Raw genomic sequence first — 69,690 nt, forward strand, 5'->3', positions numbered from 1 at the left:
TCTCTCTCTTTCTCTCTCTCTTTCTTTCTTTCTTTCTTTCCTCTTTCCTTCTTTCCCGTCCTTCCTCCCTCCTTCCCGCCCTCCCTTCCTTCCTTCCTTCCTTCCTTCCTTCCTTCCTTCCTTCCTTCCTTCCCTCCTTCCTTCCCTCCCTCCCTCCTTCCTTCCTTCCTTCCTCTTCCTTCCTTCCTTCCTTCCTTCCTTCCTTCCTTCCTTCCTTCCTTCCTTTTCCTTCCTTCCTTCCTTCCTTCCTTCCTTCCTTCCTTCCTTCCTTCCTTTTCCTTCCTTCCTTCCTTCCTTCCTTCCTTCCTTCCTTCCTCTTCCTTCCTTCCTTCCTTCCTTCCTTCCTTCCTTCCTTCCTTCCTTCCTTCCTTCCTTCCTTTTTTCTTTCTTTCGTCACACCCAGTGATGCTCAAGGGTTCCTCCTGGCTCTGCACTCAGGAGTTACTCCTGGCGGTGCTTGAGGGACTCTACGGGAAGCCGGGTATCAAAGCCAGGTTGACCAAAACTTCTCCGTTTCATGGCGGTCTTTTTGTTTTTGTTTTGTTTTGTTTTGTTTTCCCTTTGGGGGCTGGAGTGATTGCACAGCAGTAGGGTGTTTGCCTCACGCACAGCCAGCCCGGCTGAGCCGGGTTTGATTCCTCCACCCCTCTCAGAGAGCCCGGCAAGCTACTGAGAGTATCTCGCCCGCACAGCCAAGCCTGGCAAGTTCCCTGTGACGTATTCGATATGCCAAACACAGTAACAAGTCTCAGAATGGAGATGTTACTGGGCCAGCTCGAGCAAATCGATGAACAACGTGAGGACAGTGTTTGACGGTGTTCCTTTGGGGTCACACCCGGCGATGCACAGGGGTTACTCCTGGCTCTGCACCCGGAAACTACCCTTGGCGGTGCTCGGAGAACCATATGGGATGTTGGGAATCGAACCCGGGCCGGACGCGTGCCAGGCAAATGCCCTCCCCGCTGTGCGGTGGCTCTGGCCCCTCATGGCGGCCTTTGAAGAGTAACGGGACCACGACCCCACAGGAGCGTCCACCTGGACCGGAAGGGAGGGGTCAGCTCCGCCGTGCTCGAGGGCGTGGAGTGGATCCTGGCTCTGCCGGACCGGGGCCTTTGCGGGCAGCACCTCAGTGGACGCCAGCTGACTCCCAACAGCCCCCGGAGCCGCTCACCCAAGAGGTGGCGGGTGGCTCAGCCCCTCACCTGCTCCTGAGCTCCCGTCACAGCCTCACCCAGCAACGGGCTCAGCCTGGCACAGCCAGCCACGGTGCTCAGGGCCTGGAAGGACCCTTGCCCCTCCTGCCGCCTCCTCCCTGCACTCAGCTCCTCCTCCTCCCTGCACACTCTCCCTCCTCCTCCCTGCATCCCCACCTCCTCCCCCTTCCAGATCGCACACCCCTTCCCCCTTCCTTGCTGCTACAGCCTCCCAGCACACCCAGCATGCCATGTGCCCGGGAATCCTCTTACTCAGCGCGGCTGAACGGACACCACCGGGCATAGAGCAGCTCCCTCCTGGAAGACTGACTGGTCACCCAACACGTGCGTGCGTTTGGTGTAAAAACGGAAGAACGGGTCCGTCATGTTTTGGGGCACACGAGAAGATGGCAGGGCCAGGGAGGCCACACGGGGCAGGGTGGGCACTTGCCTGGGATACGGCCAGCCAGGTTCAACCCCCAGCACCCCATATGGTCGCCCGAGCCCACCACGAGTGATCCCCAAGCACTGCCAGGTGTGGCAGGAGAAAACAGCGCTGGATCAGCCGGGTCAGAGCGAATATGATGGGGAACGAGGAGGGCACTTGGCTCGCACGCAGTCAACCTGGACCCGATCCCAGCATCCCACCCGTCCCCAGAGACCCCGCAGAGGGGATCCCCTGGAGGAAGCATGGTATGTGCTCTCAAAATGAGAGAGACAGACACGAGACAGAGATTTTTTTTCCAAGATGAGGTTTTCCTATTCCCTCATGGCTCAGGGCAAATCCTCTTCGATTCTTTGACCAGACACGTTTAGAGAACAGCGACACCACCAGCTTTGATACAACAAGTCTTTATTAAAAAGTAAAGTGCTCAATATTACACATGAATGAGATCCTCGATTATCAAGAAACATTTGCATATGTAACATCTTAATGTAGATGGTAAGATGATAGGGAGGGGAAGGAGGGAATTTTCCTGACAGAAAAAAAAAAAAGAAAGAAAAGAAAAATATAACTCACGGTTAAAAGGAAATACTTTTGCATAATTTTACAGATGACACCAAAAAATCAGTCTACCAGTCAATATCCTAGGACGGCTTGGTAGTGACCATAACTGATACATGGTACACGGTCGGCATATATGGATCCCACATCACGATGCCCTTCAAATCGAAGTTTGTTTAAATAGAGGAACGTGGTATGCACATACATATAAATACAGATACTGGAAGTTCCATTCCCAAAACGGAACTTGGGTACCGGCTAATAAAAGCGCTTTGTGTAGCATATTCGGAAGGTGGGAAGGGGCAGAGAAGGGGCATGGGGAGACTCGGAGGGGCGCCCCCGTGGGCGCTGACCCCGGGCTTCCACTTGACGACGACTCCAGCGAACGGGGCGGGAATCAAAGCTGCCCCGAGACCCGGGGAGTCATCGGACACTTGGGAACAGCATCTGACAACTGACGAGTGGGCTTCTTCCCCCGGACCCCCTTCTAATGGAATGTAGGACAGTGGAAAGACACCGCGGCTGCCAAGACCCTGGCGGGCACCTGGGTGGGGGGTGAGGGGGGGACGACGTTCTCTCCCGCTTCCAGGCTCGGTCTGACGGTGAGCGTTTCCGGAGCCCGGAGTGCTCGCGGGTGCACACTTTGGTTTCCTGTTCTTCTGTGAATTTCAAGACTCCCGTAACGTTTTTTTGTTGTTGAGATGAAGTTATCTGCTGAGTTAAAACCTTCAGTGCACGCCGAATATCGTCGTACATTGTCTCCATAATGGATCGTGATGTCAAAGCAGCCTCCAGCGAAGAGACTCGCATTGAGATAATTCACAAACGAATGAATGAATGAACACGACGTGAGCAGGGAACGTCATGAGGTGACGGGCTCCTCCCGCTTCTGCGCTCAGGGAAGGAACGGGACCAACCCAGACTTGGTCGCGGGGGTTTCCGTGAAGCTCATTTTAAATAAGACTGAAAACTGTGTCACGGTCACAGTTGAGAATCAACCCCGCAGACTCAGGGACGGAAAAAGCACGAACAGGCAGCGTGCCGGCCATCCGCCCTGACCCCAATCCCGGCTCTGGAGTCCTCCCCCGGGGCCTCTGGATGATGGCTGGGCCCCGACAGCTGTGCCGGGCGTGTGGAGACGCACACGGGGGGCAAAGCCCACAGTGGGCTCAGGGCCAGCGAGGTCTGGCGGGTGGAGCATGTGGGTACTGTGGGTGCCTCCAGCAGAGCGGGAGGAGCCTGGGAGCACTGTCAGGTGCCCCAGAAGAGCAGGAGCCCGGGAGCACTGTTGGGGTGTTCCAGTGGGAGGAGCTAGGGAGCACTGTCGGGAGCCCCTAGCACAGAACAGGAACTTGGGAGCACTCTCAGGGTGCCCCTAGCACAGAGCAGGAGGGGCTCAGGAGCACTGTGGGAGCCCTAGTGGGTGGCGGGAGCACTGCCCGGTATCCACCCCTGGTGCTGAGAGGCGCGCCCTGCTGGCTGGCGGTTCCTACCCAGAATAAATTAAAGCGCGGGTGCAGGGCCCTAGCCGCGGGGGTCGGGGTCGGCGGAGGGCGCCGGGGAGGCCGGGGGCTGTGGCTGGCCGGTGGGGCCCGGGGGCGCGGCCGGGTCCTCGCAGTCCCAGCGGCCCAGCTCCTCACGCACCAGCCGCTCCATCTGCTCGCGGTGGATCTCGCTGTCACGGCCCAGGCGCTCGTCCTGGGGGGAGGGAAGAGAAACGAGGGGGTGGGGAGGGGGGCCGGGCATTGAGCATCGGCGAGTGGGACAGGACAGAACAAGCCCCTGGCCAGGCCACCCGCGAGGGTCCGGTTCCCGCCTGGGCCTGCAGGCACTGCCGGGAGGAGGAGCCCACGAGGACCCCCGGGAGGTGCCTGCCTGGATGCGGCCCACCCAGGTTCGAGCCCCGGCGTCCCACATAGGGGGGGTCCCCAGCACCCTCGAGAGCAGGAGTCGGCCCTGAGCACCGCCAGGTGTGGCCTCTGGCCCCCGGAGAGGGGCGAAAAATGAAAAAAGGCAAAGCCTGGGACCCGCAGGGACCCGTGGCTGTGGGGGGAAGGAGCTTTTCCCACCCACCCACAGACAGACAGACGGAGGGACGGACCCTGCCCGCCCTCACCTCGGCCACGCCGTCCAGCAGTCTGCCCAGCACCTCCCTCCTCTTGAGCCGGGTCCGCTCCATGATCTCCAGCTTCACGATCACGGCGTCGATCTTGGACACGATGCTCCCGATGGAGTGCTCCACCCGGTCCACGCGTCGCACCAGCCTGCGGGACAGGAGACGCGGGGCGGAGGGTGTGGGGGTGTGGGGGGCGGCAGCAGGGAGGGGGCGCGCAGCACCAGGACTGTGGGGGGGGCGGGGAACGTGACTATCGTGGGGGAGGGGGTGTCTTTTTTGGCCGCATCCTCCTGGCTCTGTGCTCGGGACTCATTCCTGGCAGTGCTCGGGGGAGCCGCATGGGTTGCCGGGGATCAAACCCGGGTCGGGAGTGTGCGAGGCAAGCGCCCTTCCCGCTGGGCTACACGGCCAAGAACCCTGGGAAACTCCGCTCAGCAGAGACCCTGGGCTCCTCGCCCTGACTCGGACACGCCACACGCAGTGTGCTCTAAGCTCTAAGACAGAAATCTCGGCCAGAGCGAGACTCATGCATGGAGAGCTGGGAGAGTGCAGGGGCCGCCGTGATGGGTGGTCTGCCTCGCACACGCCTGGCCCAGGCTCCAGCCCAGCCCAAGTGACCCCTCAACGCTGCGGACACAAAACCAGAACAGAACCACGACCCGCAGCCCTTCTGCAGCGGCTCCAGGCAGACAATTTAAGGAAAGGAGGAAGGAAGGAATGCTTCTACAGGAAATAAAGGAGAAAGCAGTGGTCGGGCGCCAAGACAGACAGACAGACAGACAGACACACAGGTTCTGTCCTGCACCGCAGACTGTCCCGGGGGTCCTAGGCCCAACTGGGCTGCACCACAGCTGTCCCAACGGAAACAGCGGGAACAGCCCAGCACCCCCAGACAGACCCCCAAACGGTCAGCGACAGTCTGGGCTGGTGGGAGGAGGAGCGATCCTAGCGGTCAGCCAACGGTCTTTCCCGGACACATTCCTGCGCGCCGGGGAGCGATCCCTCCCTCTGGGCCACACGCAGGGGCCAGGCTGAGGCCGCGTCCCGGGGCCCCCACCCGGAACGTACACCTGGAACTCCTCGTAGGAGACGCCGCTGCAGATGCTGGCCCGGCGCCGGGAGCTGTGGCCGCTGTCCTCGTCCTCCTCCTCCTCCGAGTCGTCCAGGCTGCGGGGGAAGCTGCGGCTGCTCAGGGCGCGGGGCAGGGAGCTGGGGCCCAGGTCCAGGTCCTCCTGGGGGGACACGGGGCCGGGGTCAGGGCAGAGTTCGACAGAACGGGAAGGTCACAGCGCGGAGAAGCGCGTGAAGGGGGACCAGCCCCTGTGGCCGGGAGACGGACGGACGGGACGACACGTCTGAGCTCCAGACGACACGCTCAGGGCTCAGCACACGCCCCGCGTCCACGGGCCCGGCTTCCCTCGGGCACCAAGGGAGAGTGGTGCCAGGAGCCTGGTGCAGACGGTGCCCTCGTCTTTCTGCTCACGTTCGGGACGGGTCAACCTCCCTCATGGAGGAGCCCTCGGGAAAGGCACTTTTCAGCCCAGCAGACACGCTTGTTCTCCTTAGCTCGGCCCCCGTGGGTGTGCTCGGGTGCGGAGAAACCACTGATTGATCGATCGACTTTCTGGCCAACCAGGGGGTGCCCAGCTCATTCTTGGCTCTGTGCAGAGCTACCCCCTTGGCGGGCTTGGGGACCTTATCAGGTACCAGGGCTCGAATTTGGGCTGGCCGGGAGCAGGGCAAGTCCCCACCCGCCGCACGATGGCCCCGGCCTCCCTCTGGTGCGTCCCTACGTGGTTTTGGAGCAAGCAAGGAGGAAACACACGGACTGGGAGAGGCAGACAGACAGACACCGGCAGCCTGAAGCGCGGGGTCCGGCGGAGACCCACCCTCTCCTTCTCCAGGTCGTCTCTCATCTGCTGGTGCTCTGCCAGCTCCTGGTCCCCGTCCCGGTCATACTTGGTGAAGATGGCTTCGATCTCCGCGTCCGTGTGGCCCTTCCTGGAAGCAAGTGGTGGCTCTGAGCGGCCGAGCTCAGGAGTGGGAAGGCAGTAAGCAAATTGGAGGGAGGGAGGAGGGTCCCAGGTGTGCCAAGTTCATTGTTCCATGAAGCGCGGCCCAGGACCCCAAGAAATGAAGGTTTTTTGGCGGGGTTTCTTTTTGGGTCACACCCGGCCATGCTCAGGAGTCCCTCCTGGGGGTGCCGAGGGCCCATGTGGGGACCAGACCCGCCCGTCCACAGCAGCGCCCTCCGGGCCCGCGCCCTCACCCTTTGAGGTCTTGCCGCAGCTCGTCGAAGTTCAGCTTGCCGCCCGCCTGCCGCAGGCTCTCGGACACGTCGTCCACGGGGTTCCTCCTCAGCTTCAGCTTGACCAAGGCTTTGTGGCAGCCCTGCGGCCCGGGAGAGACGGGTTTGCTGGAGGCCCTGTGCCGGGCGCCTGATGGACACGTCCCCGCCCTGTCCACCCTCTCGGGAAGCGTCAACGACCAGGGCCAGGGCCCCTCAGTGAAGGGGCTGCAGGCACCGTGGCCACATAGCTGAAGGCCGGGCTGCAGGGACACGGACCCATGCGCCCAGGGCTGTCCATCTGGGCATGGGCCGGGCAATGATTCTCCGTTTGCTTCAGTCCAACACCCTGGGGGGGGGGGGGGGGGGGGTTGAGGGCTGACTCCAGGCTCAGTGCTCCATCCTGTAACTGGTGGGACTGGGGTGGACTGCACGCAAGGAGGGCACGTGCCTGAACCCCCGTGCGACCGCTCCAGCCCTGTCCCAGGGGGACCTCAGAATCCTCGTTTCCAATCTCGTCTCACTGCAGTGATTTCCGGAGACGCTTTAGGACGCGTTTCCTCTGCCGGACGCTGCAGGCCCGGTCTGAGCTGCACGAGGGTGGGGGGGAGGGGGGGCAGAGCAACCAACGGGGCCATTTCGGCTGCCACATGGCCTTCTGGAAACAACCATAAGCCCCCGTGGTGTCAGTTATGATTTTACAGGGGAATAAAAACCGCAGGATTCAGACGTTGCGTACTGAAATTTAAAGCAACAGAAACATTGAATACTGGGGCTGGAGCGATAGCTCAGTGGGTAGGGCGTTTGCCTTGCACGCGGCCAACCCGGGTTCGATTCCCAGCATCGCGGAGGGTCCCCCGAGCACTGCCAGGAGTCATTCCTGAGTGCAGAGCCAGGAGGAACCCCTGTGCATCGCCGGGTGTGACCCAAAAAGAAAATAAAAAAAACAAACCCCGCAAAACCCCTTCGACTATTCAAGTGTTTCATTCCTCTGTAAACAAACAAGGAAACCAGGCAGGTCCTGCCAAGCAGCTGAGGTGGCAAGCACAAGGCCCTGAGCTGGCCCCTGGCACTGCGCACGGCTCCCGGGCCTGCAGGAGGGGCCCCAGGTGGATTCCACTGCAATGCCAAATTCGTGCAGCGCGGCCTTTGCCGGCAGAACCGCAGGCGTGCAGAGCTCCGGGCTCATGGGGCTCTGGGCCCCTCCCGAGCGTTTCTGATGAGTTCAAAGCCGTCCTCGACGGCCGGGGCGTGGACAGCAGCGGTCACTGTCCTGCGAGGTGCCGCTGAGGACAAGCTGCGCTTTGATGCGGCTCTTTATGGGCCCTGCTTCGTGCTTCCGACCAAAGAATGAGCTCACGCTTAGAGGCAGAACAAAGCGGCCGCTTTCCTGCCCAGCCCTGGGGGGGAACAATCAGGCACTTCCTGGGAAGGTACAAAGTTGGGGCCAGGTACAAAGTCGGGCCCCACAGGCCCTGGACACGGTGGCCTCGAGCCACGAACCTGGCCCTTTGGTCTTTATTTTATTATTTTTTCAAATTCCATTAAAGGTCAAGGGAATTTTGTACCAATGACAAAAAATACCTGCTTCCAAGCGTCCTCTGGGTCACAGGGCCAGGCTGGTCGAGAACTGTGGGCGCAGCCCCAAGCACTCGGCGGGCCCCAAAGCAAAACCAGAGAAACCCTGACTTTCCCCTACCTTAGACCCCTGTATTTCTATTTGGGTAGGGGCTTGGTTGACGCCAGGAGTGTCAAGGATCACTCCCAGGCAGGCTCAGGGAACCAGAGGTGCCGGGATAGAACCCGGCTGGGCAGCCCGTAAGATGAGAAATTTCTTAGCCACTGCAGTCGCACTCGGTCCTTCAATTATTTTATTTTTGGGGCCATTCTTGGTGGTGCTCAGGGCTTACCCCTGGATCTGTGCTCAGGAATCTCTCCTGGCAGGGCTCTGGGGGCTGACATGGGGTCGGCCACATGCAAGGAGAGTGCCTTAACCCCCGTACTGTCTCTGTTTTTTTTTTTTTTTGCTTTTTTTGGGGTCACACCCGGCGATGCTCAGGGGTCACTCCTGGCTGTGCACTCAGGAATTACTCCTGGTGGTGCTCAGGGGACCCTATGGGATGCTGGGAATCGAACCCGGGTTGGCCATGTGCAAGGCAAATGCCCTACCCACTATACTATCGCTCCGGCCCCCTATTGGATCTACTTTTATTTAAAATTTTGGGGCCACCCCTGGCAGTGCCCAGGGCTGACCCCTGGTTCTGCACTCAGGAATCCCCCCTGATGGGTCAGGGGCTATATGGACATAGGGGATGGAACCAGGGTCAGCCACATGCACGACCAGCGCCCTACGGGCTGCACTATTGCTCTGGCCCTCTTTATTTTTGTTTGAGAATTCCATTTGCCATTTTGATAATTTCATTTGCCCAGTAATTTGACTTAAAAATTTTTTTGGTGCGTCCTAAGGGGACAGGATGGAGGGATGGTGACACTGGTTGGGGGGGGGGATTGGTGCCAGAACACCGAGTACCTCAGACAACTGTACTATGAACAGCCCTAAACCGTGGTGTTTAAAAAAAATAAATAAAACCGTTTACCAATCAGGGTTCATCCTACCTTTCGAATAAGATCCGAGAGCTCCATTTCAGCCTTCTGCTGGGCTAAATCAGACTTAACCTCGGAGTAAGTATCGTTGATGATGGCCAAAAACATATTCTGTTTATAAATGATAGGAAGGCAGTGACTAAAGGAGAAGCCTGCATACAACGTCTATTTTACGAATATCCACCCAAAAATTCCGCTCCTGCCTTTCTGTTCATCGTCAAGACAATCCGACTGTTCCCAGGAGCCACAAATTGTTTTGCTACCACATTCTGTGGGTAAATGATTTTTTCTGTTAAGATGAGCCAAAACAAGTGCGACAATTAATTTCTCTTACAAAATTATACAGTGACCTTTTTTAAAATTTTTTTGTCGCCAGAGACAATAATCAAAACCAGTTAAGATTTAACGTGTGCATCCGTGAATGGTGGGATAATTTCACTAATTTTGCTCACGCACGTTCTCTACACTTTTTGTTACATGTGACTTGACATCGACTTCTGGGTTTGGGGCACTCTAAGCTGCTCTTCAAATTCTAGCAGCCAACACGGAGTGGGATTCTGTGCCTCCGAATACCACTGTGAGAGGAAAGGGGAGAGTGTGGGGGACAGACAAGAGCAGCGTCGTGGGGGGACGGACTCCGGGGCCCAGCAGGGTCGGCACTGCCCAAGCTGCATGCCTCAGGGCTCTCCTTTTCAAGCGGAAGATGAGCAACCGGGAAGCTGTGTGTTCTGCACACGGGAGAAGCCAAGTGCCTCCCCTCGTGCCTGCGCTAACCCTGCCCGGGGCCGGGCGCTCCCTACTCACAGTGCTCCCTCTTCATCGGGGCTGCGTCCCACATGTGGTAAAAGGACCCAGAGGTCCAGAAGCAGCCCAGCCCCAGCCCCAGCCCAATGTGTTAAAAACAGAACAAAACTAAACTAACGGGGGTGCTGGAACACTGTATGACTGAAACCCAATCGTCCACAACGTGGTGACTACGAAAATTAAAAAAAAAAACAAAAAAGATAACGGAACTGAAAAGCAAAAAGAGAATCAGCGTAGGTTCAAATGTTAGAAAAGAAAAAAAAATGACAATGTGTATATGGCAGAGAGAAACACACTGCTTTTTTTTTTTTTTTTTTTTTTTTTGCTTTTTGGGTCGCACCCGGCGATGCTCAGGGGTTACTCCTGGCTCTGCACTCAGGAATTACTCCTGGCAGTGCTCGGGGGACCATATGGGATGCTGGGAATCGAACCCAGGTCAGCCATGTGAAAGGCAAATGCCCTACCGCTCCAGCCCCGAAACACACAGTTTTTGAAAAACAAATCAAAAGCGGTTTCTGGTTACCGTAAGGTCAGTCTGGAACGTCAGGTAGGACCATTCTGGTGGAGGGAAGCTGCCACTGCGCTATTGCGTGTCTAAATCTCAACTATGGGAAATACTTTGGAAATTGTGGCGCTTTAATTAAAAATGTGGGGGGAAGGAAAGCTGATTATTCTGGGGGTGGGGGTGGACTGAGCACTTTCCTTCCAGGTCTGAGGTCAGAGCACCAGAATCGGTCTTCTGACATCTCAAACGGGCTGAAGTGGGTTCTTATTGGGGGGACGGGGGAGGGCAGAACCCAGTCATTCCTGAGGGCCGTGGGCGGAGCAGGTGAGCCAAGCAGAGAAGCCGGCCGGGCCCGGTGGCCTGCTGAGCAACCCTCTACTCAACCCCCTTCGCCCAGTCAGTTCCCCCTTCCGTGAGGAGGAGGAAGAGGAGGAGGAGGAAGAAAGGCCAGGCCAGCAGGGACACACGGGCGCAGTGTCTTCCAGGGATGGCTTTCCTGCAGGTGGCTGCAAGTCTGCCCGACTCATGATTTTTCCCCCTCTGAATCGATACGCGTACATACACTGACGTGTGTGTGTGTGTGTGTACACATGAAGGTCTTAGAACACATTTGTTGATTTGGTGAAAGCTGTGGATCAATGAGAAATTAAAAAAAAATATATATGCACATATATTTAAATACCTCCATTCCCCACGCCCCCTCCTGCCGCGGTCTTTAGTAAAACACACAAGGGAACGAACGAACGGTGTGCGAGAGGAAAGGAAAGACAGCGGCATATGACGGCGACTCGTGAAAGGCAGAGCTGCAAAGCCGCCCGTAAACCAAAATATACATACCAAAAGAATGAAGAACATAAAGAACACAAATGTAGTGAAATAAAGTGGTCCCAACACGCGATTAGCCTCCTCGATCTCCGCGAAGTTGATATCCCCCAGAATGATACGGAACTGAGTGAAACTATAAAAACAAAACGAAACACGACACGGCACCACGATGCAGAAACAGAAGGCAGAGTCCGGCGCCGGCCCTGCACCCCCCAGACGAGGACAGACGCGGCTTCCTCGTTATAGGGGGCTCCCCCTCGGGCGGGGCGGGGGGGGGGACGGGCTCCGCTAGAGGGTCCCAGGCGGTCAGCTGTCCAGTGATCATCCCGGCAGACACTGTGTCTCCAGTCCCCACAGGGCCCAGACTGTCTCCAAGACGGCTCTGGGGCAGCCAGAGCAACAGTGGATCTGGGAGGGCGCTGGCCTTCACGCTGCCCATCTGGCCTTGATCCCGGCACCCCAGGTGGTCTCCAGAGCTGCCAGGAGCCACCTGGAAAAGCTCTTTGCTATCCTACTGCAGCTGAGAGCACTGACTGGAGTTCCAGGCACGAGTGCCCTTCCTTCCTGACCACTCACTGCTCGGGCAATGAACCCAACCCAACTAGGGGAGCTAGTTTTGGTGCCATTTTTATTCTCACCTTTGAGAATTTTGAAAAGACAAAAGAATTCATATCCCGTTCCTCCCAATATTTCGAAAACACCACTGAAAAAAACAACCGGGGATTCTGTAACAAGGGCAACGGATTCAACAAGAAGAAGAAGAAGGACAGGCCAACGGTTTGGTTTTCCTTTTGGGTTTCTGGGCCATCCCCGGCGATGCTCAGGACGTAACTCCTAACTCTGTGCTCGGGGGGACCCTACGGGATGTCGGGGGTCGAACCCAGGTCGGCCACGTGCAAGGCAAGTGCCGTTCCGGCCCGTGTTCCCGGAGAGCAACCTCCCCCCGCTCTGGGTGTCCGGCGGCAGTGCTGCCTGGCTCCGGCCATCCGTTCCCTCCCCGAGTGAGTGCTGCCCTTGGCATCTGCAGCCGGCTGGGGAGGGACAAGCTCCCCGTCCTTCGAAGCCACCGTCCCCAGCGCTGGCCGTGTAACGGCTGCCATGACCTCCGCGTCCCCCTTCCTGGCTTCCCACCTCAGCTCCGTGGGTACTTACATACACTCCTGGAAGGTGCTGAAGTCGCCCACCTGCGTGCCGAAGACCAGGTAGGCCAGCTGGGCGTACGCCAGGAAGATGACCAAGAACATGATGGCGAAGCCACACAGCTCCTTGGCGCAGCGGGACATGGTGGTGGACAGCTGGCTCATGGTCCTGTTGAAGCTGATGAACTTGAAGAGCTGCGGCGGGCGGGAGGGACCATGTCGGCGAGGAACGGGGCCTGGGGGACACTGGTTGGCCCCAGACCCACGGAGGCATGCCCCTCACGCAGGCAGGGCCACGAGACGGGCTTTGCCGGCACCCTGGCTCTGCGACAGGAGTCGGGCCCGGGAAGGACGCGGGTTGCTGCCTGTGCAGCTCCCAGGGCCGTGAATGGCCGTGACTTGGCACGCAGGGACCCCAGGTCCGGCCTGCGCTCAGCCCACGGCCAGACTGCTGGGTCCAGGAGCCGGCTTGAATTAGGATTCAAATGACCAGCGATATCTTTCCCTTGATAAAGACCAGAATGAGGGGCTGGAGCGATAGCACAGCGGGGAGGACGTTTGCCTTGCATGCGGTCGACCCGGGTTCGATTCCCGGCATCCCATAGGGTCCCCCGAGCACCGCCAGGAGTAACTCCTGAGTGCATGAGCCAGGAGTAACCCGGGTGTGAGCCAAAGAGCCAAAAAACAAACAAAAAAGAAGTGAAGTGATCAAAGGAAACAAAACCAAAAACAAACAAAACCCACTGCTGAAAGCTGTAACCACAGCCACCCTCCAGAAGTGCGGCCGTGCTCTCTCCCTCACTGGGGAGGGCTCAGGTGGAGATCCAGGCCAGAGGTGGGCTGCCCGCCAGCGCCAGCGCCCTGCCCACCTCACCCACCTGCCCAGTCACCACGCGCCACCGAGGCAGGCTCCGTGTCTCCCTGCGCCAGAGCCCACCCGGCTGGCAGGAACCAGGGCTCCCTCCGCAGCTGGGGTCGGCGCGTGCCCTGCCAGCTGGTTCCGGGGTGGGGCGCGGGCGCTGACCGCTGAGCACAAGACAGTCACGGGCGGGCAATCGCTGCCACGCTACCCACACGCCTCTCAGAACGAGCTTCTGGCCACACCGCAGCTTTGCTGTTTTGTTTGGGGCCATGCCCCGTGCTCAGGGGTTGGTTCCTCCTAGGTCGGCCGCGTGCGGGGCCAGCGCCCCACATGCTGTCCCAGGCCTCCGGCCTCGGTGTGATTTCTTGAGGCTCGTTCTCCCCCTTCCTAATACTTCCTGCAGCCATCACTGTCCTGGAGGACACCCTGACGCTGCTGACCGCTCCACCTGAGTTGGGCAGGCCCGGGTGGCTCGGAGGTGCCGGCGGGCAGAGACCAGGCTGACACCTTCTGCACATCTGGCTCGGGCCCTCCCGGCCTCCACGACCCCGGCAGAGGAGCAGCTACGGGTGCTCTTGTGGGGACGCTGGTCCCGGAGCCGGTCACAGACACACACGCGTACACACACACACACACACGCACGCACGCACGCAGTACCAGAAACAGGCAGAGCACCTGACCACCGTGGCTGTGGGCAGCTCCGCAGGGGCAGGGCTACCGCCTGGGCAAGTGCTGGGTCAGCGGGTTCCCTGTCCCCGTGAGGCAATGCCGCGCGACCTTTCACACACGTGGACCCGGGCACTGGGGATGGGGCAACACGGCTCTACCTGGAAAAAGGTGCTGGCCGCGGCCCCAGTTCCAGTGAATGCTGGAAGGTTTCCTCGTGGCCTCTCCCTGGCACCGCTGGGGCCCTGCTCTTCCAACGCGCCCACTTCCCCGCCACTCCCCGCCTCCCCGGTCACCCCAGGTCAGCCACGACTCGGAGCAGCCGGTGTCCTCAGGCCCGCAGAGACACCTGTCCTGGGCAGTGGATCCAGCTCCCCTCGGGAAACAGCCGTGGATTCGGCCTCCAAAGCAAACTCAAGGGGCTGGCGCCAGAGCACAGTGGGGAGGGCGTTTGCCTTGCACGCGGCCGACCCGGGTTCGATTCCCAGCATCCCATAGGGTCTCCCAAGCACTGCCAGGGGTAATTCCCGAGTGCAGAGCCAAGAGGAACCCCTGAGCATCACCGGGTGTTGGCCCGAGCCCTCGAGGGGGTCAGACAGACAAGGTGGTTTGGGGTCAGAGCATCTGGGCACAGGTGGTTCATCCTCTCTGCCCCCAGACGGCCCCCAGAGCACTGCGGGGGACGGTTCCTGAGCAGAGCCGGGAGGAACCTAAGAGGGCTCCCTGCTGACCAACTGACCAACCGACCGCCACCCAGAACCCACGCCCCACCCAGCTCCCCTGCCATCAGGAGGGAAGATCCGGGGCCCAGACACCCCTGAGACCCTGGCCTGCGAGTCGTGGCTCACCTTGATCCAGACGAAGAAGACGATGACGGCGGCCAGGCTGCTGAGCTGGGCTTGCCAGTAGGCCAGGTGCTCCAGGCAGGGCAGGGCGCCCGCCTCCTCCAGCCGCGAGGGCAGCCCCTCAGTGCCCGATGCCCGGTAGACGCTGATCCCGATGGCGAACACTGACAGCTGCAACACAGGCCGGCCGTCACTGTGGGGGTCTCCCGCTGGAGCCCCGCATTCCCGCCAAGACTGGCTTCCCCCAGGTGGGTCTCAGACACGCCCCCAGCCCCCGACGGCGTCCCCTCCCCTGCCCGTCCTCCATCCGACACGCAGAGAGGCCCAGCTCCGAGTCAGGGAGCAGGAGGTCCAGCCCAGAGTCAAGCTGGACCTGAGCTGAGTGGGGCTGGAGTGAGAGCACGGCGGGCAGGGCATCTGAATGTGGCCGACCCGGGTTCGATTCCCAGCATCCCATAGGGTCCCCTGAGCACCGCCAGGAGTGATTCCTGAGTGCAGAGCCAGGAGTGACTCCTGTGTATCACCCCGTGTGGCCCAAAAAGCAAAAAAAAAAAAAAAAAAAAAAAGAACTCATATTTGCCAGTAAGTTCTAGCCATGAGCTTCATAATAATGCTAGTTGCTTATTTCAAGGAATAAATAAGTCCTAAACAGGCAAAAATAAATGAATGAATTAATTAAAAAATAGTAATAATTAGGGCTGGAGCGACAGCACAGCGGTAGGGCATTTGCCTTGCACGCAGCCAACATGGCTGACCCGGGTTCGATTCCTCCGCCCCTCTTGGAGAGCCCGGCAAGCTACTGAGAGTATCTCACCCACACGCACGGGAGAGCCTGGCAAGCTCCCTGTGGCATATTCGATATGCCAAACACAGAACAACAAGTCTCACAATAGAGACGTTACTGGTGCCCGCTCGAGCAAATCGATGAACAACAGGAGGACCGTGATCGTGAATAATAATTAAAAAAAAGTCCCACCCAAGCCCCGAGGACCCCTGGGCTTAACCAGAGAGACAGGCCGAGACAAATCCACGGAGCCCTGGGAATCGTGGCTGGCCCCCGCGCAGGGCCGGTAGGGGGAACTGACACAGAACAATGGGGCGAGGGGCTCAGGGGAGCCACCCACCAGGCCCCCCTGCTCAGGCCCATCCAGGTCCACTTTGCCAGGGCCTGCGTCCAGCCAGGTCCATGTGCGTGGACGCCTCTGCAGGGGCCTGTCAGGCGCCGTGACATTCCTGTCCTGGCTCTCGGGGCCCGGGAGCACCTCCTGGCTCAGTGCTCGGCCTGTGGGTTGCCCTCCCGACAGCCTGTGACTGGGCCCGACCGAGTCCCCGCCTGCCCGGCTCCCAGTACCCGTGGGCGGAAGGGCAGCCTCCCCGCCTCCCATCCTGCCTGCAGAGTTTCCAGGGCCGACGCTGTACCGTGGGACGGTGCCAGGCTCACTTCCTCTCAGGCCCTTAAAATAGAACTGGGGGGAAAAAACCGTCTCCACACGGACCGAGCCGGGCAGCAGCCTGCAGTCCCCAGACTCTCCACGCATGACAGTGTCTGTTATTCAGGACAAGGTTTACCCCAGACAGGGCACATCTGGCCGCTTACACGGGGTCGCATGGCCGAGTTTCCTCCAGCCTCCTCTTTCTAAACACCAAAACAGAAGCGACAAGACGTCGTGGGCAGCAGGGCCATGGCCACACTGCAGCTTCCTCTGGGGCTCTCGGATGAGGCCTCCTGAGGGTGGGCCTGGGAGCGTTATCAGGAGGGGCTTAGATAGGCGAGCAGGAGCGCTGGCCAGGGACATCCCCAGCACCCGACTTGCGGCTGGACTAAGAGTCTCCTGCGATTCCGAGCGGCTGGTGGCATTGGTCTGCAGAGAGCAGACGGGACCAAGAGGGGACCTGGAAGTCCCGGCAAAGCTGGGCCTCACAGCAGAAGCCTGGGGCACAGGGCACCCTACAGGGCCCGAGTCAGGGGGCTGCGGGCGAGGACCCAAGGGCCGACGCGGGAAGGCGCCCTCTCCTTTCCCGGGAGGCCTCAGCTGCCTCGCCCAGCGATTTCCAGGACGATGTGCCTGGGCTCGAGATGACAATATTGACGCTTCTGGGCCGGCAGCGAGAAAGCCTTCGGGTTCTGCCTCTGCCGACTCAGGTCTCGCTGCCCACGCGGGATGCTGCGCCCAGGCGGCCCACGGTCTAAAGCCAGAGCGTGTGACCGGCCCCTGCCAGGCGGATGGAGTAAAGAACAGCTGAGGCTGGAGCGAGGGCACAGCGGGGAGGGCGTTTGCCTTGGACGCGGCCGACCCGGGTTCGATCCCCAGCATCCCATGGGGTCCCCCGAGCCCGGCCAGGAGCGAGTCCTGAGCATTGCTGGGTGTGGTACAAACCAGTGAGGGAAAGTTGAGCTCTCTGCAGAGCAATTCGGGGGGGAGGCGACACCCCCTGCATGCTGAGGAGAAGCTGCAGTGACCCTCCCCAGGTGAGCGCCCAGCCACAAAGGGGAAGCCCCAAGGTCAGCGAGGGCGGGGCAGAGGCCGCCAGGCTGGCTGTGTCATGGCGCCCACCCTTCAGCCTCCCTCTGGGGAGCCGTGAGGCCCCGACCAGGGAAGGGCACGGGGGGGGGGGGGGGGTCTCTGTGCCCTCCTCACACTAGCACCCTCCTTCTTCCTGCCCAAGCTTTATGCATACGCGGAAAAAGGTGAATCAGGGGCTGGAGCTATAGCCCAGTGGGGAAGGCGTTTGCCTTGCACATGGCCGGCCCGGGTTCGATTCCCAACATCCCATATGGTCCCCCGAGCACCGCCAGTGGTAATTCCTGAGTGCATGAGCCAGGAGTAACCCCTGAGCATCGACGGGTGTGACCCAAGAAGAAAAAAAAAGAAAAAGAAAAAGGAGAATCTGTTTTTTACCAGCCCTTGTCAAAAGCAGCATCAACCGCGGTTTCTTCCCCGTCCGCACAGGAGGCTGAGCCCACCTTACACGAGCCGCCCTCACCGTGCCGAGCGCAACAAGGCCACGGGGAAGTGGCGAGCGGGGCTGGACCCCGACTGCTGTGCTCGGGCAGACCCAGACGAGCACTGCCTGCGGGCACCCCCCGTCCCCCGGGACCTACCACGAGGATCACCACATCCAGACAGTTCCAGAAGCTCCGGAAGTAGTGCAGCCTGTGGATGCGGATCTCCAGGGTCTCCTCCACCAAGTAGTAGAGGATGAAGAAGCAGAAGACGATCTCACAGGCCGCCAGGAAGAAGTCGAAGGTGGTCACGTAGCGGAGCAGCTTCACGGGCTGGAACTGCCAGGACGGGACCACCCCGCCCGTGGCCGGGAACTCGGCCAGCAGCCTGCGTGCAGACCCAGATCCACGGTCACACGGGAGCCCCCGGCGGCGAGACCGTGGGGGTTCAGACAGGGCCTCCCGCCCGGCCTCCCTCTGCCGACCTGACTCTAGTGACGCTGGAGCTGACCCAGCCAAGGCCCTCTGCGCCCTCGGCCAAATGCCCAGACACTTGACGGGAACCCGGAGAACGCGCGCCCAGGGCCCCGGCACGTATGGCCCGGGAAGGATGGGCGGGCCAGCAGTTGGCCAGGGGGTGAGCTGGGCCTGCTCCCTGGAGGCAGTGTCCCTGGGCCTGGCTCTGCAAAACCATGAGTGGGCCCCGGAGGCTGCTGGGGGTAGAGACCCAACCCAGCGGTCACTGCCTGTACTTGGCGGGTGGGGTGTGCGCACACAGGCAAAACCTCTTCACGGGGGCTGGAGCGATAGCACAGCGGGGAGGGTGTTTAAACGCCTTGCACACGGCCGACCCAGGTTTGATTCCCAGTGCATGAGCCAGGAGTAGTAACCCCTGTGCATCGCCGGGTGTGACCCAAAAAGCAAAAAAATAATCTTTAAGGAAAGAAGGAAAGAGGGCTGGAGCAATAGCACAGTAGGGAGGACGTTTGCCTTGCACATGGCTGACCCGGGTTCGATTCCCAGCGTCCCAGAGGGTCCCCTGAGCACCATCAGGGGTAATTCCTGAGCGCAGAGCCAGGAGGAACCCCTGGGCATCATCGGGTGTGACCCTGCCCCCCACGCACACAAAAAAGCTCTTCCGGACGCCCAGACCCGGCCCGCACCTGACCACGCAGAACAGGTTGATGTTGGCGTTGTACACGGAGAAGTCCACGAAGACGGCCCTGGTCCCCCGGTCCAGCCAGCCGAGCCTCCTGAGCGTGGCCACCTGGGCGGCCGCCTCCGCCCGCACGCGCGACAGGTCCAGGTAGTAGCCGGCGCCGCTGTAGGTGGCCATCAGGCCCCAGTGGCTGCTGCCGTTCAGGGCCTTCTCACTCGAGTAGGTCCAGCTGGTGGGGACACACACATGGGGTGGGGGAAGACGTGGGACTTGAGGGTCTCGGGAGGCGTGGGGGGAAGGTGCCATGAGCACGGCAGGTCCCCCCTCTGGCTGCACACTGGGCTCCTCACTCGGGTCTCGGTCACTCCTGGGCCCCTGGGGGACACAGGGCCGAGCCAAGGGCCCCCTCGGTGCCGGGACCCCAAGACCCCGAGAGCGGCAGGGATGGTGGGGCTCGGCCTGGCCCCGGGTGCGAGGTAGCAGAGCAGGAGGGGCCCTGGGAGGGCTGAGAGGCCGCAGGGCAAGTGGACGGTCCCCGGGACCCCCTTGGGCGGCGGCTTTCCCACGGGACATGGCCCGGCCCAGCCCTCCCCAGCCCCGGCTGCAAGAACAACTCACGCGGTGCCGTTGCGGGGCCCGAAGGGGGCGCGGTCCTCGCTGGCGGGCGAGTAGACGTCGTAGCACTCGGTGATCTCCTCGCGCAGGTCCTGGGGGACGGCGCAGGAGCCGTTGCGGACGCGGAGCTGCCTCAGGCGGGGCTGCCCCAGCAGCAGATTCTCGGCGTAGATGAAGCCGTGGCCGTCGGCGTCCGGCCCGGTGCCCGGCGGCGCCTCCCAGTACAGCCCGTCCAGCAGGGCGCCCTCTGCGAACTGGGTGGTCACGGGGCTCAGGGCTCTGCCGCGGAGGGCGGGGGGACACAGGGGCAGGGGGGACACACGGGGGCAGTGGAGGGACGGGCCCTGAGGCTCCCACCGCACCGCCCAGCCGGGGTGCGTTTGCGAGGAATGGCCAGTGCGACTCCTGGTCTGGGACAGGGCGAGGGCACCTGCCTGGGTTGCGCCGACCCCAGTCTGAATCCCGGGTACTGCACAGTGCTCTCGAGTAGCGGCCGGGCTGACCCCCTCGAGCACAGAGCCGGGAAAAAGGCCCGAGCATGGCTGCGTGTGGCCAGAAGCAAGAATAAGTCGAACGGCAGCGGTGGCCACAAACACAGGGTGCAGGGCCCTGGGGAGGAAGTGGAGGCGCCCTGCGTGTGCACACACTCAACTGAGCTGCCCAAGATTCACCTCACTGGCCCGGGAGTGACCGAGACCCAAGTGAGGAGCCCTGTGTGCAGGAGGGAACTATAGGAACTGCAGGGAACCGCAGGGGAGGCAGGGCCTCCCGGGGAAGTGCAGGGAACTGCAGGGCTTTCCTGGGAAGTGCAGGGAACTGCAGGGCCTCCCCGAGGAAGTACAGGGTCGCTGGCCCAGGGCAAACTCTCTGCTCCCACAAAAAAAAATCCATTACTCAGGAAAGGCCAGGTGAGGCCCCTTCCCCGTGTGCCCGGGGGAGGGAGACTGGTTCTTGTTATCTCAGCAGCTGGACTCAGGGGCCCGGGGCTCTGCAGGCCAGGACACGGGCACCCTGATCACCAGGAACTCTGGCTCCGAGCTTTAAAAAGAATTTTAGAGAGGGCCGGAGCCACGGTCGAGCAGGGCAGGCTCTGGCCTGGGTCCCATCCTTGGTTCCCGGAACGCCCCCCCAAGCCCGGCCAGGAGCAAGCCCTGAGCACCACCGCCAGGTGAGGCCCCAAAGCCACATAAAATACAAAATGAAAGAGGCTTTTTGAGAGCGCAGATCAGGAACCCGCCCCCGGGGCTGCCCGGTGGGCAGAACGGAGGCAGCCGTGGGAGTCCACCCTCGGGTGGCAGCCCCTGGCCAATACCTTCCAGAAGTCCTCCATGGACGAGAGAGTCTTGAAGGTGGCCTTGTCCGTCCGGGACACCGGCGTGTCCAGGAAGAGCTGCGACATCAGGCGGGTGTAGTAGTAGCCGCTGGAGCTCATCATCCCGTAGGTCACTGCGCGGAGAGGACAGGGGTCACCGGGCGGACGGCCACCCCTCGGCCTGCCCTGCCCCACCCTGCGGGTGAGTGACCGGCTCTCTGGGCCCGAGGGGTGACGAGAGGCGACAAGACGGCCCAGGAGGCCAGCAGGGGGTGGGGGTCAAGGCACTGGACACCCGGACTAGCTCCAGACTCACTGAAAGAGAGCATGCCTGGATTCCCCCTTTTACTTACACACACACACACACACACACACACACGCACTTACATACACACACACACACACACACACACACACACACACACTGACTTGAAAGCATCTCCCTGTCCCGCTGTGCTCGCTCTTCTCAGAACCCAGGATGACAGCTGGTGAAATTTCCCAGACTGGGTCTGAAAAGTCCCAAGCTTGCAGCTTGTGGCGCCCCCTGCTGGACGGCCTCAGAAACGCCCCCACCTGGTCAGTCTAAGGCTGACCGGGCAGCTGACACCACCCCCTCCCCACCCTGCCCACCCATCAAGCGCCAAGGAGGCAACACACTGTGAAGGTGCAAACGCAGGACATGAAAGAGCTGAAAGTAAACCAGTCGGTAATTTAAAAATGCGTTGCCTCTTAATAAATGCCAGGGCCACAGAGGGCTCAGGACTGCCACAATGGCGTGTGCGTGTGTGTGTGTGTGTGTGTGCGCGCGTGCGTGCACGCTCAGAGACCACCACAAGGGGTGTGTGTGTGTGTGGTGGGCTCGCATACAGCCAACCTGGGTTCAATCCTCGGTACCCCATATGGTCATCCCAAGCATCACCAGGGGTGATTCCCGAGTGAAAACCAGGTGTAAGCTCTGAGCACTACAGGGTGTGATCCAAAAGTCCTCCCCCCCCCAAAAAAAAAAACACAACCCAAAGCCCACCACTTTGAAGGAGAAGACTTACGGTGCCCCCACTGACAGGCAAGGACAGGAGCCCTCTAAGGGTCCTCTCTCCGGGCCGGGCGCTGTGCCCGCCCCTTCAGTGGGGTCATGTCCCGTGGGGCTGGGATCAGGGAGAGGCCGGTCAAGCAAACAGACGCCTGACTAAGCCTGGGACACCCTCTGGTCCCCGCATCTCCATCCCTCTAGAAAGATTAGTGAGTTTAATATTAAAGCCCATTTGATTTCAGTTTTTACTCTGCCAAGTGTCCTAGTTCCTGTTCAGGTAAATGTTTACTAAAGTCCTAGTACTTTTCTTAGGGAAATGTTTAGTATTAAATGTGTTAAAGTTACAGGGCTGGAGAGATAATACAGTGGGTAAGGCACTTGCCATGTGCAGAGCCAACTTGGTTCAATCCCTGGAATCCCATTTGGTTCCCTCAGTTGGAGTAAAGCTCTGAGCACAAGTAGGTATAATCCCCTCCACGACCCCCCAAAAAATGCAAAAGAAAAGAAAAAGGGGGCTGGAGCGATAGCACAACGGGTAGGGTGTTTGCCTTGCACGCGGCCGACCCGGGTTCGATTCCCAGCATCCCATGTGGTCCCCCGAGCACCGCCAGGAGTGATTCCTGAGTGCATGAGCCAGGAATGACCCCTTGTGCAATGCTGGGTGTGACCCAAAAAGAAAAACAAAAAAAAAGAAAAAGGACCTGGCTTGTAGCTCTGACAAATATGTTACATTGAAATGGTTTGTGATAGTTTTATAATTATTTTTTGGGGGGAGGGGTACAACAGTCAATGATGCTCAGGGGTTACCCTGGCTCTGTAGTCAGGAAGCCCCCGTGGTGGGACTCTGGGGGACGCTATGGGATACCAGGAATTGAATCCGGGTTGTCTGCATGCAAGGCCTTCCCACTGTACTGTCTCTCTGGACCCATTTGTAAGTGTTTTCTGCCTTTTAACTTGAGCCATGTCTCTTAACAGACAGAAAATAACTAGTTTCAATGATACTTCAACACTTTTTTTTTTTTCAAACTAGTTTTTATCAAAAGAAGTCTAGAAAAACGTGAAGGGAGAGAATACGTGCTCAAGAGAAAACCCGGGCCTGTCCACAGCGGAAAAGACCTCAACACTGTCGCTTCAGGGTTTGGACGGGAAACTTGAACGCTTTTCTGGGATTTGCAGAGAGAACACATACAAGAAGACATTCGGTTGTCTTTTGTCCAAGTTCTCTAACACTGATCACTGCTTTATTTTTTAATTAATTAATTAATTTTTTTTTTTTTTTTTGCTTTTGGGTCACACCCGGCGATGCTCAGGGCTGACTCCTGGCTCTGCACTCAGGGACCACTCCTGGCGGTGCTTGGTGAGCCCTATGGGATGTGCAAGTGGAAAAAGTGGAAGCAAAGATAAACAAACGGGACCACATGAAGCTAAGAAGCTTCTGCACCTCAAAAGAAACGAGTGGCCAAAATACAGAGAGCCCATGAACGGGGAAGAACATTTACCAAACATCCAAGATATAAAGCACTGGCGGGAAAAAAAAAAATACAAGAAAAAACATCCAGCCCCATCAAAAAAAAAAAAAGAAAAATGGGGAGCAGAAATGAACAAAAACTTCCTCAAAGGAGAAATACAAATGGCCAAGGGCACATGAAAAGGTGCTCCACATCGCTAATCATCAGGGAGATGCCAGTCAAAACAACAATGAGATACCACCTCACACCACAGACACTGGCACACATCCAAAAGCACAAAAGAACAGCCAGTGCTGGCATGGATGTGGGGAGAAAGGGACTCTCCTTCACTGCTGGTGGAAATGCCGACTGGTCCAGCCTTTTTGAAAAAAAAAAAACAATATGGGCATTCCTCCAAAAACGAGAAAATGAGCTTCCATATGACCTAGTAATACCACTTCTGGGAATATATCTCAAGGATGCAAAAAAGCACAGCAGAAATGACATCTGTGCCTATATGTTCACTGCGGCGCTGTTCGCTATAGCCACAATCTGGAAACAACCCGAGTGCCCGAGAAGGGACAGACTCTGGTACATCTACACAATGGAATACTATGCAGCTGTTAGGAAAGATGAAGTCAAGAAATTTGCTTGTAAATGGAGAGGATCATGGTAAGTGAAACGAGTCAGAAGGAGAGGGACAGACAGAGAATGACTGCCGTCTTTCGTGGGACGGAAAAAAACACACAGGAAGAGATGAATACCCAAGGAGAGTAGAAAGAGGGGTCAGGAGGATTGGTCCACGGTTGGAAGCCTGCCTCAAGTGCTGGGGGAGAGGGCAGTGAGGACAGAGAAGGGACCGCTATGGCCATGACAGTTGGAAATGATCCATCACAGACGTGATGACCCCTTGGTGTCTGTATGACCAACCGTCATGCCCGGAAGGAGGGAGGCAGAGGGAGAGAGGGAGAGAGGGAGAGAGGGAGAGAGAGGGAGGGAAAGAAAAGCGCTTGCCCTAGAGGCAGGCTGCGGGTGGCGGGAGGGGACGGGGGACACTGGCGGTGGGAAACGTGCCCTGGTGGAGGGACGGGTGCTGGAACACGCAGGACTGAAACCCACTCCTGGACCGCTTCGCAACTGTCTCTCATGGTGATTAAAAGAACAGTTCTGACGCAGACTGAACATTCATCGGCCCAGTGACAGCAGGGTTCTTGTCAAGAAATCAAACACGACGGTCCTTTCACTTGGTCTCTTGGCCGGCTGGGGGTGGGGGGCTCCCTGGCAGTGCTCAGGAGACCCTGGGATCACTCTGTGTGGTACCGGCTGAGTCTGGCTGTGTGGCTGGAAGGTTCGATGAGTGTGCGTGTGTGTGCGTGACTATGTGTATGAGTGTGAGCATGTGTGTGTGTGTGAGTGTGTGTGACTGTGTATGTGTTAGAGTGAGTGTGTACGTACGAGTGTGTGTGTACATGTGAGTGTGTGAGCCTGTGTGTGTGAGCGTGTGTGCACAAGTGTGTGAGCATATGATTGTGTGTGTGTGTGTGTGTGACTGAGTGTGGGAGTGTGTGTGAGCGTGTGTGACTGTGTGTATGTGCATGAGTGTGTGAGCGTGTACGTATGAGTGTGTACATGAGTGTGTGTGTACGTGTGAGGGTGTACGTGTAAGTGTGTGAGTGTGTACGTGGGAGTGTGTGTGTTTGAGTGTGTGAGCCTGTGCGTGTGTGTGTGTGTGTGTGTGTGTGAGGCAGATACCACGGACAGAGCTCGGGGCCTCTACAGGTCAGGCCCACCCCGTGCCTCTGGCTCGGGGACGGTCAGCAGGCCGTCACCCGCCTCTCCCCGGACACGGTGACAGGCGGAAGTGCCTGCCCCGATACTGCTGCAGTGTGATCCCGGGCGGGCAGGAAGGGTCACTCACGGATGCACAGGACGATGAGGAACAGCAGGAAGGTGAGGAGCTCCCGGAGGACGCTCTGCAGGTACTGCTCGCGGTCGGCGCTGCCCTCCTGCATGAGGCTGGTTCCCCACAGGCCTTGCGAACCGGGGAGAGAGAGAGAGAGAGAGAAGTCGTGGGCATCTCAGTGCAGAGCAGCAAGGCCGCCAGGGGGGCGCCGCCGCCTTCGCCTGCCCAGACACACCTGCCTTTGCTTTGGGGCCCACCCAGCAGTGCTCAGGGCTCCTCAGGGCTGACTCTTGGCTATGTGCTCGGGACTGACTCCTGGCCCTGTGCTCAGGGCTGACTCCTGACTCTGTGCTCAAGGCTGACTCCCGGCTCTGTGCTCAGCACTGACTCCCGGCTCTGTGCTTGGGGCTGACTCCTGGCTCTGTCTGTGCTCAGGCCTCACTCCCGGCTCTGTAGGCCTTATGGGATGCTGGGGATTGAAGCCGGGTCGGCCGTGTGCAAGGCAAGTGCCCTCCCTGCTGTGCCATCGCTCCAGCCCCTTCACAGCACAGACACCCGCGCACAACGGAGAGTCTGCTCTGGCAGGAAGGAGCTAGAAGGAAGGAATCGCATCCAAGGAGGCAGGCAGGGGAGTGAGCAAAGCCCCAGAACTATCTCAGGAGGCAGAGAAGGGGAAGGAGGGGGGAGGGGAGGGGAGGAAGGGAGGGCAGGCCCCCGACCACATGTGCTCCTAGGCCCACTGAAGGACAGACGGATGTCCCAGTGTCTGGGGGACAGGGACGTGTTCGGGGCTCACTCCTGCATTCCCGGGCCTTCAGGGCCTGCACGGGTGGGCGTGCTCCTGCCGTCCGGCTCAGGCCCCACCAACGTGGCTCCCACAGGGACGGAACAACCCCCACTCCCGGCTCTGCACCTCTGCCAGGTCATAGCCGAGACCCCGCGGGGCACCCACAGCCCCACCGCCCTGGGCCCTGGAGATGGTCCCGGGCCGGCCACGTCCTGCCTGTCCACAGACGGAAAAAGCGCTGGGCGGAGGCGTGGAGATGACCTCAGCCCTGAGAGAGACAGAGGGGGGTAGCAGGGGGGAGAGAGAAAGGAAGAGAGGGGAAGGGAAAGAGGGAGAGAGGGAGAGGGAGAGAGGAAGAGAGGAAGGGAGGGAGAGAGAGGGGGAGAGAGAGGGAGAGAAAGAGAGCAGGAGGGAGGGAGGAGAGGGCGGTGCAGCTCCCTGGAAGCCTCCGGCCGCCCCGTCCTGGCCCTCCCCGCAGTGCTCGCGGGGCCCTGGCTCCCCGTCCCGACTTCCTGCAGGACACGGCGTGTCTCGCACCGTGCTACGCGGGAGCCCGTGCCAAGGCCGATTACTCACGCGCGAGCAATGCGGGGGTGGGGCTGTGCTGGGGAAACGCCACGGGACAGGGGAGTCAGGACGGGTTCGGGGGACGTGGAAAATCACCGCTCGGGTCGCAGGGCCAACGCGCTCCCCTGGGAGCCGGGACTGACCCGGCCACTGGAGGGCAGGGCCCGGCGCTCCATGGGCAGCGTCTGACCCGCAGGGCGCCCGGCGGGGCTCGGCTCGGCCCTGGGCTCCGTCTGTGCCAGCAGCACTGCCCGGAGACGCTCCTCCAGCCCCTCCCGCCCCCCGCGGGAACCCCCTGCTGCCGTTTCTCCTAACGGGCTAAAGCCGGGCCGGGCAGGTGCCTGGGGGCCAGGGCACTAAGTGCCTTCCAAGGTCTGCCCGGGCTCGGGCACTGCTTCTGGGGCGACAGCTGTGTGTGGTCAGCACAACAGCTGGGCCCCGGTGGTCAGTGTCACCTGGTCCCCCGGTGGCCACTGGCCCAGGAGCCCGGCACTCGGGGTGCTCCAGGAGCGGGAGGGGAGGATGCGGCTTAAGTGGGGGGCCAGGTCACAGCAGCGCCAGACTGGACACTACGTCCAAATGCACGGTCCCCAGAGCTGTGTGGGTCAGCTGGGCTGGGGAAGGGGGCAGTCTGAGCGGGTGGCCAGAACGCAAGCGCTGTCCCAAGCGGAAAGGAGCGAGTGGACGGTGGGAGACGGCAGCCGCCCCCGGGCCCCATGGTGACCGGGCTCCCCAGTGGCCATCATCACACGGGGGACGAGGATCCACCTCCCCACCCCCAGCCGGATATAGGCCCTCAGGGAGGGGGAGTCGGCCCCTTTAGCCCTGGGCCCTCAGATGGGCACCACTCCCCGGACACTCGTGGGCAGGGGCCACCTCTGCGAGTGAGGTCGTGGAGTCGAGCTACTGGCACGGAGTCTCTGCCACTTGGGGCCCATGGTCTGAGCCTGGGTCCCACGCTGGCACTTCCGGGTTGGAACACGGAAGGTGAGCACCTCAGCGGGAGGGGTGTGTGTCCGTGTGTGTGTGTGTGTGTGTGTGCAGTGCTTAGAAAGGTCCTGTGTGTGTGAGTGTATGTGTGCCCCCCAATCACCCCCCCCATCTGGTGTGTTTGTGTCTGTCCAGTGTGTGTGTGTGTGTGTGTGTGTGTGTGCATGTGTGTGTCTGGGGGTGTGTGTATACCTCTTGGTGCTGTGTGTGTGTGTGTGCGTGTGCATGTGTGTACGCAGTGCTTAGAAGGGTTCTGGGTGTGTGAGTGCACGTGTGTATGCTTAGAAGGACCCTGAGGGGCTGTCCTCAGCCCTGCCCCACTTCTCCAAGGACACGGACTGGGATCTCTAGGCCCAGCCTGGACTCCACCAGGCAGGTCCCCAAACCCAAAGGGACTCGCGCTGCCTGGCCGAGTGCTCACCTGGGCATCAGAAAGACCCCGGTTTGGCGCTCGCCACCCGGGGGTCTGGTTTAGGAATACAGCCGCGTGGGGAGCCCCCCAGGAGAGGAAGGCCGTGTCCCGCCCTCGGGCCCTCAGCGGGGAGGGGACAGACACAAGCCCTCGGACTCAGCTTCTCGACGGGCTCCCGCGACCTGGCAGCCATCGGGGCTCGGGCTTGGCCCCCTGCCCCGCGGCCACACTCTGCGTGTCTCTGACCTGCACCCCCTGCACGACGCCCCGGGCTCCCCGAGCCTGCTGGAGCACACACGGGCTTCCCACACCCAACACCGCCCCATCTGCAGATCCCGCTCCTGCCTCGAGGCTGGTCTGGCATGGTTCTTCCTGGGACCCTCCCCTACCCCTTCAGTTGCTCCCCCCCCTCCCCCCCCCGAGCAGAGGCTCCCACTATTCACTCGGAACCCGGGTGGCCTCCGTGAGTGCTGGCCGCACACACCTTGTTCCTCGCGCAGCTTCAGAACGAGCCCCAGAAGGAGCAATGCTCCGTTAAAAAAAAAAAAGTGCCAAAGCAATGAAGATACAAACTCACGTTTGTTCGAACTCACGGCGCAAACAGAAATGGAAAAGAAAGGAAGGACGGGAGGTTTGGAGTAACCCAGGGAAGGTCAAAAGAAGCCGTTTAAAAGGCGGCAGCGACCCCAGCATCGGCCGGCAGAGCCCTGGACGCAGGAGACGCAGCACTGCGGGGTTGCGCTTTGGGAACACGCGTGAGAGAGCCAGACTCGAGCTCAGGGAAACGTGTGACAAGCGGGGTCGTTTCTCACTGGACACTGTGTCCGGGGGGAGGGGGGAGGGATCGAGTGCTGCAAATGGTGAGGGTCCCCCAGAGTAACTGGGAAGGGGGGAATCCCATCAGCAGTGCTCTGGGACGGCTCCGGTATGAAAGGAGAGAAAACACACACAGTGGGCGCCTCCGTATCTCTCTAGGGACAAGCACGGCCCGACTTCAACAAGGACAACCGAACACACTCGAGGGCCGACACTGTCACGCAGCCGACCTGGGTTTGATCCCCGGCACCTGGTACGGTGCCCTAAGTCCTCTAGGAGGGACCCCTGAATGCAGAGCCAGGAGTCAGCCCTGAGCATCGCTGGGTGTGCCCCCCCAAAAAAACAAAATACAGTTTTGGAAAGAGACCTTGACATCTCACACAAGAGTTTCTGTTGGCCAGGAGGCCACGAGCAGAACAAACTCAGAGCGTAGGTCTGTCTGGAGAGTGCGGGGGGCCTCTGCCCCCTTCCTCCTGGTCCTCACGGCGGTGGCCTTGCTGGCCCCGGCGTCCCTGCCTCCCTGGCAGTGCTCCGGCCACCCCAGGCCCCTTTCCCCACCTTCTGCTACCCGCAAACTCTGCCACAGCTCCCGGTCATCCTGGGATGTCAGTCCCGAGTCGGGCCCCAAACATCCCTCTATAGACAATTCACTCTGCTAAGAGTCCCCCACCATCCTGGCCACGGGCAAGCAGGAACGCGGGCGGCTGGGTTCACCCTTTCCCTTCTGCACAGTAAACCAGGCCCAGGGCATGGGAGTCGCATGAACTCGCTCACCAAGGCTGCAGGGGAATTCCCAACGACTCCAAACCTCAGCGGCCCGAACTTCCGACAGCGCACGCTACTCTAGCTTCTCACCCGGGCACTGCGTACGCGGTCCAGGCACTGGCCGAGCACGTCCAGCTCAAGCCATGGGCTTCGCTGTCTGCGTCTGCCTACCGTGTGGCCCACACCGGTGCCGCCCAAGGCAAGAGACGCCGCTCGCTCAACGACCGCAAGATGCGATTCCACTCATTAAAGGAAGCAGGAGTTGATCCCATGCTTTCTGGTAATTCAGGTGTTCTGAGTCCACGTTCCAGTTCATCAGACCACGGATAAACTCGGGCAAGGGATCCTCCCAACCCCAAGAGCAGGGCCACGCCCAGCGATGCTCTCAGGGACTACTCCTGGCTCTGCAGTCAGGGATCACTCCCTGGTGCTCGGGGGACCCTGTGGGGTGCTGGGGATTGAGCCAAGGTGGGCCGTGACCTTCCATACTACCTCTCCAGCCCCGACTGGGGATTTTGATCTAAGCAAATTTTCTGAAAATTTTGTTTAAATAAATTTGGATAATATCCTCAAATAAGAGCACGTATTACGATTCACTAGTTTATTCAAAGAGTGAAGTATATGATCAAACGCTTTAACTGAATTAAACCTGACTCATGTGACTTAACTGTCACTTACAAGAAACTTTTCACAGAGATCATGATTTTTAAAAGCAAAAACAAAATCATATAGAATAAAACCGGGGCTGGAGTGATAGCACAGTGGGTCGGGCGTTTGCCTCGCACACAGATGCCCCGGGTTCAATTCCCAGCATTCCATATGGTCCCCTGAGCACTGCCAGGAGTAATTCCTGAGTGCAGAGCCAGGAGGAACCCCTGTGCCTTGCCAGGTGTGACCCAAAAAGCAAAAAATAAATAAATTAAAAAGAAAATAAAATCATGCATCACCTACACAGTTCTAAATTTCAAAAAAAAAAAAAGTATTTGGTACCTTACTCATCTACATAGGCTGTCTTCCACCACACTGAATCAAATTAAGCCCTTTCTGGGGCAAAAGAATGAGTATTTAGAATACTCAAGATGAATATTTAGAGTGTTTGATTTAAATTTATAAAACTCAGAACATGGTTTCTGACACTTGCTATAATTTACCGCATCTCATCTAATTTTCCTCCATCAGGGACTTACTACTACGACTGTTTTTTTATTTTAATGTAAAAAGTGAGGCGAAGAAACTTGTTTAGTATCATCAGGCAGACCCGGCTTGGCCTCCCTTACCGTCCGATACCAACAGCTGGATGGTTTGGGGTTTAAGATTTGCAAAAGTAACAGATTTCCTAACAACGGGGAAACTTTTGCAGGTGGGTCATTGGAGGAGCAAAGCAAAGAGGAACAACTTCCCGAGGATGATGCGGGCTAAGCCTCGCAGAAAAACGGGATCCAGCTTGCTCTTCCCATCCTCCTAAACAGGAACCTGAAGACGGTCCATTCCGGCCACCTTCAGGGGCAGGGGTGCCTTTGGGGGCTTCAGAAACCCACTCCCAAGCTTAGCTCCCCGCGAACCTTCCCTTGCAATGGCCTCCGGACCCGGCCCGGAGTTAGCAAAGCTGACCAGGGCTCCGGAGGTTCCCTGCAGGCCGGGTGTGGGTACCACGGCAGGGATGCGCAGGGAGGCGGGTCCGGGCGGTCCCCAAGCATCCCCGGGATACAGGGACACGCGGACGGACAGCGCCACCGCCCTGACCTGTCGGGCTGGGGACCTGCAGACGGGCCTCCTCGCCTCCCACCGCGCTTTAAGAGGCGAGAATCCTGCTCCCCGCGTCCCCGAGGGAAGGACCCGGTCCATGGCCCGGGTCCCGGGGTGGCGGCGCGGGAATGCAGGTCCCTGGGGTGCGGTGTAGGTGCAGGTCCCGGGGGAGGGGGTGAAGTGCGGGGGCTGCAGGTCCCAGGAATGCAGGTCCCCGGGCTGCAGTACGAGGTGCAGGTCCCGGGGATGCCGTGCGGGACTGCAGGTCGCGGGGCGTGCAAGTCCCAGGAATGCAGGTGCCGGGGTTGCAGTAGAGGGTGTAGGTACCAGGGGTGCGGTGCGGGGCGCAATGCGGGGGCTGCAGGTCCCGGGGGTGCCGTGCGGTGTGCGGGTTCCGGGGGTGCGGTGCGGGAACTGCAGGTCCCAGGGGGTGCAAGTCCCAGGAATGGAGGTCCCGGAGTTGCAGTATAGGGTGCAGGTCCCGGGGTGCCGTGCGGGATGCAGGTCCCGGGGGTGCCGTGCGGGGTGCAGGTACCGGGGGTGCGGGTCCCGAGGATGCAAGTCCCAGGGTTACAGTGCGGGGGCGCAGGGGTTGCCATGCGGGGCGCAGGTCCCAGGGGTGCCGTGCGAAGTGCGGGTTCCAGGGGTGCCGTGCGGGGTGCGGGGCGCAGGGGTTGCGGTGCGGGGGTGCGGGTCCCGGGGGCGCTGTGCGGGGCGCAGGTCTCGGGGGTGCTGTGCGGGGTGCAGGTACGGGGGGTGCGGGTCCCGGGGGTGCAAGTCCCAGGGTTACAGTGAGGGGCGCAGGTCCCAGGGGTGCCGTGGGAAGTGCGGGTTCCGGGGGTGCCATGCGGGGTGCGGGTCCCGGGGTTGCCGTTCAGGGTGCAGGTCCCGGGGATGCTGTGCGGGGGTGCGGGTCCCGGGGGTGCAGGGGTTGCGTTGCGGGGTGCGGGTCCCGGGGGCGCAGGTCCTGGGGGCGCTGTGCGGGGCGCAGGGGTTGCCGTGCGGGGGTGCGGGTCCCGGGGGCGCCCGCCCGCGCGCGCGCGCTCACCTCGGAGCCCGCGTCGCAGCCTCTCGGGCCAGGCCGGGGGCGCGGGCGGCGCGTCCCGGGGCCGGTGGCGCGGCCGCAGGTCCCCGGCGGGCCCGGGGCTGCCCCCCGGCGGGCCCGGCTCGTCGCGCCGCCGCCGCCCGCCCGCGCCGGGGAAGCCCCCGAGCCCGCGGCCGCGCGCGCCCGCCGCGCCCGCCCTGCGCGCGCCGGGCCGCCACTCCACGTCCATCTCCACCACCATGCCGCCGTCCTCGCCCTCCACCTCCTCGTCCGCCTCGTCCTCCTCCTCCTCCTCCGCCTCGAAGCCCGGGTTGTCGCGGCTCCACGCCTGGCGCGAGCAGGCCGACGGCGGCGGCGACGGCGAGGCCGAGGCCCCGGCCGGGGGGTCCCGCGCCGCCTGCCGCAGCCGCTCCATCTCCAGCGCCAGGCCCCGCGGCTCGCGCGCCGCCGCCTCCGCCTGCTGCGGCTGCACCCGCCGCGACAGCACCATGGCCCAGCGGCGCTCAGCGGCGCTCAGCGGCGCCCGCCGCCGCCGCCGCCGCCGCCGCCGCCCAGCGCGCGCCCCGCGCCGCCCGCCGCCCCGCGCGCCCGCGCCGCCCGCGCCGCCGGAGCCATGTTCCCCCGCGCCGGCCCCGCCCCGGGGCAGGCCCCGCCCCCGAGGCAGGCCCCGCCCCGCCGCCGCCCGAGTCCAGGTCCCCCGCGCCGGCCCCGCCCCCGGCCTCGAGCCACGCCCCCCGCCGCCGGAGCCCTTGTTTCCCGCGCCGGCCCCGCCCCAGGCGGGCCCCGCCCCCGAGCTCGGGCCACGCCCCTCACCCTGAGCCCTCTTCCCCGCGCCGGCCCAGCCCCGAGGCCTGTCCCGCCCCCGAACTCAGGCCACGCCCCCGCCGCCGGAGCCTTGTTCCCCCGCGCCGCGCCGCGCCCCGCCCCGGGGCAGGCCCCGCCCCCGAACTCAGACCACGCCCCCGCCTCCGGAGTCCATGTTCCCTGCGCCGGCCCCGCCCGAGGCAGGCCCCGCCCCCGAACTCAGACCACGGCCCCGCCTCCGGAGTCCAGGTTCCCTGCGCCGGCCCCGCCCGAGGCAGGCCCCGCCCCCGATCTCGAGCCACGCCCCCGCCGCCGGAGTCGTGTTCCCCGCGCCCGCCCGCGCCGGTTCCGCCCCGCGGCAGGCCCCGCCCCGAGCTCAGGCCACGCCCACGCCAGAGCCGTGTTCCCCGCTACGCGCCCGTCCCGAGGCAGGCCCCGCCCCCGAACTCAGGCCACGGCCCCCCGCCGGGGCTGTGTTTGCCGCGCCTGCCCCGCGCCGGCCTGGCCGCCGAGCTCAGGCCACGCCCCATCCGCGCAGGAGCCACGCCGACCCAGCGAGGGCCCCGCCCCGATGTCAGGCCCCACCCCGCTTCCGGCCCCGCCCCCAAGATCAGGCCACGCCCTTCTCCCCCGGAGTCAGATTCCCCGCGCCGCGCCGGCTCCGCGGAGGCCCCGCCCCCAAGTCAGGCCACCGCCCCGCTTCCGGCTCCGCCCGCGCCCGGCCCCGCCCCGCCCTGAACCCAGTCCACGCTCCTACGCGCAGGCGCCCCCGTCCGCGCCTGCCCAAGCTCAGGCCCGGCCGCGCCGCGCAGCCCCGCCCCTGCGCCCAGGCCCCGCCCCCAAGCCAGGCCCCGCCCTTAAGCTCAGGCCACGCCCTCCGCCTCCGGAGCCGGCCGCTGGCATCCGACGGGTTCCCGGGGACAGGCGGGTCCCGCGTGCCGGGAGGCCTGAGCACGGACCAAGGCTCGGACCCGTGCGGCTGGGGTGCGGGGGATGGTTGTTTTGTTGGTCTTTTATTTTGGGGTCCCACCCGCGGCGCCCAGGGATCGTTCTGGGCGGGGCTCGCGACCCGGTGGGGTGCGGAGGGCTGAGCACGGGTGCGAGGCAGCGTCCTCCCCGCTCTGCTGTGCCCCGGACCGGTACAGGTCTTTTAAGTGGGCGCACGTGGAAGGAAGGAAGAAATAAGTCAGTGCCCGTGGACCCCAGAGCTGGGCTTGCCGTGGCAGAGAGGCTGCCGAGGGGGCCAGGGTGCGTGGGGAAAAAAATAAAGCGGCCAAAAAGAATACGGGGGCCACGGGTCCGGGCTCGGCGCTGACTCCGCCCCCACCTACGGGCTAGCAGCGAAGTCCCCTTTAAGGCTAGCAGAGAAGGCCGAGTCCAGCCCCCGCCAGAGGCACCCGGGCAGCACCTGAGCGTGGGGCAGGCAAACCGGCTCTGGCTGGCAGAGGTCACCCCAGGACTCTGCAGAGGGGGCCAGGGCCCCACCTCCTCCGGCCCCACCTCCGGCCCCCTCTGCAGAGTCCTGGGGTGACCTCTGCCAGCTCCTTTCCACGTGCCACCGGTCCCACAGGGCTGTGCATCTGGGGGATGCCCCTGCCCTGCACCCCTCTGGAAGCTTCTGGAAGGCAGGTCGGGTGGGGCTGCCTCCTCTTTGCAGAGTCTGCAGTGCTCCTCCAGCCAGACTTCTGGGCTCCGCGCCTGCACCCGCGCTGAGACCCAGCTCTGCCCGGTTCCGGTCTCCTGCGCCTGCTGGGGCCGGGAAGAGGAGGGACCCGAGGCTGGAGGCCTGCCTGCCTGCGCTTGGCCCGGAGGGGCGACAAGGAGAGCCTCCCCCTGGGACTCAGTGTGCGGTCAGGACTCCTGGGCACTCTGGCAAAGCTGCTGTTGGCAGCTGTTAGGAAGATAGCAGCTCCCCTGGAAGTCTAGTGCCAGCAGCGAGAGCTTCTGGAGTGCATCACCAGTGCTGCTTAAGCACCTAAAATACTCCAGGCCCGTGCCTGGATGGTCCCCAGACCCCACCTATTTGGAACCTGCGTTCACCTAGTTGAATGGCTCTTAGTGAGGGACCAGCATCCTCAGTCAGCTGGCCGGTGAGACTCAGGCTTCTCAGGGCAGGCAACACCCAGTGGTGCTCAGGGGTGACTCCTGTCGCTGCCCTGGGGACCATTTGGGATGCCAGGGTTGGAGCCCCGGTGAGCTGTGTGCAAGGCAAGTGCCCTGCGCCCTGCACTGTCTCTCTGGCCCTGGTGTGAGTGTGTGGTTTCCTTTGCTGCTCCTCCCTGGGTCCCGGGTGGTGGGACTCAGCCAGCGTCTGAGGGTTCACACCAGCCCGGCAAATTCCCTAAGACCCTGCAACATCTCCCAGGCCCCCTTCAAAGTGAACTGACAAACCGTCTCTTCTCTGCGGGGCTCCCAGGGACCTGGAACAGCTCACAGGAGATGAGGCTATTTGCTATTCCGCATATTCTTTCCTGTTTTATGATATCTGGGCCTCAAAGGGATTTAGATTTTTCCAGAAGCTCAAGGTGAAGAAGAGAGCAGTTGGCCGCTGAGTTTCCCGCATCTTTGTTCTCACTGTTTGTGGGTACACAGAGCCTCTCCAGCTTCCCTGGGCTCCCCTGATCAGGCACAAGCAGCGGAAACCTGGGTTCGACCCTCCCCCGGCCCCCTTCAGGGATGACCTCGTATCACTAGCATGTTGTGGCCTTGCCCTGTTATTAATGTTAGAAAGACGTTAGGTAATTTTTAATTAATTATTTTTTATTTTTGGGTCCCACCCGGCGATGCACAGGGGTCACTCCTGGCTCTGCACTCAGGAATTACTCCTGGCGGTGCTCGGGGGAGCATATGGGATGCTGGGAATCGAACCCGGGTCAACCATGTTGGCTGAACGCCCCCATGGACGTTCTGGGTGTATATTTAATCATATCAGCATGCTTTTATTCTTTTTGTTTGTTTGTTTTGTGTTATTAGAGGCATACTTATAGTGCTGGGGGATCGTTCATGGTAGGGCTGAGGGCCATGTGTGGTGATGAGCTTCAATCAAGTAACCAGGTTCAGCCGCATGCATAATAAGCCTTTTTTTGTTGTTTTTTGGGTCACACCCGGCAATGCACAGGGGTTACTCCTGGCTCTGCACTCAGGAGTCACTCCTGGCGGTGCTCAGGGGACCATGTGGGATGCTGGGAATCAAACCCGGGTTGGCCGCATGCAAGGCAAACGCCCTATCCGCTGTGCTATCACTTCAGCCCCTCGAAATAAGTGCCTTATTTGCTGTATTATATCCCTGGCCCCATTTTTATACTCGTGTATAAAACACTATACAGGTGTTAGTGTTATTTAGGATCTATGCTTTTTTTTTTTTTTTTGCGTCACACCCGACGATCACTTAATCACTTAACTTCCCGTTAGTCGTCGATTTGCTCGAGCGGGCGCCAGTAACGTCTCCATTTGTCCCTGTCGCGTGCTAGTGTAGCCCAATGGCATCTGTTCGCTCTGGGAACATGAAGAGCCTCAAACTGATTGTTCATGATCTTGACGAAGAAGTCTGACCATCTGGTAGGTGGGCGGCCATGCGGTCTTTTGACATCCTGTGGAATCCAGTCAGTAACAGCTCTAGTCCAGCGGTCGTCTTTAAATCTAATTACGTGACCAGCCCATCTGATTTTCGACACCTTGGCAAATGAGACAGCGTCCCTGATCCTTGATCGTCGACGGATGTCAGAACTCCGGATTCATTCTCTCATTTGAGTGAAACGTGATATTCCAAGCATAGCTCTTTCTATTCTTCTTTGGGAGACCTGAATGGCGTTCTCATCTTGTTTGCGTAGGGCCCAGGTCTCTGAGGCATATGTTAATGCAGGAAGAACAGTGGAATCAAAGAGATGTGCCCGGAGCCGGAGGTTCTTCATCCTCTTAGCTATTTCTTTGACGTTCTTGAAGGCGTTCCAAGCCGCTCTCTTCCTCCTGCGCAGCTCGGGTGCCAGGTCATTTGTCATGTTGACTTCTCGACCTAGGTACACAAAACTGTCGCATTCGGAGATGGTCGTTCCGTTGAGAGCGAATGGGGCATCAGGAACGAGGCTGTTTCTCATAAACATTGTCTTCGTAAGATTCAGCTGTAGACTGACCTTTCCACACTCACGGTCAAAGTCGGCCAGCATTTGTGCCGCTTGGCTGATGTTTGGTGTTATTAAAACAATGTCATCAGCAAAGCGGAGGTGGTGTAGTTGCCGACCATCTATCTTCACTCCCATTCCTTCCCATTCCAGTCGTCGCATGATGTTCTCGAGGGTGGCACTGAAGAGTTTCGGAGAAATGGTATCACCCTGCCGCACCCCTCTCTTGACATCAACGATCACTTCTTTGTAGAATGGTGAGATCCTGGTAGTGAATCCGCAATACAGCTCACGGAGGATCCTGATGTATTGGGCTTGAATGCCCTGATTGGCTAGGGCTTCAATGACTGCTTCCGTCTCTACAGAATCAAAGGCCTTCTTTAAATCAATGAACGTTAAACAGAGTGGCATCTTGAACTCCCGAGAAACCTCAATGAGTTTGGTTATTGTGTGGATGTGGTCGATGGTGCTGAATCCTTTGCGGAACCCGGCTTGCTCGCATGGTTGTCCTTCATCTAGTGTTCTGTTCCATCTAGTGGATGACTCGAGTGAACAACTTGTAGATGACAGACAATAGGCAGATAGGGCGATAGTTGCCTAAACGTTGGACATGGGAGTCTCCCGGTGGACAATTCCACAACGAAATAGACCACATCATATTCAATCAATGGTTTTGCCTGACCGATGTCACTGTTGTCCCAAAATTTCGAACGGGATCGGACCACCGTCTCCTTCGTGCAAAATTCTACTTCACAGAGCAGGGAGAAAGGGCTGCAAAGTTCAAAAAGAGAATTCCCAGAATGACCACCAACTGGGAACTCTTTGGTACTATTACGGCAACATGGGAAGATGCCATTGTTGACAACATTGACGAGGAATACGATCGACTGGTTCAGCACCTCCATGAATGTGCGAGGAACGCCAAGAGAGAGATAGCCACAAAAAGTCGCCTATCTTCCGTCCCCCACGTCCCACCGAGGTCACCAGCTGCCCCCCACGAGCGGCTCTCCGGCATGGCCACGGCCCCGGAGGCACAAGGACTTAGCACATGCTTGGAGCAGATGCTTGGAGCAGAAAAGCAAACGGACTATGTGTTAAACAGCGCCACCAAGCCTGCCCGGAGGGGAAAGGGTGTTGACCGGCCCGCCTGCTCCTCTCTGGAAAGAAAGATGGCGGCCGCACGGGAGCCTTGTGGACAGCAGGTTTGAGCCGGGCTCCGCGGGAGCGGCGGGGACCTCATGGGAAGGGGGGCGTTCTGGGCCGTCCCCCACGCCCCACCGAGGTCGCCAGCTGCCCCCCACGAGCGGCTCTCCGGCACGGCCACGACTCCAGGGCACAGAAACCAATCTCTTAACTATCTAACTTTTAATAGAAATTCTTCCAGGGTCAATAAGTAAAATAGCAGAAATTCAAAACCGCGCGGCCGCAATTGCGGCTGCGTGACATCATTTTATTCTTAAACCAAGTTGTAGAAAGCAAATCATTTCACAACACTGTTTCAGCATGTCTGATTGTGGGGGGTGGGTCGTAAACTCTAAACAATAATTGTGCATCTTCTATCGAAACAATCTATCTAGTCAAAGTAGATAGAGTATTAACTAGAACTCATCTGCCTCACAAGAATTGGGAGGGGTGGGAGGTGGGGATCTATTGGGGTTCGGGGTTAAAAATAAGTATTGGTAAAGGGAAATGTGTTTGATGTTTACATGACTGAGACCTAAACCCGAAAGCTCTGTAACTTTTCCCACAGTGATTCAATAAATAAATAAATTATAAAAAAAAATCGCCTATCTTCGAAAACTCTTGAGCTAATTCGCCAGCGTGGTTTGGCGCATGCCTCAGGCAACCGCAAGCTAACGTCCGAGCTCGCAAAGCAGTGCAGAGATGCGATCAAGGAAGACCTCAAAGAGAGAAGAGCAGAAGTACTGGTAGATGCGGCAGAAGCCGGGAAAAGTATTCGTAACGCCCACCTGTCCTTCGCCAACTACAAGACCAAGATGACTGCCCTCCGACGTCCTGATGGATCCATCACATCCTCCAGAATGGCAATGGAGAAGATTATCCATGACTTCTACTCAAATCTCTTTCATGTCCACTTGCTGACATACCAAATTCCACAGGATGGGTATGTCGTTCCCAACGTTCTCCCTTCCGAAATCTGACACGCCATTTCGTCGGTAAAGAAACAAACAGCACCCGGCCCAGACAAGGTCAGACCTGAACACCTGAAGAACCTGCCGTCAGTACTCATCAATACACTGGCTCGGCTCTTCACTCGCTACCTGTCTGAATGCAAGGTTCCGTCCCAATGGAAAACCAGCAGGACCGTACTACTGTTCAAGAAGGGAGACATCCATGACACGCCCGACGATGCTCAGGGGTTATTCCTGGCTCATACACTCAGGAATCACTCCTGGCGGTGCTCGGGGGACCATATGGGATGCTGGGAATCGAACCTGTGTTGGCCATGTTGGCTGCGTGCAAGGCAAACGCCCTACCTGCTGTGCTATTGCTCCAGCCCCCTGGATCTATGTTTTTTTGTCGATGTTGTTTGTAACGGGAGGCGACACCTGGCAGAGCTGAGGACCTCCTTTGGGCCAGGTGCTCAGAGTTTTCTCCTGAGGATACTCAGGGGACCAGATGTGGAACTGGGGGTTGAATCTGGGCCAGCCGCGTGCAAGGCAAATGCTTCCCCCACTGTCCGATCTCACCAAGCCTGGTTCTGTGCGTTGCTTGGGAGGACGTGGTAGGTTCTTCTTTGGATCCGGGAACGGGAATCGCAAAAAATTTCCACATAAGCTAGCGGCAATTGCTGTTTGTGCTTTATGTCACTTGGGCTCATGGAAGAGTTCATCAGTCTTCTCTCTTTTCAGATATTCGGAGTAGCTTGTATAACATGGATAATATTTGGCATTCCCTCCTGAACCTGAGCTTCCACAAGTTTTGCCGCTGATTTCACTCGGACTCTTCAGGATCCATCCATCAGTCATCGACTGTTGCCTGCTCACAAGCCTGTTTATTTTTCTTGGCTTTCTGATGTCCTCATTCCTGCCTTTACCTCGCCAAGTTTATCCCAAGCCGAGTGCTTAGTTTTTGCTGAAACAGGCCCGGAGGCTACACGATTTTCTTCCTACTCTCTTCATTCTCCCCTGCCATAACTATTCCAGGAAACCTGTTTCTTGGATGAAGTTTCCCGTGTTAAACCAGTGTGATGTACAGACGCATGCTGTAGTTGATCACTCTTACTTTTTTTTTTTTTTTTGGTTTTCCGTGGGCTTTACTGCAATCTGAGTGCTGTCTTATAAGACTCAGCCACCTGCAAGGCTTGAATCCGAGTCTCCTCATCAGTTCTAACCCAGTCTGGAAGCCCTTTTCTTTCTTTCTTTCTTTTTTCTCTTTTTTTTTCTTTTTGGGTCACACCTGGCGATGCTCAGGGGTTACTCCTGGCTTTGCACTCGGGAATCACTCCTGGGGGTGCTCAGGCGACCATATGGGATGCTGGGAATCGAACCCGGGTCGGGCGCATGCTAGGCAAACGCCCTACCCGCTGTGCTATTACTCCAGCCCCTGGATGCCCTTTTCTTGTGCTTCGTCTGTGTTGTAGATCTGCACCGCGTCCCCCTAGCTCTAACTCTCACACTGTAGTGGACTTAGGATCATTTATAAATGCTATTTTTGGGGGGCAGGGGTGGGAGGAGACACCAGCGGTGCTCCAGGCTTCTGTCTCTGCCGTCAGGGATCCCTCCTGATGGGGCTCAGAGGATCATACAGGATGCTGGGGAATGAACCACGTCCAAACCACATGCCAAACAAAAGCCGCAGAGGCCATACGATCTCTCCAGCCCCCGAAAATGCCATTTAATTGACATTTTGGGTCATAATTTAATAGGTGCCACCCCACAGTTGCGCCATGCCTGTTATTAGAGCTGTTCGGTTTTCATCTTTTGGTGGGACCCACGGACTCACTTTCCAAGCACATCCAAAAGGCGGCTCTGGCCAGGGACGCGTTGCCTAGCGCCTGGCCTCAACAAACACGCTTCCCCCCGACGAACTGTTCCCTTCCCAGTCCTTATTTATTCAAGAACAGCGCGAGTTACATTTTTAGCACTTGACATTCTGAAATCATTAGAAGAAAATCTGGGGTTTGGGCCCAAACCAGACCAAAGCTCTCATTCTCATTTCACGGCTCTTCTTAACGCATGGCTGTGATTTGAGGGACTCTATTTATTTATTTTTTTCCAGGCCTGGTGTTGGGTTTGTACAGTCCTGTCCCCTTTGGGGATTGATTCCCCTGAGGTGTTCTCCGCAGGGTGCTTTGATGACCTAATCTCTCTGGCTCAGATTTCTTTTCTGCATAACGAGGGTAAATATTGACCTGAGTGGGCCGCGTGGGGGGTCTGGGGTTAGCTAGGTGGCCGAGCCCCTGCCTTGAAAGCCTGAGAGGGGGAGGCTGTGAGTTCAAGCCCAGCACCATCCACATGCCCAAGGGCAATCCCAGCTGCTCTGTTCTTGGGGTCCCTGGGGCCACTCACTGTGAGATTTCTCCCACGATGCACCCAAGGGTGAGCCAACACTGCCAGCCGGGCACTGCCGCCATGTGCGTGACCTTTGGCCACTGAAGGAAGGCAACAGGAAGAGAAGGGGAATGACAGTAACTGATAAGAGGGGAAAGTATTGATCTCACAAATGATCACCGAGGGCCTGAGTGAGTTCAGTGGGAAGGGCGTTTGCCTTGGCCAACCTGGGTTCGATTCCAGCATACCGCCTGGTCCCCCGAGCACCACCAGGTGTGATTCCTGAGTGCAAGTCCAGGAGTCAGCCCTGAGCATCTCCAGATGTGCGTCCCCCCAAACCAAACACACAAAAAACAAAATCTCCAAGTTTTATTGAAGATACGAGGGATCTGAATAAAGGCATTAGACGATTCTAGAATGTCCATGACATGCCAGTCACCATGTTGGATTATAAGTAAGCAGAGAAAAGACACACTTTTTTTTGGGGGGGGGAGTCACTCTTGGCTCTGCACTCAGGAATTACTCCTGGCAGTGCTCAGGGGACCCTATGGGATGCTGGGAATCGAACCCGGGTAGGCCGCGTGCAAGGCAAACGCCCTACCTTCTGTCTTATTGCTCAGTCCCAAGAAGACATACTATTTTTTTGAAAAAAATTTATCAAAACACCATGATTTTTTTCTTTTTTTCTTTTTTATTGAATCACCGTGAGATACAGTTACGAAACTTTCATGTTTGAGTTTCAGTCATACAATGATCCAACACCCATCCCTCCACCAGTGCACATTCCCCACCCCCTATGTCCCCAGTATACCCTCCCCATCCCACCCTCCCCCTGCCTCCTTGGTAGACAATTTCCCGCACACTCTCTCTCTACTTTTGGGCATTATGGTTTGCAATACAGATACTGAGAGGCCATCATGCTTGGTCCTTTATTTACTTTCTGCACACATCTCCCATCCCGAATGATCCCTCCAACCATCACTGACTTAGTGGTCCCTTCTCTATCTCAGCTGCCTTCTGCCCCAGCTCATGAGACAGGCTTCCAACGATGGAGCAATCTTCCTGGCCCTTGTGCCTACTGTCCCTGGGTGTAAAACACCATGATTTAGAGTTATTCACAATAGAGCTTTAGAAATACAATGTTCCTGCACCGACCCCTGTGAAGCGTGGTGACAGACACCAGAGCAGATAAGACCTGACCTTGCAAAGTGGACCAGAAGCTCCCCCCACCTCTCTGTACTTCGGAAGCTTCAGCAATCACGTTCACACCCCAAAGCTGCCACCCAGTTAAAAAACGATTCCAGTCTTACTGTCCTGATAAAAATACTGAGCGCCCTGAACAAACACCATGACCTCTTGGTACCTGTGTTGCAAACCAAAATGCAGAGAGAGAGAGAGAGAGAGAGAGAGAGAGAGAGAGAGAGAGAGAGAGAGAGAGAGAGAAAGTGCCTGCCATAGAGACAGGTGTGTGTGTGTGTGTGTGTGTGTGTGTGTTGGGAGCGATGGTGTTGGGGGATGGCGGAAGGGAAACAGGGGACACTGGTGCTGGGAAATGTACACTGGTGGAGGGATGAGTGTTGGATCATTGTATGACTGAAACCTAAAGATGAACAGCTTTGTAATGGTCTATCTCACAGATATTCAGTTAAATTTTATTTAAAAGGTATAACGTGGAGTCCATGCCCACTTCAGTCAGCTTAATCAGTGACTGAATAAATAGCAGTACTCCTACTTAAAAAAATTCTTTGCTCATGTATTTTGGAATTTACATGGAATAGGGCTGGAGCGATAGCACAGCGGTAGTGCGTTTGCCTTGCACGCAGCCAGCCCGGCCGAGCCAGGTTCGATTCCTCCGCCCCTCTCGGAGAGCCCGGCAAGCTACCGAGAGTATCTCGCCCGCGTGTCGTATTCAATATGCCAAACACAGTAACAACAAGTCTCAAAAAAAAAAATGGAGACGTTACTGGGCCCGCTCGAGCAAATCAATGAACAACAGGAGGACAGGTAAAGCCTACAATATACAATTTTGTAAGAGTGAAGAGAACTAAGAAAATTGAAAGGGGGAATCTGAATAGGCTTATAAAAGTACAATGTTTCCTGAAATCCTAAGACCCCAAATTTAACAGCCAAAGTGTTCCCATTGCGATGGCAGGTGGGGGTGTTGATGGGGGTTCGTTTAGGACCAGTAATCTAGGGACACTGGCGGAGGGATGCTAACAGCAGTCGAGGGATCAGTGCTGAAACATTGTAGCACTGTAGCACTGTCTTCCGATTGTTCATCGATTTGCTTGAGCGGGCCCAGTAACGGATCCATTGTGAGACTTCTTGTTACTGTGTTTGGCATATGGAATATGTCACGGGAAGCTTGCCAGACTTGGCTGTGCAGGCAAGATACTCTCCGTAGCTGGCCAGGCTCTCCGAGAGGGGCGGAGGAATCGAACTCCGGTCAGCCAGATTGGCTGCGTGCAAGGCAAACACCCTACCCGCACTAAAACCCGACTATGCATGGCTCTGTAAATTACAGTGCTTGAATAAAACAAAAACATTAAAACGTAGTGTTTTGTCCTAACAAAGAGATTCTTGATTTTCTATTAGAAAATATGATGTCATAGGTGCTGCTTAAGTATCTGCATTAATAACTAAAAGATTGCAATAAAATTAATAACTAAAAGATTGCAATAAAAATCTCTATGGATATAAAAAAAAAACACCTCAAGTGTTAAGACAGAACAATGAGACGTAATTTTTGCCTTCCAGGGGATGGATTGCGGCTGCCGGAAAAACCCTTTCATTGCTTCTGAGTCTGGTCCAAGTTGGGGAAGACTTGGTCCTGCTTCACTTACCTGGTGGCTTCCTTAGCGCATCCTGCCACTGAGTGGGCTTGTCCCTTACTTCGAAAGCCTTCACGTTGACCTTGTATTCACCCTGATTGTGTCTAACTGAGCTGCTTCTGAGTATGCCGTGAGTTCACTGTCTTCACGCCTAGACAAGGTTTCTGGAGAGCTGCAGCCAGGCCTGTCTGCATGCTGGCAGGGAGCAGACCGACCCTCCCTTCGCTCTTAGACTTCCGACAGACTTCCCCAGGGCCCTGCCTTCCCGAGGCGGGAGTTGCACCAACTCGGCTGTGGCTCACGTCTGCATTGGCCCCCACTTGGTGTCCAAGGGAGATAGGTACGGCTCAGTGTCCCCAGGAGTGATATCCTATTGTATTATTATTTTTCTTAAATTTACTTTATTTTATTTTAATTTTTTTTTCGCTTTTTGGGTCACACCCGGCAATGCTCAGGGGTTACTCCTGGCTCATGCACTCAGGAATTACTCCTGGCGGTGCTCGGGGGACCATATGGGATGCTGGGAATAGAACCAGGGTTGGCCATGTTGGCTGCGTGCAAGGCAAACGCCCTACCCGCTGTGCTACTGCTTCAGCCCCTGTATTATTTTTAAACATTTTATTTTTTTTGGGGGGGAAGGGCTTCACCTAGCAATGTTCACAGCTTATTCTTGGCTCTGTGCTCAAGTGTCACCCCGGCAGAGCTTAGAGGACCATATGAGATACCAGGGATAGAACCTGGGTCAGCCATGTGCAAGCCTGGCATCCTACCTGCCCCAAGTGATATTTTATTTATTTATTTATTGTTTGTTTGTTTGTTTTGGGGCCACACCACGTGATGCTCAGGGATGACTCCTGGCTCTGCACTCAGCAATCATTTCCGGCAATGCTCAGGGGACCCTACGGGATGCTGGGGATCAAACTCAGGTGAGACACGTGCAAGGCAAGTGCCCTCCCCACTGTACTATCTCTCAGGCCCCCACGTGAGATTTTAGAACAGACACAGTATTTGGTTCTGCTATCGTGGAAATAAAAACAGAGGTGTTTTTGTGTATTTGTTTGTTTTTGGTTTTTTGGGGGGTCACACCCAGCGATGCTCAGGCCACTTTTTTTTTATTGTATAAGTGTTTTATGAATGTTTTTCCTTTTGGGTCACACCTGGTGATGCACAGGGGTTCCTCCTGGCTCTGCTCTCAGGAGTTACTCCTGGCAGTGCTCAGGAGACCATATGGGATGCTGGGAATCGAACCCGGGTCTGGCCACATGCAAGGCAAATGCCCTACCTGCTGTGCTATCTCTCCAGCCCCTTAATGATTAAAAAAATTTTTTTTTATTAGTGAGACATCATGAGGTACAGTTGTAGACTTACAAATTTTTGTGCTTGGGTTTCAATTATACAATGATCAAACACCCATCCCTCCATCAATGCCCATTTCCCACCACCACGGATCCCAGTATCCCTCCCACCCCCATCCCCCCCATCCCACCCTGCCTCTGTGGCAGGGCATTCCCCTCTGTTTTCTCTCTCTCCTTTTGGGTGCTGTGGTTTGCAAGAGAGGCAATGGGTGACAATCATGTTCGGTCTATAGTCTACTTTCAGCAAGCTTCTCCCATCCTGGGAGGATCCTCCCAACATCCTTTATTTGGTGCTCCCTTCTCTATCTGAGCTGCCCTTTCCCTTAGATGCTCAGGCCTTAATCCCGGATCTGCACTCAGGAATTACTCCTGGCGGTGCTCAAGGGACCATATGGAATGACAGGGATTGAACCCAGGTCAGCCGTGTGCAAGGCAAGTGCCCTATCTGCTGTTCTATTGCCCCAGCTCCTAGATATTTTTTTTTTAGTTGTTGGAGAAGAAAATCTCTTTCTTCCCACTAGATCTGGAACTATTAAACACCTATTCAAAGTGAACTGGCAGTAAAAATCTTGATACTTAGAGGGAGAAATGCAGGCAACACTACATATACATATAAACAGGTGTAATATAAGGACTGGAAGAATATCAAGTTCAAATGTTTTATATACATAATATGTCAACCATATCTGTATCTGACGTTTGAACTTAAATCAAGGTAGATACACATAAAAACATCTATCTGTATAGACAACCAAGAACAGGGCTCCATGTTGGGGTACTGTATGAGGCTATTCTCTTCATCATGTTGGGATATTTTTGAACTACAGTTGGAACATCTATTGGAAATACCTATTGGAATACCTATTGGAATACTGTGGGAGTCTTTTCTAGTTCCTGGTTCATGTTTATACCCTTTGAGTGTTGTCTTTCAAAATTTCAAATTAACTTTATTTTCATTAGCACAGATTTTCAAAGAGGATATCTGAATTTTTGTTTGGTTCTGTTTGAGGCTAAACCCTGCAATGCTCATGGACTATTCCTGGCTCTGTGCTCAGGATTGCCCTCTCTCCCTTGGGGTCCTTGGAGACCATATGTGCTTCTGGGGGTTTGAATCCTGATCGGCAGGATGCAAGCTAAGTACTTTAACCCAGGAACCATCTCTCCAACCTAAGATACCAGAATTTTTTTTTTTTTTTTGGCTTTTTGGGTGACACCTGGTAATGCTAAGGGTTACTCCTGACTCGGCATTCAGGAATTGCTCCTGGCGGAGGACCATACAGGATGCTGGGAACTAAATCCGGTTTGGTCTCATGCAAGGCAAATGCCCTCCCCACTGTACTATGACTCTGGCCCCGGATATCAGAATTTTTATCAAATGCCTTTTGATACTAACATGAGTAAGACTCACAGCTTTCCCAGATTTATCAGACTTTATACAATTCCCATTTTATTTATTTATTTTTGGTTTTTTTGGTCACACCTGGTGATGCACAGGGGTTTCTCCTGGCTCTGCACTCAGGAATTACCCCTAGCGGTGCTCAGGGGACCATATGGGATGCTGGGAATTGAACCCGGATTGGCCGTGTGCAAGGCAAATGCCCTACCCGCTGTGGTATCGCTCCAGCCCCTAAAATTCCCATTTTTTAAAAATGTGTTTCTGTTTCGGAGCCACATCTGCCAGTCCTTAGGGGTGACTCCTGGCATTTCACTCTGGGATCACTCCTGGTGGGTTTGGGGCATAGGTGATGCCGGAATGGAACCTGTGTTGGCCACGTGCAAGGCAAACACCTTATCCGCTGTACTGTTGCTCAGGCTCCAAAATACTCATTTAAGGGGCTGGAGCGATAGCACAGGGGGTAGGGCGTTTGCCTTGCACGCAGCCGACCTAGGTTCGATTCCCAGCATCCCATAGGGTCCCCCGAGCACCGCCAGGAGTAATTCCTGAGTGCATGAACCAGGAGTAACTCCTATGCATTGCCAGGTGTGACCCAAAAAAGCAGAAAAACTCCAAAAAACAAACAAAAAAACCCAAAATACTCATTAAAAAAAATCCATCTAGTATGGCCTTAGATATGCTGAAGATGCAAATAAGTCATGCTGGCCTGTAAAAGGCCGTGCGTGGTTTTTTATAGATAAGCTATACATACGCAGGCAAAGCAATTGACCCTACGTACCAGACAGCACTCGTTGGGGAACGGGGTCGTTTGTAAGATTCTGACTCAGTTGTGTCTCAGAAATCAAATCCAGGTTGTGGTAATCTCATTTGTCTCAGCACGGGCTGAAGTCAGATCGATCCCCAGACCTCATCAGCCCCATTTCCCCTTTTGATCCAGATGGCTTTGATTCCGTTTGTTGTTGTTGTTCCTGAAATAGGAAAAAAAGTACTTACTGAGCCCGGCAAGCTACCGAGAGTATCTCGCCCGCACGGCAGTGCTTGGCAAGCTCCCCGTGACGTATTCAATATGCCAGACACAGTAACAACAAAGTCTCCAATGGAGACGTTACTGGGCCCGCTCGAGCAAATCGACGAACAATGGGAGGGCCTTTACTTTTTTTTTACTTACTAATAAGCTTGAAGAAAAATGAGTCTTGCAGCCTGATAAAGCTAAGGACGTGTATGTGACCCTGTGTGCACACTCATGGAAGACCCTATCTGAGCTTCAGGTTGGTGGGATAGGAACTGGACTGGTCTCCCGTCCAGGCCTCTGGGTGGATACTGGACATGTATTTGTTCATAGCACTAAATACGTCTTTTCATTTTTCTGGTATCTTTATTAGCAGAAGTCATAATTTTGCTAACATCCAATTAATTAATTTTTTCCCCCCTGAATTGAGGTTTTAGTTTTGTCTTTAAGAAATGTTTGCTTCCTCTTTACAATAGCCAGAATCTGGAAAAAACCTGAGTGCCCAAGAACAGATGACTGGTTAAAGAAACTTTGGTACATCTACACAATGGAGTACTATGTAGCTGTTAGAAAAGATGAAGTCATGAAATTTACATACAACTGGTACAACATGGAAAGTATCATGCTAAGCGAAATGAGTCAGAAAGAGAGGGATAGACATAGAAAGATTGCATTCATCTGGGGGATATAAAGTAGCAAAATATGAGATTAATACCCAAGAATAGCTGAGATCAGCACCAGGAGGATTACTCCATAGCTTAGTGGCCAGCCGGGCATTCTAGGGGAAAGGGCAGCTCAGATAGAGAAGGGAGCACCAAATAAAGGGTGTTGGGAGGATCCTCCCAGGATGGGAGAAGCATGCTGAAAGTAGACTATGGACTGAACATGATTGCCACTCAATGCCTCTTTTGCAGACCACAACACCATAAAGGAGAGAGAGAACAAAAGGGAATGCCCTGCCACAGAGACAGGGGGGATGGGGGGATGGGGGTGGGAGGGATATTATCCATGGTGGTGGAAAATGGGCACTGGTGGGGGGATGGGTATCTGATCATTGTATAATCGAAACCCAAGCACAAAAAATTGTAAGTCTACAACTGTACCTCATGATGTTTCACTAATAAAAATTAATAATAAAAAAAGAAATGTTTGCTTCACCCAAGATTGCATGGTTACATCTCTTATTTATTTATTTTTAAGTTTTGCGATGGCATTTTATGGTGAGTTTCATAATCCAATTCGAGCAAAAGTGTGTATGTGATCTGATGTACGGTCCAGGGCTTTCAGTGAATTAACTGACAAAGGATCTCTCCTTGTTTTCATTTTTCACTGTATCACTGTATTACTGTCGTCTCGTTGGTCGTCGATTTACTTGAGCGGGCGCCAGTAACGTCTCCATTCATCCCAGCCCTGAGATTTTAGCAGCCTCTCCTTACTCGTCTTTCCCAACGATTGGCCGCTCTTTCAGGGGGAATGAGACCTGTTAGAGTTACTGGTATTGACATATGGAATATGCCACGGGGAGCTTGCCAAACTCTGCCCCTGAGGGTGGGATACTCTCTGTAGCTTGCCGGGCTCTTCGATTTCTATATCTATATCTATGATTTGTTGCCTACTGTCTGAACCCCATCAAATATGGTGTGGTAATTATGGGAAATGGGTAGGAATTGTCTTATGATGGGTCCAAAAAGCGGCCTGGAGTGCAGCGGTGGGTGGGTAGTGGAGGTCGGCTGCCGGGGCTGGGTCCCTTGGGGTGGGGAGGGCTCTCACCAGCCTTACTCTGGGGCTCTTCGGGTTTGAAAACAGCCTGGCGCGGAGTCTGTTAAAAATGGGTTTTCATTTTTATCTTATAAGATGATAATTTAATGAAAATTAACAACCATGATTGTGAGGAGTTGGGATTAAAAATTAAAAAAAATAAATAATGGTAGTACGTCAAAACATAGTCAGCCAAAGGACAAGCAAGAAGAGTTGGTGAGAATTTGGGATCTAATGAAAGACCATTGCGGTTGGTGAATTAGGAGAAAATGGGAGAATGGTATAAAATCAGAGATACATACGACTTAAATTCTTTTTTTAAAAAAATAATAAACTTTATTTAAGAATTAAATATTGTCTACATTTGGCATGTTTTTGGACAAAGGCAAGCTAGAATCTTAACAAAAATCAAACTAATAAGTGAATTCAGTAAAACACTGAGTACAAAGTGAATGAGTAAAATTCTATTATATTCCTGGTGGGTGTAAAAAAGAAAGAAATAAAAATAATCACAGCTGCCTAGAAATAGAAAAATAATTAAGATAACATCAGATTTCACATGAGAAATTATAAATGTTTGAACAAACTGGCACCATATTTTCAAGTTCTAAAAGAATTATGATCATAGATTTATATACTCAGCAAAAGTAACATCCAAAAATAAAGGAAAAACTAAGATATTCTTTTTTTATATTTGCTGATTTTATTTATTTATTTTGTTTTATTAGTGAAACATCATGAGATACAGTTGCAGACTTACAAGTTGTTGTGCTTGGGTTTCAGTTATACAATGATCGAGTACCCATCCCTCCACCAGTGCCCATTCTCCACCCCCACCAATCCCAGTATCCCTCCCACCCCCCTATCCCCCATCCCACCCTGCCTCTGTGGCAGGGCACTCCCTTTTGTTCTCTCTCTCCTTTTGGGTGCTGTGGTCTGCAGAGGAGACATTGGGTGGCAATCATGTTCTGTCTATAGACTACTTCATAGGACTTAAATTCGTACAGCGCTGATATAGAATACCAGGGATTTTTAATTCAATTGAAAGTACCACATTTAAGGTGAAATAAGCATGATTCTCCTTCCCTGCGTTTTCCCTTCGCATTCAATCACTCTGGCTATCAAGCAGCTTCTTTGTCAGGGACTTATTAGAACCTCATTATTCCTTCACTGCGGACCAAATCGAGGATGCCTTTCGTTGCCATAAACACAAAATGAATGGGCTCAGCGTGATATCCTTGGCTCGGTTTCTATCCCGTCCTTCTCAGAATTCAGGAGACATTCCTCCCTCTGTCCTCGGCCATTCAATGTTGCCCTGGGAAGTAAAAACTCTGATGAAACCACTCTTTCACTCTGGGCCTAGCACTTGACTTGGTTTTTCTGCCCCCAAACTACCTTCTTAATAACTTGATTTTTTTTTTTAAGTCCTCTTCTTTCAGTGCACATCTTTGCATATTTTTTTTTTTTTTTTGCTTTTTAGGGCCACACCCAGCGATGCTCAGGGGTTACTCCTGGCTCTGTATTGAGGAATCACTCCTGGCAGTGCTGGGGGACCACATGGGATGCTGGGAATCGAACCTCGGTAGGCCGCATGCAAGGCAAACGCCCTCCCCGCTGTGCTATCGCTCCAGTCCCTCTTTGCATATTCTTAAATGAAAGAACTTTGCTTGGGAAAATGCTGGTCAGATTAATCATCAAATTATTCTATTTTAGGAAAGTTTTGATCTTTTATAATTTAGATAAACTTTTTTATGATTTTTTAATTCAGGAGAATACACTGAATTTGGTTTCTGTATGGATATTATTTTTCTCCCTTTTTTCTTTCTCTTTCTTTTTTGCTTTCTTTTTTCTTTCTTCTTCTCCTCCCCCCTCCCTCTCTCCTTCCTTCCTTCCTTCCTTCCTTCCTTCCTTCCTTCCTTCCTCCCTCCCTCCCTCTCTCCTTCGTCCTTCCTTCCTTCCTTCCTTCCTTCCTTCCTTCCTTCCTTCCTTCCTACCTTCTTTCCTTCCTCCCTCCCTCCCTCCCTTCCTCCCTCCCTCCCTCCCTCCCTCCCTCCCTCCCTCCCTCCCTCTCTCCTTCGTCCTTCCTTCCTTCCTTCCTTCCTTCCTTCCTTCCTTCCTTTCTTCCTTCCTTCCTTCCTACCTTCTTTCCTTCCTCCCTCCCTCCCTCCCTCCCTCCCTCCCTCCCTCCCTCCCTCCCTCCCTCTCTCCTTCGTCCTTTCTTCCTTCCTTCCTTCCTTCCTTCCTTCCTTCCTTCCTTCCTTCCTACCGTCTTTCCTTCCTCCCTCCCTCCCTCCCTCCCTCCCTCCCTCCCTCCCTCCCTCCCTCCCTCCCTCCCTCTCTCCTTCTTCCTTCCTTCCTTCCTTCCTTCCTTCCTTCCTTCCTTCCTTCCTTTATTCAGGGGGGGTCTTGGACCACACCCAGCAATGCCCAGGGGTTCCTCCTGGCTCTGCACTCAGAAATCACAGGTGCGCTTGGGGGACCATATCGGCTGCCAGGGATTGAACCCGGGTCATCTGTGTGCAAGGCAAGTGCCGTCCTCACTGTACTATCGCTCCAACTCCAATTTATCTATCATTTTCTATGTGTTGGAAACATTTTTTTTCTGTGATTTTTTTTATTTGTTTGCTTTGCTTTTTTCCACATGGCAGTGCCCAGAGCTGACTCCTGGCTCTGGGTTCAGGGTGGGGCTTGAGGGACCATGATGGGTACCAGGAATCCATCTGGCTGACTGCGTGCGAGGCAAATGCCTTCCTTCCCCGCTGTACTATCTCTTCGGTCCTTCTGCCACATCCAATGTCCAGTCACCCACCGGTCCATCCCCATCGCCTGTTCTCTCCCTTATGCGCCTTCTGCCTATAACCACAGTTCGCTGTCCTAGTTTAAGGGTTTGCTTTTGTTGTGATTCCTTTATTTATGTTCTTCAAGTGAGGAAAACCATACACCCCCGTGTCACATGACTTAATTCACCATGTCTAGCATCCACAAATGTCTCCATCCCCCAAGACCATTTCCATGTTTTCCGAGTTGGTCCCCTGGGATGGCCTTGGTTTGAGTCCATCTGGGGATTTCCTTCAGGTCCGCTCCCCGAGCCTGCAGGAGATCCTTCAAGGACAAATTCTTTATCTTTTTGGTTCCTAAATTTTGCTCCTCTCACAGTGACTAGGTCGATAGTTTCCAGAATTTCTCTGCTCCTTTGGGGCGATGTGTTCTTGGTGACTTGGCCCTCAGAGGTAATTTCTATCTTCATTTCGGATTAGAAGAGCCACTTTGGGGCTGGAGCAATGGCACAGTGGGTAGGGCGTTTGCCTTGTACTAGGCCAACCCGGGTTTGATTCCCAGCATCCCATATGGTCCCCCGAGCACTGCCAGGAGCGATTCCTGAGTGCAGAGCCAGGAGTAACCCCTGTGCCTTGCCAGGTGTGACATAAAAAGCAGGAAAAAAAAATCCACTTTGGATAATCAGGCAGGAGGCGTCGTGGGTGTTTGCATTCGATATTTAATATTTTATTAAATTTGTCAGAGTCTCCTGCCCCCGCACCTGGCTGTCCTCGCCGGGGCCCTTGGAGGGGAGCAGGTTGAGTTTCCCTCCCTGTCCTGATCAGGGCTCTGGCAGCCGAAGACCTCCAGAACCAGCCACCACCATGCTGAGACCACTCTCCGCACACATGAAGGTACTGGCAGAGGGACAAAGCCACGCGGGTTCCGGGGCCGAGACCTCCAAGCCTACTTGGATCGGGGCTGAGCATCCTCCACCCAGATCCTCCAAATTCCAGTAGGCGGGGGTCACACCCACCAACTGGCCCCCTGGCACCGTGTAATCCCATCAGCGGCCAAGACCCAGAGACTATAAAACCCAGCTCCTGGAAGTGTGCAGCCGCATTTGCAGCCGCGTGACATCTTATTATCTCATTTTTACTTTGGACAAAATGGCAGGCTATCGAATGTAACCTGCCCACACGGCAGAGTCTGGCAAATTCCCCATGGCGTACCCAATATGCCAAATGCCAGTAACAATGATGGGTCTCATTCTCCTAATCCTGAAAGAGCCTTTAATATGGCACTTTTTAAAAAAATCTCAGGGCTAGGACGAAGGAGACGTTACTGGGGCCTGCTCGAGGCAATCGACGAACAACAGGATGGTCGTGATCATGATCATGATTAACTTTGTCAAAGAGACTCAGGGGAAGAATACCCACATTGACTCTGCTGTGTCCCGGGGTCGTGCTTTGGGAGAGGAGGTTTCAAGTGAAGGACATGAATTTGGTTTCAGTAGATGAAGCCAATTGATAGAACAAATACTTAAAACTGACTCACGAGAAAGTAGAGAAGTGGAAAAAATGTTTCCCTCACCCACCCCACCCCAACCCACCCAAAGGGCTTCTCATTCATTCCTGCACCCCAGCACAGGTCACCATGAGAAGTGAGAAGTACTCAAGGCATTTTGCTCCGAAGGCAGGACAGACCCCCACCCCACCTCAGATGTGGTCGTCCCCATGGAGATTGCAGTCAGACAGGAAATGTGGTGACAAGGCCATAGCAGGGCCCGAGGGCCTCAGACCAAGGACTTCCCAGAAGATCGTGGGGAAGAAAACTGCAGATAGTTTGGGAGCTTGGTGGAGTGAGTTCCTGCAGGCCAGAGAGGAGAGTATCTGCGGGGTGGAGGTCAGAAAGGTGAGTGTCCGCCGGGTGAAGGCCAGAGAGGTGACTGTCTGCAGGGTTTGGAGGATGCTTTTGTGACTGAACATGCTTTGGTGCTTTACAATATATTTTCTGTCACCGACTTATCATTGCTTTTGCAACTTTGGGGGTTTGTTTCTGGACCACGCCTGGCGATACTCAGGCCTTACTCCTGCTCTGCACTCAGGGATCTCTCTTCGTGGTGCTCAGGGGACTTTATGGGACCCGGGATTGGACCTGGGTCAGGTGTGTGTGAGGCAAGAGCCTACCTACTGCACTATTGCTTCTGCCAATGCTTTTACAGTATTATGGCGTTTCAGGGTTTAGCTTCCTGCCCTTCATGTGTGTGACCATCCTCACTCTCACCACCCCAGATGGACTCTCATCCAGCTACCAGAGAGAGTGCTCTGTAAGGCCAGAGCTTAGGAAGGGGTTATGGCTCTCACCTGGCCCATGGCCAACCCGGGTTTGATTCCCAATACCCGAGCCCCAGTGAGAGTGATCCTTGAGTACAGAGCCAGGAACAGTCCTGAGCTGGGTGTGGCCTCAAAACAAAAACAAAACCCAAACCAAAATAAAATTAAGAAAAAAAGAAAGATAGAATCATGCCTTTTGGGACAAAGTGGATGGTTGTGGACGTGAAATAAGAGAGTGAAAGGCAATCATTAGACAGTTTCATGTATATGTATATTATGAACTACTAAAGCTAATGAACTGCCAAGGAAAACCAAAACTGACTTCTAGACTCAAAAACTGCTGGGACGGAGAGAAAGTACAGCGGGTAAGGTGCTTGCCTGTCGGTCCCTGGCATCTCATAAGATTCTCTGAGCACAGCCAGGAGTGATCTCTTAGCACGGAGCCAGGGGTAAGTCCTGAGCAATGCTGGGTGTGCACTCCCCCAGAGAAAGGAAGAAGAAAGAAAAAAAGGAAGGAAGGAAGAAAAGAAGGAGGAAGGGAGGGAGGGAGGAAGGTAGGAGGGAGGGAGGGAGGAAAGAAGGAAGGAAATAAGGAAGGAAGGAAAGAAGGAAGGAAGGAAGAAAGGAAGAAGGGAAGGAAGGAAACTGTCGTGGCCCCTGGGGGAAGGGGTGGGACTGAGCAGGGGTCGTCTTGGGTCAGTGGGGAGTCTTGGGGACCACCCCAGTGCTCAGGGGCCACTCCTGGAGGGGGTTAAGGCGCCGTGAGCGGTGCCAGGGATTGAACCTGGGTTGGCCGTGTGCAAGGCCAACTCCTTAACGCCTGTGCTATCTCCCTGGCTCTTAAAAATCATTTTTCCTTAGGGGGTTCGGAGATGCACCTGAAGAGAAGTGGGGGTCCCTGCGGCTGCAGAGGAGGATGCTGTGAGCGGTACCCAGGGGGATGGATGGATGCGCCAGACTCTCCTCCCGGCGGTGCCATCGCAGGACCCGCCGCTAGAGGGCGCGAGCGGGCCCCTCTGCAGCGACCTTGGGCGCCCGGTACCGGTTGCTGCACTGGGCCCGGTTCTTCTTTCCTGGCGCGGCCCCGCCGCCTCCCTGTCCGGCCCTCCCTGCTCAGTGCTCTCTCCAGCAGGGGCTGCGTCGTCTGAGCCGTCTCCGAGCCGCCAGCGTGCAGGGAGCTGTGCAGGGCAGCCCTGTCACGGCCTGGGGACTCGGCGCAGCAGGGAGGGTCCTGCAGGGAGCTGGAGGCCGGCGCGTTGAGGGGCACCGGGCAGCGCCATGCACTGGACGCAGCGATGTGCATGGGACGCAGTGCCTGGGACGCGGGGACAGCGCTGTGCACGCAGGGACAGCCTCGTGCATGCAGGGACAGCCCCGTGCACAGAGAGCCCCGTGCACGCAGGGACAGCCCTGTGCATGCAGGGACCGCCCGTGCACACAGGGACAGCTCCGTGCACGCAGGACAGCCCCATGCACGCAGGGACACCCCGTGCTCTCAGGGACATCTCCGTGCACGCAGAGAGCCCTGTGCACGCAGGAACAGCCTCGTGCACATAGGGACAGCCCCGTGCACTCAGGGACAGCCCATGCACACAGAGCCCTGTGCACACAGGGACAACCCCGTGCATGCAGGAACACCCCGTGCTCTCAGGGACAGCCCCGTGCACACAGAGACAGCCCTGTGCACGCAGGGACACCCTGTACACTGAGGGACAGCCCTGTGCATGCAGGGACAGCTCCGTGCACGCAGGGACACCCCGTGCACACAGAGACAGAGCCAGGCATGTAGAAATATCCTGTTCAGGGTGTGCATGAGTGTCAGGCAAGCGGTGGCTGCCGCGAGCAGGTGAGGTGTCCCGTGTGTCCTCCCAGTGACAGGAGGTCTGCCGGCCCTTCTCTGGCAGCAGGGGCTCTGGCCAGCTGTTCCTGGCTCCCGGCTGGCCTCTCTGGCTGTGCTGGCCCCGGGGGAGGGCAGGAGCTCTGGGGCTTTGTCTGTCAGGGCGCCGAGCCCCCCTTCCCCTCCCCCCCACACCCCCTCCTAGTCACCATCCCTGAAGTTTCTCCTGAAATCACCCTCTGGGGAAAGGGGTTTCAGCAAGTGCTTTTCTTTGGCCCCTTCCAATGTTGACTTTGTTTATTTATGAAAAGTCGTTCACGATAATTTATGAAGTTCAATATTCCAACCCCAACCCCACCACCATGACACCTTCCCACCGCCCTTATTTTGAATTTTCCCAACCACCGCCCAAACCTGCCCGCATATCAGGCCCTAAATAATTTATTTTGCATTGTTTGTTATGAATAATCTGAGCGCAGTCGTTCGATGCCTGTCCCTCTCCTGCTGACTCATTTCACTCAGCGTGATGCTCTCCACGCCCATCCCTGCATAAGCAAATTTCATGCCTTCATTTTCCCTGGCGATTGTGTAGTATCCTACATTATCACTGTCACTGTCATCCTGTTGCTCATCGATTGCCTCGAGCAGGCCCCAGTAACGTGTCCTTTGTCCTAGCCCTGAGATTTTCAAAAGTGCCACATTCGAGGCTCTTTCAGGCTCAGGAGAATGAGACCCATCATTGTTACTGGTTTTTGGCATATTGAATACACCACATGGAGTTAGCTAGACTCTGCCATGTGGGCAGGATACATTTGGTAGCCTGCCAGGGTGTCCAAAGTGAGAACTAGATAATAAGATGTCGGGAGCAGGGTTTTCTAGTCTCTGGGTCTTGACCGTTGATGGGATTACTGGCGCTGGGGCAGTTGGTGGGTGTGACGCCTACTTACTGGAAGATGGAGGATCTGGGTGGAGGAGGCCCAGTCCCAATCCGAGCAGGTTTGGAGATCTACGCCCCGGATCCCGGAAGCTGGGTTCCTCTGCCGGTTCCTTCATGTGTGAGGCTCGTCCAAACATGTGGAGAGTGGTCTTAAGCATGGCTGTGGCTGGAACTGGAGGTCTTCAGCTGCCGGGGCTCTGCTCGGGGTGGGGAGGGACACTCAAACCATTCTGCTCCAAGGGGCCCCGGTGAGGACAGCCAGGCGCAGAGGCAGGAGACTCTGTGCTGTTCTCTTTCGAGAGCAGGGTTTTATTCTACATTATAAAGGTAAAGGTAAAGGCCCTCCCGTTGTTCATCGATTTGCTCGAGCGGGCCCAGTAATGTCTCCATTGGAGACTTTGTTGTTACTGTGTCTGGCATATCGAATACGTCACGGGGAGCTTGCCAGGCTCTGCCATGCGGGCAAGATACTCTCGGTAGCTTGCCGGGCTCTCCGAGAGGGGCGGAGGAATCGAACTCGGGTTTGCCATGTTGGCTGCGTGCAAGGCAAACGCCCTACCGCTGTGCTATCGCTCTAGCCCACGTTCTTAATCAGATCTATGAGTCAAAGTGACAACTGTTTTTCAAAAGTCTTTGAAGAGGGCTGAAAAAAATAAAGCTGTGAGCGCACTTCCTTCCGGGCAGCTGGTCTGGGCTCCCCAGGACCGCCAGGAGTGACCCCCGAGCACAGAGCCAGGAGCACAACTGACTATGTCCCCGAAGCCCAAGCGAAACAGAACACCGGAAGACCTTTCCTTCCATCCCGAATTTAAATGATATTAAGATGATCTGGTGCTTGAAGTTTCATCGGTTGCCCTCATAAGATAATTTGGGTCCAGTTATTCAATATGCCAAACACAGTAGCAACAAGTCTCACGATGGAGACGTTACTGGGTCCGCTCGAGCAAATCGATGAACAACGGGAGGACTGTGACCGTGACTAGTTTTTATAGTTAGTACTTTGATAACTAGTCCCTCATTCATCAACAGATTGTTCTACTCATCTATTGTACGTACAGCAAGATGACTTTGTATTTTCCTGAAAATAATCCATTTGGTTTGTATTGAGTTGTGCAAAATGACTTTTCGATTGTCCTCAATCTTAGTGTTGTAGCTTCTTACCTGTGTTTTATCTTTCAGGCGATCCTCAGTGGTGCTGTGGGGTGGGTCCCCCCATGTGAGGTCGCCCCAGGGGTACTCAGGGGGTCACACAGAACCAGAGGCCAAGAGTTGACTCAGGCTACTGGGCTCCCTTTCCGCCCTCTCTCTGCATTTTCTGTCTTTGTTCTTTTGATATTATCTAGTGGTTTATTGATTTTATTGATTTCTTTTTACAAAGAACTAACAGTTTGAAAGGTTATTTTCTATTTTTTTAAACTTTGATCCTTTTCCCTTTGACCTGTTACCCCTTCCTTCTACTTGTCTTTCTTTTGTTTCTAGTTTTTAAATTTGTCTATTAACGTTTTTTTCATATCAGTAATTTAAGATTTTCTTCTTGGGAATAATAATGCCCAAAAGGACAGAGAGAGAGAGAGAGAGAGAGAGAGAGAGAGAGAGGGAGGAAGAGAGATAGAGAGAAGAGAGGGAGAGAGAGGGAGAGGCAGAGGGAGAGCAGGAGAGGGAAAGAAAGGGAGAGGGAGAGAGGGAAAGAGAGAGAAGGAGAGAGAGGGAGAGAAAGAGAGGGGAGAGAGGGAGAAAGAGGAAGAGAGAGGGAGAAAGGGAGAGAGAGAGGGAGAGAGAGAGGGAGAGTGAGAGAGAGGGAGAGAGGGAGAGAGGGAGAGGGAGAGGGAGGGGGAGAGAGAAGGAGAGTCTGCTAGGCAGAGTTAGGCTGAGTGAGAGGTGGCAGGAGGGAAACGGGACTTGGTGGCAGGAAATGGACACTGGTGAATGGACAGGCCTTAGAATATTGTATGACTGTAACCCAATCATGAACAACTTTGTAACTATGTATCTCATGGTGAATCAATAAAAAAATATACATATATATATATATATGAAGTAGAGGCCCTCCCGTTTATCATCGATTTGCTCGAGCGGGCCCAGTAACGTCTCCATTGGAGACTTTGTTGTTACTGTGTCTGGCATATCGAATACTCTCGGTAGCTTGCCGGGCTCTCCGAGAGGGGCGGAGGAATCGAACTCGGGTCGGCCATGTTGGCCGCGTGTAAGGCGAACACCCTACCGCTGTGCTATCGCTCCAGCCCATGTTAGAGTAACTCCAGTGAAAAAGACTTATTCTCAGAATAAAGCCCCGCCCCCCACCCCAAACAGTGAAAAGAGCCACAAAGACAGGGCAGAGCGATAGCACAGCGGTAGGGCGTTCGCCTTACAAGCGGCCAACATGGCCAACCTGAGTTCGATTCCTCCGCCCCTCTCGGAGAGCCCGGCAAGCTACCGAGAGTATTCGATATGCCAGACACAGTAACAACAAAGTCTCCAATGGAGACGTTACTGGGCCCGCTCGAGCAAATCGACGAACAACGGGAGGGCCTTTACTTTACTACTTTACTATATATATGAAAGAAAAAAGTTTAGCAATTGCAGCCTTTAAAAACAAAAGCCAAGGTTTTCTGGTGAGGATGTGCTCAGTGGGAGACCATATGCCTTGGATGTGTGAGGCCTTGGGTTTGATCCCTGGCACGCGTGCGCACACACACACACACACACACACATGCACACACATACACACGCACACACGCACGCACCCTAAATAAAAAGAATTGAAGATTTTCTGTGATCGCTGGTTCATTGACAGTCTATTGTTAGTATTGATTACAGTTTTTAAAGGAAATGATACAATCAACATTTTCTATGGGAGCTATGAAATATTTTTTTCAAAATGGAATTTATAATTTTAGAAGGAACCAGGGAGCAAGGCTTGCACAAGTTTTAAGCTTCGGATCAAGAGGAATCTTTTGGGTGTTTGGGATGTTTGGGCTGTCCCAGCGGCTCAGGGCTTAGTCCTGGCTCTGCAGCCAAGGCTGATTCCTGGGGGGTGTCTGGGGGGGGAGTCCGGGGCTAAACTCAAGTGAACGCCATGCATGCAGGTATACCCCTGTGCTGTCTCGCCAGCCCAGAGCTCTTTTCATTACCCATGACTGTATTTAAAAATATTTCTCAGGGCAAAGGAACTAAGAAAAGCAACGCAAGCAAGCCTTCGTTAATTGGAGATACCACGTTTATTCACACAAAACAATCACAGCAAAATAAACACTAATTTAAAACAGAATAATATCATGACACCAGTTAATCGCCTTTCGGATTAGTCCGTAAAAGCTTTGAGCTTGCTTCAGCATACTCGTCTATGGCTAAAGGCCCAGCAAACCTGAAAATGCAGTGACAGCTTTCGTTTGGGAAGGACTCCGTCCAAACCCAAAGCGGTTAGGGATCGAGGTATGTTATGAAGCAGGTCATAAGGGGACAAAGAGCGACATCTATTTCTGGACCCACAGACAGACACATTCACTACCTAATCTGAGAAGTTAGTACCGCGACGGCCCCACACCCGCGATGACGTGTCTTCTGCTCTGACTATAAGCAAAGGAGGACAGAAGCTCCGGCCCTTCACTTGGCCTCGGACGACGCGCTCTCCAGCTCGTGGGAGACACGGAACTTGAGGTGAGCCTCCTCCACGCTGGGCGACTGCGCGTCCCCTTCCAGGCTCTGCGACTCTCGGCTGTGGGACTCCAGGCTGGCCGGCGACTGGGCTGACTCTTGGTGGCTGTCCCCGTTAGATGTCAGGTGCAGGCTGGGGGCCGACTCCTGTGTGTCCTCGTAACTTTCCATGTGCGACGTGAGGTCCTCTGAGTACTGAGCACAGGGGACAGAGTGAGCGAACAGCCAGGGGAGAGGGGAGTGTCACGCCTGTCCCCCTAACTTTCAGACCGACTTATCTGGAAAACGGTCAACACTTGGACCAAGTCAAAGAGAATTCTAGTGCACTAGGTCAGGGAGCGTCGGGGAGTCATGCCTGATCCCTGATCCCTGAGCCAGGAGTCAGTCCTGAGCATCGCTGAGTGTGGCCCCCAAACCAAAACAAAACAAAAAAATGGAGAATCCTGGCATGCAGGTTATCATTTTTACAGGCCAGCTGCTCCAGTTGAAGAAGTTCAACTATTCTGTCTGTGGTGACTGATATAAGGTGGGTTCTGTTGCGTTATCATCTGTTTTTAGGTAAAGGGAACTTGAATGAAATGTTTTAAAGTGAGGAGCTTAGACAATGTATTATAAAACTTGGATACTCTGAGCACAATTTTGTTGTCATTTGTAGTTTCTTTTTTTTTTCTTTTTGGTTCACACTCGGCGATGCTCAGGGGTTACTCCTGGCTCATGCACTCAGGAATTACTCCTGGCGGTGCTCGGGGGACCATCTGGGATGCTGGGAATCGAACCTGGGTTGGCCGCGTGCAAGGCAAACATCCTCCCTGCTATGCTATCACTCTAGCCCCCCATTTGTAGTTTTTTTAACACCTATTAAGCACTTAACTTCAGAGCATTCTATCACAAAAAGAATCGCGGTTTTCTATGGGTTTATTTTTATTTATCTATTTATTTTGCATACTCAGTGATGCTCAGGGCTTACTCTAGGCTCTGTGCTCAGAGGTCAATCCTGATAGAGCTCAGGGAATTCTGTGGGGTGCCAGAGATGGAACCTGGGTTGGTCACATGCAAGGTAAGTGCCCTACCCACTGTGCTATTGCTCTGGCTCCTATTTTTTTTTTTTTAACTTTTAAAATCTAAATATAGAGATGGGGGCTGGAGAGATAGCACAGCGGGTAGGGCGTTTGTCTTGTACGCGGCCGACCGGGTTTGATTCCCAGCATCCCATATGGTCCCCTGAGCACCGCCAGGAGTAACTCCTGAGTGCAGAGCCAGGAGTAACTCCTGTGCATCGCCAGGTGTGACCCAAAAAGCAAAAAAAAAAAAAAAATTAAATATAGAGAATAGGGCTAGAGCGATAGCACAGCGGTAGGGCGTTTGCCTTGCACGCAGCCAACATGACCGACCCGAGTTCGATTCCTCCGCCCCTCTCGGAGAGCCCGGCAAGCTACCGAGAGTATGCGATATGCCAGACACAGTAACAACAAAGTCTCCAATGGAGACGTTACTGGGCCCGCTCGAGCAAATCGATGATCAACGGGAGGGCCTTTATTTTTTTACTTTTTAGAGAATAGTTATGTACTCTCTATATACATTATATATTTTTTTGGGGGGGGGGCTGGCTCTGTGCTCAGGGATCACTCTGGCAATGCTCAGGGTACCAACCCAGGTCAGCCGTGTGCAAGGCAAGCACTTTATAGGCTGTTCTCCCTGGCCCCATGAGCAGAATCTCTTACTGAAAAAGCACCGTGATCGAGAGACAACATTAAGTAAAAGATACACAGGCTTAAATATCAAGAACCGCCAGAGGGTTTTGTGTTTAATACTCATAAAGCTGCAATCCTTGCTGAATGGGTGAGAGGATAAATCAGATGCACAGGCGCTGACCTCCTAGAACTGCACTGAGCTCGTCGCCATCGGTGCTGCCTCTTACCTGGATTTCAGAGCTCAGAAACTTCTTAGATTTCGCCCTCAGTTCGTAAGCCACACTGTCCCCTCGGCCATCACTTGTGTCTTTGGTGGGGGCAGCTGGGGTGAAAATCAGAGTTGCTGGGACGTCCACGGATGAGTCCGTGGTGGTTTCCTCGGATTCATCAGAGTGGTCGGAGTTGGCGTCATCGTCATCATCGGTGTCCTTGGACTCGACGGAATCCTGGCTGTCAGGTTGGTCGTCGTCGTCGTCATCCAGCTCATCCGTGCGGTCCTCACTCTCGGTGGACTTACTCGGGACGGTCTGAAAAGCAGCACGGGCGGGACAATGAGTCTCCAGGTTCTTTGATTTTTCTGGAGCCTATTCTGCACGTTCACCTTCTCTGTCTTTGGGTTGGTTTCAGATCTTACCTTCAACAGTGTCTCCAGTGGGTTTTGGGAGTGGAAGCAAGCACCTTCCAGGTTCTCTTTTAATGTCAGAGATTTACGGTCTGAGGTACTTTTTCTTGCTTTCTCATGAGAAATTAGGATTCTCAAGAGGCCAGAACATTTCATATGGTAATGTTTGCACACAGACTTGCAACTAACTCCCTATAAGCATGATACTTAAGTGATGACTGTTCCACCTGGGTATAAACCGAATCTCAAATCTGCCAATTGCTTAATGTTTATTGAAATTCAGATTAGGATCTATTCTGGGTCATTTATGGAACTTTCCTTATGAGGAATTCTTGTTATACTCAAGGACAATCTTTTTTTTTTTTAAATAATGTAAGAGTACCGCTATATATTCAGTCATTGGTTAAGCTGATTGAATATTCAAGGACAAGCTTAAAGGAAAACAGATTTTATTTATTTTGGTGATGCCAGGAATCAAACCCAGGATCTCACATATACCTCTGAACTACATTGACAGCCCACTAATAAACACCTTAACAGGCCTAATAAATGAAACAGTCATCAAACAAAGCATTACGTTAGGAACACATGTGTTTGTACAGGTAAAATCATCGCTTTGGTGTGAATTCATTAGATATTTGTCAGACATCAGCTAAATCATCTACAAAAAGAACCATTAAGTGAATTGTAAGATGCGGAGTATTTCAATTAACACTGATTTTTCAAAATTTTCTGCCCTAACAACTTTCCCGGAAGAAACCTGGTATTTCTCTTTGTTGGGGGAGGAGGTGCACCCTGCAGTGCTCAGGAATCACCCCTGGTGGGCTCAGAGGACCATGTGGGATGCTGGAATCAAACCTGGGTTGGCCACATGCAAGGCAAGTGCCTTATCCACAGGACTATCTCCCCCAAATCTGGTATTTCTAACATCTACTAAGTACACATTCCATGCCCAAAAAGCCGAGCAAGTTTCCAGGTGACAACGTGCTGAATTTGCTAATGGAATTTTGTCAAATTTGAACTTGAAGCAGTGCCATTCGGAGACTGACTTTTTGTTTGTTCTCCAAGCAATGGTTGGCCTGTGATTCAAAGTCAAAACTCACCTCTTGTTTGAAGCCATATGTGCTCTCAGTGGATACAGTTTCCTGAAGAAGAGAGGACACACATCACTGTACGTCATACATGCTTAACTTTTAAATCAGATTTAGTCTTCCCCTTATTTGTATGGAATTGCTCGAGCGGGCCCAGTAACGTCTCCATTGGAGACTTTGTTGTTACTGTGTCTGGCATATCGAATACTCTCGGTAGCTTGCCTGGCTCTCCGAGAGGGGCGGAGGAATCGAACTCGGGTCGGCCATGTTGGCCGCCTGTAAGGCGAACGCCCTACCCGCGGTGCTATCGCTTCCCCCCGGGCTGGAGCGATAGCACAGCGGGTAGGGCATCTGCCTTGCACGCAGCCAACATGGCCGACCAGAGTTCGATTCCTCCGCCCCTCTCGGAGAGCCCGGCAAGCTACCGAGAGTATTCGATATGCCAGACACAGTAACAACAAAGTCTCCAATGGAGACGTTACTGGGCCCACTCGAGCAAATCGATGATCAACGGGAGGGCCTTTATTAGCCTTCCCCATCATAGCAGGTGTTGTTTTCAGTTTTAAAGCAGGATGAAGCCCATGTGGCGGGTAGACAGATACTCACGGAAGGAAGAACTGTGCCAGCCATAGTACTGATGGCTACCTGCTGTTCTCTATTGTGATTCAGTTGCAAAAACTCCCATGTTTTCAGTTAATATTAAAAATAAGAAGTTTTTATTTTTTTTTGGGGGGGTGGGGCACATCTGGAGATGCTCAGGGCTTACTTCCTGGCTCTGCACTCAGGAATCACTTCTGGCAGTGCTCAGGGGACCACATGGACTTCCAGGGGTTGAAGTGGGTTGGCTGTGTGCAAGGCAAGAGCCTTACTTGCTGTATTATTTTTCTTCTGACTCTGTTTTTTTTTTTTTAAGCTATGTGATTACAGCATTTGGCTATTTATTGGAAAACTGCCAAAAAAAAGTCATGGTTAAAAAAAACAACAACAAAGCCACACATCGTAAATGCTATGCTGAAAAACACCACCATATTTCATCAGTCTTGATGGATGAGTATGATATGCTCGTATAAAGCCAACTGGGGCCTTAGATATGTCCCATTTCCCCCAATTTTTATTGAGTTACCGTGATTTATAATACTCATCAAATTTCATACCCTTTTTCTAATGTATTATTATTACTATTGTTATTATTTTTTGCTTTTTGGGTCACACCCGGCGATGCTCAGGGGTTCCTCCTGGCTCTGTGCTCAGGAATTACCCCTGGTGGTGCTCAGGGGACCATATGGGATGCTGGGAATCGAACCCGGGTCGGCCGCGTGCAAGGCAAACGCGCTACCCACTGTGCTATCTCTCCAGCCCCTAATGTATTTTTTCTTACAGATTGACTTAAGAGACTCCTAGGTGGCCCTTCCCTATGAGACAGGCTCACTTTCAGAGTGGTTCACAAACAGTCAAATTCACTTCCCACCCCTTAGAAGTTAGCTGACACTGTTCTTCCCATTTTACAGATCCAGAGCCCTAAGGAAACAACGAAACAAGGGAAAAAGCGGAGGGTGATGGTGAAAGCCCAGAGGAGCCTGGAGCTTCACTGAAGGGACTTTGAACTCGCGTGTCACACGGTGCTCTGTGTTTGCCCAGTGCGCGCTCCCGTCCAGAGCAGAGGTGCCCTTCCTGAGCGTCTCGCTACACTGCTTCTTCTAAGAAATTCTCCAACGACATCAGTCCCAGTTAGAAGCAACATCTGAGAGTTAGAAGTTGTCTCGGAGGCGGTTGTAACCCAGCGCGGATTTACAGCCGCCCAACTTCACAGAGTTCTCTTGCCCTGGGGTCTGCCTGGAACGCCCTTTCATTTTGCTCAGGCGACTTTCTGGTGAGTAGAATATACGAGGGCAGATTGCCCTGAGTCCCTGCCTCCAAGGGTGGTACCTCATGTCCCTGGCACTGAGACCAGAGCTCATTCTGCAGCCACTGAAGCGCGGGTGCCAGCCAGCAGCCCCTGGGGTCTCTGCTGGGCTAAGTCTACCCAGAGAGGCTTCACTCTGCTTCTTCCAAAGAATGTTTCTTGCACGAAAGGCACCGGAAAACTCCTGCACTTCAAGAACCCAAAGCTCCCTCCTTAAAAGCACATTAATATGAGTATTCATATTTACAGACCATGTCAAAGAACCCCCTAGGGACACCTCGCAAGCCTTCTCTCAGGGCCTTTGCCATGCAAGCCGAACGCCGTCAATCCAGACACTTTCCCATTGGTGCTTGCTCTGGTGCCAAGGACTGGGACTCTCTGTGCCTTTTGTTCAAATGCCCTGCACAATGCCCATTTGTTTGGCTGGCACAATTTCACCTATTGTGGAGGGGCAGGTACTGCATGAGAGTGCTGGCTAACTACTCAAGGCTTTGCTCACATACTCAGCTGGGAAAACGTGATCTGAAGTCAGTTGACTCTCACAACAAATCCTAACAGCCTACGTTAGAGGCTTTCTCTTGAGGACAAGCTTCTGAGCAATGTATTAGGACATCTTGAGGCTGTAGCCTCCATATACAAACTGTTCAACATCCAAGGTGCGTTTTCAACGCCTTCCACTGAGGAAAGCAAAGAATGTACCTTTCTGCTTCTAGGATAAAAGTATTTGGGTTCTTTTTTTTTTTTTTTGGAGGGGGTTGGGAATGAAAAAGTCACAGTGACATAGAACTCCTAAAAACATAAACCTTATGCCTTAAAAACGCATTTTGTTACACAAAATAAACCCGGTTTGGTTTTAAGAGCCTGTGTTTGTTAATATCCGTTCTTGGTACTGGGCTAGAAGCAGAGCAGGTGCTGACGAAAGACTATGATTAAGAAACGGTCAGTGGCTCTGCTTACAGGGCATCTCGGGGATGCTGGGAGTAACGGAACCGAGAGAAACCGCAGGGGTGCTTACCTGCTTCTCCTCTGAGCTGCCGGAGTCTGTGGTCTTCACCTTTGAAGAAGAGGGGACGAGGAAACATTACCATATGAAGGAAGGCCCGCCCAGCTCAGGGCATGCACGATTCATCTGTTTTGATGAATTTTATTTCAGGTTCAATATACTCACCGGCAGGGCGGAGGCAATGCCCAAGAGGCAAAGGCAGATCACGGCAGTTCTCATGATATTGATTTTTTTTTCCCCCTGCAAAATAATGGTAAGAAAGACGTGATTCCTTTACGGGTTGAAGGGGATATTTTTTACACTGTGCATTACAAAATATAAATAAATAAACCCAAACAAACAAACAAACAAACAAACAAAACCCAACCAGACCAAACAAACCACCCCCAAAACATGTCAAACATGTCTGAATATTGTTTTTACTTAGATAAGCCTTTCCTTTTTGAATTACTAATTGGAGTTAATATTTGTAATGCTGTGTCTATTTCCTATTTCTTAGGCAAGCAAGGAAGTAATTTTGCAAGTCTGTGTCTATTCTACATTAAAATTCACAATTTCAAAAACGGTCCCTTCACTACCTTGTATCAAGTCATGTAAAACTTAAAAAAACCCAAAAAACCCAATAGTAATTTAAATTAAACATTAAGGTATTTAAAAAAAATCCAATAGTAATTTAATTTAAACACTAAGGTATTTAAAAAATGCAATAGTAATTTAATTTCAACATTGAGGTATTTTTGAAAACAAATGAGATATGGTAAGAATATTTTCAGAGAATACAAGAGAAAGAGAGAAAATAAAATTATGAAAGAACTGTGCTCTCTGCATACATTGAGCTGAAGTTTGCAACTCAGAGTATTAACACAGTGCTACTTAGGCAAAAAAAGAAGTTGTCTCTAGCTCACCTCTCTTTTCTTTTTTTTTAAGTCAGGCAGTCTAGAAAGTCGAAACAGAAAATATGGAAAACTGATAATACCCCATTTAATTTGTGATAAATAAATCTATAGGGGGTCACAAGGCATCTTGGAAAAAAAATTTTAACCGCGAAATAAAGGAGTAAAATACCCAGAAAGGGGGTTTTTTTTTTTGAACTCTTAAAAAAGAGGCTGCACCAAATCATTAAAAATAGAATTATCACTGGATTAAGTAAGCACCAAGCACCCTATTCCATGCCTGTGCTTTAAAAAAAAAAATCCCTTTCTTTACTTCCCCACGTAAAAATGATGCCAGGATGATCCAGGGACACCGAATCCGACTTTTCTTTCACGGAGAAAAGTCTCCCCGGCCCTCCCGCGGTCCCCGCTGGTCCTCCCCGCGGCTCCCCACCCCAGCGCTCCTGGCCGGGGATGCTCGCGTCTCCGCGGAGACCCAGGTGCGCTCAGGTGCGGGAGGCGGGAGGCGGAGCCGCGGGCGGGCGGCCTTACCTGGGCAGAGCGTCGGGTCCGCGGTGCCTTCTGCTGACCGGCCGGACCTCGCCGCGTTTAAATGCTGCCGCAGCCTCGCTCCAGCGGCGCAGCGGGGCGGGGTGATGTCACGAGGCGCCCGGCCTCTGCTCGGCCCACTCGCGCCCACACTTCCCCCTCTGGTTTTGCGGTCCAGAGACAAACAAACACCCGCACGGAGCCAACCGTTAAAACATTTACTTCCATGCAATGAATGTCATGAACCAGCTTGGCCGGGGAG

The 69,690-nt window shown here is 54.9% G+C and overlaps 2 protein-coding genes across 2 annotated transcripts; both read right to left on the minus strand.

Moving 5' to 3' along the window:
* Positions 1-2,035: 2,035 nt before the first annotated feature.
* On the minus strand, positions 2,036-32,888 carry PKD2 (polycystin 2, transient receptor potential cation channel). Its single transcript, XM_056111299.1, has 15 exons — positions 32,395-32,888; positions 25,279-25,392; positions 20,883-21,016; positions 19,574-19,824; positions 18,960-19,184; positions 17,956-18,184; positions 14,856-15,023; positions 12,493-12,674; positions 11,353-11,473; positions 9,219-9,317; positions 6,585-6,706; positions 6,205-6,316; positions 5,384-5,547; positions 4,316-4,463; positions 2,036-3,897 (listed from the first exon to the last, which is right to left on the minus strand). The coding sequence occupies exons 1-15, from the start codon at positions 32,879-32,881 to the stop codon at positions 3,724-3,726; spliced, it is 2,730 nt and encodes a 909-aa protein (XP_055967274.1). The 5' UTR covers positions 32,882-32,888; the 3' UTR covers positions 2,036-3,723.
* Positions 32,889-61,328: 28,440 nt separating this feature from the next.
* Positions 61,329-68,241, minus strand: SPP1 (secreted phosphoprotein 1). The gene is made up of 4 exons (XM_056111430.1): positions 68,173-68,241; positions 68,020-68,058; positions 63,616-63,915; positions 61,329-61,892 (listed from the first exon to the last, which is right to left on the minus strand). The coding sequence occupies exons 1-4, from the start codon at positions 68,224-68,226 to the stop codon at positions 61,647-61,649; spliced, it is 639 nt and encodes a 212-aa protein (XP_055967405.1). The 5' UTR covers positions 68,227-68,241; the 3' UTR covers positions 61,329-61,646.
* Positions 68,242-69,690: the final 1,449 nt, after the last annotated feature.

Source organism: Sorex fumeus, unplaced genomic scaffold (genome assembly GCF_029834395.1).
Source record: "Sorex fumeus unplaced genomic scaffold, SorFum_2.1 ptg000013l, whole genome shotgun sequence".
In the NCBI taxonomy this organism is placed as follows: Eukaryota; Metazoa; Chordata; class Mammalia; order Eulipotyphla; family Soricidae; genus Sorex; species Sorex fumeus.

Excerpts from the sequence above, each read along its gene's own strand:
- SPP1 (XM_056111430.1), bottom strand. The coding sequence starts at position 68,226 with ATGAGAACTGCCGTGATCTGCCTTTGCCTCTTGGGCATTGCCTCCGCC. Across the intron at positions 68,059-68,172 it reads GCATTGCCTCCGCCCTGCCG|GTGAAGACCACAGACTCCGG; the intron begins GTGAGTATATTG and ends TCTTCTTCAAAG. Across the intron at positions 63,916-68,019 it reads GCAGCTCAGAGGAGAAGCAG|ACCGTCCCGAGTAAGTCCAC; the intron begins GTAAGCACCCCT and ends GCTGCTTTTCAG.
- PKD2 (XM_056111299.1), bottom strand. The coding sequence starts at position 32,881 with ATGGTGCTGTCGCGGCGGGTGCAGCCGCAGCAGGCGGAGGCGGCGGCG. Across the intron at positions 21,017-25,278 it reads CCTCATCGTCCTGTGCATCC|TGACCTACGGGATGATGAGC; the intron begins GTGAGTGACCCT and ends CTCTCCGCGCAG. Across the intron at positions 6,707-9,218 it reads TCTCGGATCTTATTCGAAAG|GGCTGCCACAAAGCCTTGGT; the intron begins GTAGGATGAACC and ends CCCGGGCCGCAG.